The 64,062-nt window shown below is 43.3% G+C and overlaps 1 protein-coding gene across 6 annotated transcripts; it reads left to right on the top strand.

The window, feature by feature from the left end:
* The first annotated feature begins 22,221 nt into the window (after positions 1-22,221).
* On the top strand, positions 22,222-62,426 carry LOC147890584 (mediator of RNA polymerase II transcription subunit 7a-like). 6 transcript variants are annotated; one of them, XR_015542769.1, is made up of 9 exons: positions 22,222-22,377; positions 26,008-26,068; positions 34,555-34,717; positions 51,547-51,616; positions 59,899-60,065; positions 60,552-60,625; positions 60,821-61,138; positions 61,293-61,451; positions 61,579-62,426. XR_015542769.1 is itself a non-coding variant. In XM_087390871.1 (7 exons), exons 3-7 carry the CDS (start codon positions 34,583-34,585, stop codon positions 60,885-60,887), a joined length of 513 nt encoding a protein of 170 aa, XP_087246997.1. In that variant the 5' UTR covers positions 22,222-22,377; positions 26,008-26,068; positions 34,555-34,582; the 3' UTR covers positions 60,888-62,426. The 6 variants fall into 6 exon arrangements, 1 of the variants encoding a protein (XP_087246997.1); XR_015542768.1 differs by having other exon boundaries at positions 60,821-61,451; XR_015542770.1 differs by having other exon boundaries at positions 60,821-61,451; positions 61,560-62,426.
* The last annotated feature ends 1,636 nt before the right edge of the window (positions 62,427-64,062 follow it).

The following is a 64,062-nucleotide window of genomic DNA, read 5'->3' as shown; positions in this document are numbered from 1 at the left end:
AATCTAGCTAGTGATCCCAAATGTTGTTGTACAAAGCTTGCTATGTAGTGAATAGGATAGCATCTTGCATAGACTAGAACTTGTTCAAAATCTAAAATATTGCCATCCATAGCATGTCGTTGCTCACATCATCACAAATTGTGAGCATCAACATGTCCTTGAGAGCATGCAAAGGGCTTTTCTCAAAGATAATGTTGCTTAATTTCTTTCTCAAAGATAATGTTGCTTAATTTCTTTCATTTTTGGTTGACTAGCATGTGCAACTCATAGTACCCGACCACAAGTGACTTGATGTCAAGCTCCATCTAGATGATGTTTTGGATGTGGCACTAGAGGAAGTATGAGCATGATTCATTGTAGTCTAGAGGAAGTATAATCATGCACTTTTGTGAAGGGCACATGCTTTGGTAGCACATCAAAGAAGAAGCCCTCAATGTGATGCATATGAGAAGCAATAATGCACATTGTAGGGTAGATGTAGTTTCTCGTACAAATTTGTAAGTTCCTGGGCAACTATGCTTTATATGATGCCCTTTCGGGTTATCTACACTTTTGAGTATTTGTAGCCTTCGAGCATGGAGGTACATGCCAATGGGGTGCAACATTAGCACACAAAACATGTCAATGGGGTGAAACATTAGCACACAAAACTATCACAAGTACTATGACAAACAATTGATATCTTTTATTTGGTATTGATATCGCTTTTATGTATGTTGGATAAGAGTGTGAGTATCAAGAGATAGCCTACTGGATATCACCTATTTTCATTTTCTAAGATATTGTAAGGGATTGAAAGGATGAGTGGAATGGATTACTATAAATACCATGCGTATGAATGATAAATACCTTGATATGGGGGGAGGGTTATTTGTGTATGAGATATTATGGGGTTTCTAGAAAATAGGAAGAGTGAGTCATATAAAGAGGTGGGTCTCATGTCCACGTGTGCTCAATAATGTAAGAAAGATCACATGCCAAGCATGTGGATGGCATGTGGGGGAGTGTGGAGTCGAGGAATACTTCTAGAATTCCTATATGGAATATCAAGGAGGCGGACATATGTAAAAGAGAGGGTCCACTATCTGGGAAGACTCTTGACTTCCCATCTTGGAAGACTCTTAACTTTCTCAATATTTTTAAGAGTCAAGAGCATCTTGTGATGGAACACAAGAGTAGTCAAAAAGGACATGGATGGTGACATACAAGCTTATGTGATTGACAGGGAAAAGAATCTATAGGCAACAATTTTAAATGGGTGAAGGAGGGTGACAAAATATCTATAAAAGGAGCCCTCCTCCACTTGTTTAACAATGTCTTCCACCATTAGTCCTCATGCTATTGTATCTCTTATTCCCTCAAGCCTCTTCCATGAGCCTTCTCTCTTCCTCTTATAGACTCTTGAGTCCTTCTCTTTCTAGTTTATTCTCTCTCTATGAGCAGTCTTGGCACTCCCACTCTCTCTTATATTATGAAATCTCTTCTCTTCCTTGGAGTTTATAGCATGTTGATTAGAATTTGGGTGGATTATCACTCTATTATAATGAAGGTCACTTCTTATTATTTCTCTTAAGTCTCTCTCCCCTTTTCCATGCCTTTGTTCTTTCATTTCTTTCAATGTCTTTGAAGTGCTTTCTATTTGGCTGCTCATTGTACACACATGGTTCGTCCACTTTGTGAGACACAAATGAAGTTACTTCCCCTCTTCTAGGCTAATTCCATGGGTGGTGGATCATTGTTGATAAAGGTGGAGCCTTGAGGGAGGAGTCTGCTCAGGCAAAATCAACATGAGTGGAGGGTAGTTTATATGGCAGTTTGACCCCCTGTGAGTATTTTGCTCATAACTTTCTACTCAATAGTCTGACTGTGATGAACTTTATGTCAACGCAAAGCTCTCTTTAAGGTGCATCTCCCTATGTAATCATATTTGTTATCAAATGCCAAAGTAAATAGTTATGAGGAGTCTCTGTGTATGACAGTCTATTTTTATGACAATTTTACCCCCTTTCAACAAATTGTCCATAACTACTCAACCGATTCTTTGTTTTCAATGAAACTTATATCAACATGAAGCCCATTTCAAGATGCACATTACTGTGAAATTGGATTACTGATATATTATCTATGGTGAAAGTTATAGACCTCTGTGTGTCTGATGACAATTTGCAAAATGATTTTGAGCTACTTCAAGAGGCTTCTATGATGGAGATCATCTGAGTGAGATCATGGCCTCTATGGATCCTTTTCTTCTACCTATGATAGACTATAATGTCACATGGGATATTACCATATTTATTCTCACATCTAAGGGAAGCAAGGAGAGAATATGTGTTGTGGTTTCCTTTGCATAAGAGTATGTTTTATCCCTCAAAATCCCTCTTTTGAAGTGATAAGGTTCTTTGTCACTAAGTTTGGAAGAAGTAGGAAGCTAAGAGGTGCGTGAAGTTTCACTACCCCCAACTTCATGCCATAGTACCTTTGTCAAATTGGGCATGATGAGGTGTTGATGGAATATATAGCCTCTATAACAAGCAAGGGATCTAAATTACTCTCTTTTTAGTATTTTATCTAATTATAAGTGTGTACTAAAGTTGAAATGCACACAAACAGATGTGCTTGTATCTTTGGTGAAAGATTCAACTACAATTGTTCATGCAGAGAGGTAGATTGTTGCTCTTCTTCCTTTCTCTATTTGATGCCCAAAAGGACTATTGGTCCTCTTGTTGATGGAGGCTTAGGTTGCTAGGGGAGTCCTTTATAAAGTTTTTAGACCCCTCCTCGTATTGGACTATGTGGAGAGTTAATCTAGGTTGATTCTATTGTGGGACCTATTTCCACTGTTTTGTCATTTAAAGGTTTTGAGCCTTTTTTCCAACTACAGGTATAATTGATATCATTGTCATATATGTATAGCTTAGGACCTCAATTTATGGTACAGTAAAAGATATAGGCTTCAGTGTGACATGTAAAGGTTGCACATGCTTATATGAAAGAATCATTCATAATCATCAATGAGAAATGAAGCTTTTCACATCCATTGGAGGCTAGAAGGAGGTTCCGATGTTTAAAAGGATGTTCAAGGTTAGAAGGAGGTTCCAAGGTTTAGAAGGAGGTTATAGGGTTTAGAAAGAGTTTTGAAGGTTTAGAAGGAGGTTCAGGAGGGTCCAAGTTTAGAATAGAATACATGGTTAGAAAGAGGTTCGAAGGTTTAGAAGGAGGTTCAAGGTTATAAGGAGGCTCTAGAGTTTAGAATAGAATACATGGTGGGGAACTCATCTCCCTCATAGATGTTAGAGTGTAAGGGATGAGAAACTAGTCTAGAAGTGTAAACATTTAAGGGAAGAGTAGGAGTGGGAGAGATAGCATGGGTAAGAGCAAAGGGGTTGTAGGAGAAAAAGAAGAAGAAGGGAGGAGGGAGGGGAGAGAGGGAGTTGCAACATTGGAGAAGGGTGGAGTGGGAGACAAGGGAAAGACATGCTATTTAACCTTGATAGTGCAAGGGATCATGGACACTTGGAGACAATTGCATATGAACACCAAAGTACTATGCCCCAACTTCATTCCATTATGAGATATTTATACAAGTTTTGAGATCTTATCTCTCATGTAGGAATTGTAGGACATTCTCTCTCTTGCATGTAGGATCATATAGGATTGCATGAGTTGCTCTCTCTGCATATAGGAATCATAGGACTTTCTCTTTTTGCATGTAGAAAGAGTATGAGTTCCTCTCTCTACATTTAGAAATCGGATGTAGGATTTGCATGTAGGAATAATACAACTTTCGCTCTTTGCATTTAGGAATCACATGTAAGATTTGCATGACTTTCTCTCTCTGTACATAGGAATCGTACATAGGATTCATGAGAATATTTTTGAAAGATTTTTTCTAGAGTCATTTTGAGGGTTTGTTCGTGTCAGCCTCATAGTGAGCACTTTTCTCTCACCAGACCTAGTCTTCCTAGAGTCGTTTTGAGAGTTTGTTCATGCCAGCCTCATATTGAGCACTTTTCTCTCACCAGACCTGTTCTTTCTATCTCTAGAATTAGACTTTACAAGTATGCCTAGATCTTTCCTATAGAGAGTTTTGCTTGTGCCTAGTCTATCAAATCTTTCTCTCAGGCACATGTAATTACAAGAGGAGCTTTGCCAATACTCTAGACAAATAGTTTATGCAAATTATTGATGCTTTGGTCCTTGTTGACACTGGGTTAACATTCCCCCGAATCGACTTTGTTACCCATCCTCAAGTTAGGGATTATTGTAATCATGGAATTGGGAAGTTGTGCACTTGAGTTAACTTAAGTCATGTGGGACAAGTGGCATGCCAGTCAATCTTTGGAAGTGGTATGTGGATGCCCTTTGTTCAATGCCTTCACACAGATTTTTTGGTCAATTCTAGAAAGTTTGTATCGACCATCTCTTCAAAGGGACACGAGTAACAACCCTCTAAGGAGGTGACTTTATCATAGAGTCTAATCTTGGTTTCTACATCAATTCTGGAATTGGGATTGAAACTTAGTGTAGGCAGATGGTGGTTGCTATTGAAAGTAAGCTCCAAAGTTTTGCAAAAGACAGCACTTTGTCAGAGGATTGTATCAATGTCACCTCAGAGACACATTTTTTGTTGCTAAAGGGTCCGTATTAATGTGCACTAGATATCCCATTCCACTTTAGTGTACAATTCGATCAGATTCGTGGCCAATTAATGGTGTGATATTTGCCCAAGGTGTGTATAGAACTTCAAATGGGTTTTGAGACTTTGAGGTGTAAGGAGGTGAGTCTTCATATCAGGGTATTTGACCTAGAATGCCTTGGTAGGGTCACAAGGAGTTGGAATCACATCAACGTGATCACCATCTTGATTGGAATATGGCATTTGGATCATCTGGATCTTGACTATTTTCCAAATCAAAGAGCATTCCCATTGTTAATGGTATCTCAAGCAATGTCGGAGACAATGGTGGCTTCTAGAGAGAAACTGGGGAAATGGGTGAGCATATGGGAGGGCATCAAGAGTGGAAGGATTGTAGGTGGAGAGCCAAAGGAGAACTGAGAAAATGGGTAATCCTTGATGGTAGGATTAAAAAGGTTGGGGAAGAAGTTAGGAGTGAGGGGTTGGTAAGTCTAAGCTTGCTGGGTGAGGTGGAAGTGGCAGAAGGCATGAGCAAAGTGGTAGTGAACTGAAAAGAGATTCATTTGGAGCTCTAAAAAGGTTAAGAAGGTGGTAGTAGCAATAGGGAGGGAGGTTAGGACATTGTGGTGAGATATGATAGGTTAGATATGAGATAGGCCAGGTAGTATTCTGACATGTCTTTTGCTTGGTGAGACAAGACCAACAGCTTTAAGGTGGGGATGTGGGTGGATGCCCTATGGATAAGAGTGAGGGATTTGGGAGTAAGGGCAATAGAGCACTAATGATGACCATGAGGGGAGGACTGCTGCCCACGAGGCATACATAAGCAATGAATAGATAGAATACATCTATTTCATCTTCCTTCAAGTCATGACATATGTGTCACAAGAGTTTTTCACCCATGGATTATTACCAATGCATGATGGGTCACATAGATAGGATTTTGATCTAGAGCTACTTCCATTGGATTTGTGTGCATGCTTTGAGATAATCTTCATCTTGTTGCTCTACAAGCTCTTATTAAAGTGTAGTGCTGCGGACTTCAGTCACTAGTTCATCCACTGCCCTATTTGTCTGGGCAAGCAATTGGAGTTCTAGCTTTGAGATTACTTCTTTTGGGGATTGTAGTTCCATACATTTCTCCTTATACTAAAGGTATGTGGAGGTAGAGTCACTCTTAAGGTTTTTGAATTGGAAACCGATCCATTCTTGTAAAGGAATGTCCTCGCTGGTACTAGATCATTGCTCTAAGACTTGGACTTGAGGTGTGGTTGCCTATATGTTAGTGTCAAAGTTGTTAGTTGAGCAAGAGGCATTCCCTCGTGAGCTCTTCAAATGGAAAGTGTAGTCCAGCAAAGTCTTTTGCAACTCTATGAGCTTGTCTTTATGATCCTAAAGGTCTCCTTCATTATCGATGAATGTGAGTCAAACTTGCACAAGTTCCTCCGTTTGTTGATCACAAAATGAGGAAGGTCCATCAAAGTCTTTTGCAACTTTGCAAGCTTGTCTTGACAGCCTTGAAGCTTCTTTGTGGATGAGCGTGAGTTGAACTTGCACAAGTCCCTCTATTTGTTGATCATAGAAGGACGTTAAGTACTGGTTGGAGGCTTGTAGCAATGCTTGAGCATGAAGGGATTCTAAAAGTTGTACTTGACTCTAATAAAGATTGGAAGTGGCCTCAAGGACTTCTCTTTCCATTACTTGCAGGGCTTGGTTCATGCACACTTTTTTAGCTCGTGCTTGGATATCTAGGTACAAAGGGATGTGACCTATGTTTGGAATCCTTGGAGTTGGAGCTGGATATTTGCTCTATGAGTTGGCAATCTAATTCATGGACATAGCCAAGCTTTTGAACAATTCTAAATTTTTTTGTATCTGTTTGTCTTGGTATTGAATGATGATAAATGGTGACAAGATTTACTCGAAATTTTGATAGGCTTGCTACCTAGGCAGCTAGATTGAATCTAAGGCTTTGGCTTGGGGTTGCTCTATTTGTAGTTCTTACACTTTGATGTAGATCTCTTGTTTGGCTTGGTGTCTCTCCATTTTTAGTTCTTACACTTTGATGTAGATCTCCTATTTTTTACCTTGGGATGGTGACCTTTGTGTGTCATCGATTTTCATACTGATGGAGGGAGCTTCTTTGCATAGCTCTTGCCTCTAGTTCCTCATGTTGTTGGATGGCCTGTGGTTGTAGTATCTCTCTAAGTCATAGCATCTCTTATTGTAGCTCTGGATTTTCTACCTCAAGCAAGGGCAATTGTCCCTCTAGGATAGCTTTGCTAGGGAATGGGTCAAGAAGAGCAGATTGTAGTTGCTTCCATACAGGCAATATAATTCGATCCAGATCTACAAATAAAATCTAAGCCTTGGTAGCTCTTTTTATATGTTTGGTTGTTTAGATAACAAAAAAATCTAAGGCTTATAACTTGACATGTGGCTCTAGATAGATTAAACTTGGTGTAGGTTGGTCATATAAAGAGATTGTGGTGATGTTGGTAGGGCCACTTCTTATTTGTGCATTTTGACATTCATGATCACTACCAGTAAGTGGGGAATGTGAAACTTATGGGCAGATGAGCAACATTGTGGTATAGTTTTTTTTGTGGAATAGTGTCAAGACTTGATTGGGGATTTTGATCTTGTGTTTTAGCCTCAAAATGAGCTTGTTCCTTTTCTACCCATTGTCAGAGTGCTTGAAATCAAGCCTTCTCCAATGCAACATTAGGATATGGAGGTTCTTTGGTATGAGGATCAAGACTAAACATTGATGTACGCAATTCCTTTTTACTTGGCGGAGGAATGGGCACTTGTATTTTTTTCTATAGAGGCCTTCTTAGCTAAATGAGAGTAGAATGATGCTTGGCTACCTCTTTTTGTTGTCGCATTGACACACAGGTTGCAACAAAATGCTTGTGTGGCTTCACTTTATTATTCAATCCCAAGAATGCTTAACGTCATTAGATTGTGGGGGCTTAGGCCCATACTAGAATGGGATTCCACCTTGCAATTGGTAGCATTTGAGAACAAGTTTGTTGTCTATACACTAGGATGGATGCCAATTGGTATGGTTGAGATCAAGGCAGTGTGTTTTGCATTTTGAAGATGCAATTACTTTCATCGTACCCATGGATCAAACAAATGTGAAACCATAGCTTTGGTGGTTGATTCATTGTTGTAGTGATCCTAGACCTTAGGATGGGGCATCCATTTGCCATATGGTTGGACATGCACCAGGCACTTTCTCACCTTGGATAAGTTTGAGGTGGTAGTTGAGTCATTTTATGAATCATTTGAGGTGGTGGTTGAATCTTTTTATGAATCATTTCTTCCCTCAACTATGTGGTCATGGCTGCGAGGCTATCTTCACCAGCTATTTTTGTGGTTGACTTTATTTTTCCCTTGGTGGAGTGTGTGTCTTGGAGACTTGCCTTGCCATCAAAATCATTCATTCCATCTTTAATGTCAACCACTGCTGCATGAGTATCACTGAAATGCTATGAGGTTTCAACTCACTACATTCTATTTTGTTTCTTGTTCACATTTTTGGTATTTTGATCATCAGAATGTTTATATTAGACATTTTTGAAAGGCAAATATGTATGGGAAGACATTTCATTTCGAAAAAAGTTTGTCTAACCATCTCTCAATTTTCTACAACTTTTGTCTTCATCTCAATTTGCCAAAATCCATTGTTCTCCCTCAAATCTATGTTTTAGAATTTGACATGGAAATCCAAGTAGAAAAACCAATCCAAGGTGCATTTCTTTGATCGTCTGACCATGTTTTCACCATCCAAACAATTGAACCATGTAAATTGCAATGTATCATAAGTGTAGCTTGTTGAAAGTCTAATTTGTCACATTGATTATTTCCAAAGTCCACACCATTTGCCAAATATGGGTCTCCAAAAAGGGCTGATTTTCTAGTGTTAAAAAAAACTTGCTAAATCAAGACATGGTTTATGTTTATGAAAAGTAGATTTGTGCTCGAAAACACAACTACTTAAACATTGGAATGGATCAACAACTATGTCAAAAATGCATTTTATGCTATGGTAGACTCCTAGGAATTTGGCATACATATCATTGATATATTGCATAGGCAAAATTGTCATACTTTGAATCAAGTGTGGGAAAGATTTTATAGTAAAATTAGTCTTTGTGAACAATAAAATTAAAATTTATCTTCTCTATTTACATGCTAGATTTTTGCATGCACACATTATAAGTAGACTAACCTTTAGGCCTTTAAACTCCTCCCATAATTTCTTAGCCATGGCATTCAAAATCATATTAATGTTTTCGCGTCACAAATTGCATTTTTTGGTAGGGTTGTTCTTGTGAAGGTTGCACATGCATATCATACATCTATATATTGATTATGTTGTAATATATGATTATGACATCCAACTATGGGTAATGCACATATGTACAAAGACACACACATACAAATGTGCATACATCCAACACCCTTTCAATCCCATCATCTTCACATGACTAGTCCTAGCCATCTACCCTCCCTCTTCTCCAACAATGCCCTCCCTCAAATCACAAAGTTTGCCTCCAAAGGAGTTCTTCAGTGGGTGCTCTAGCACAAACATGCAAAACAACCACAAAGACACAACAAATTAAGCATTGGAATTTATCATTCCTCCCCATTTAGTGTTCCATGCTTTATAGGCAAAGTAGTGGTGGACCCATCTTTGGTAAATAGTGTCCATGCTACTCATCACCATGAGGATGGCTACTTTATCATGGAGTCCATGCTGGTACATCAATGATCTAAAAATTATCATTTCTTTGGAGCTAGTTTTTTTGCACACAATGTACGATGTCGTTTAACAATGCTATGATATTATTCTACATGCTTTGCTACTTAGTGGATAGGATGACATCTTGCATGTCCTTGAACTTGTGCAATATCCACAAGATTGCCATGTAGTTCCTATCCACAGCATGAGGTTGTTGACATAGTTACAAATTGTGACCAACAACATGTCCTTGAGACCCACAAAAGACTTTTCTACAAGATCACAATAATTAATTTCTTTCATTTTTGGTTGACTAGCACGTTCAACTCGTAGTATCCCATCATGAGTGTCTTGATGTCATGCTCAATCTAGATAATGTTTTGGATGTGGCACTCAAGAAATATGATCATGAGTGATTGTAGTCTAGATGAGCTCACACACTTTTGTGAAGGGGACGTGCCTTGGTAGCTCATTGAACAAGAAGCCCTCAAAGTGATGCATAGGAGCAGCAACAATGCACATGAAAGGGTAGATTTAGTTCTCATACAAATTTGTAAGTGCATGGGAAACCATGCTTTATATGATGTCCGTTCGGGTTGCATAAACTTTGTAGGATGCTAATTCCTTTGAGCATGGAGGTACGTGTCAATGGTGTGCAACATCAGCACACAAACTATCACAAGTACCTTTGTTGGACTAGGGGTGATGAGGTGTTGATGGAATATACAACCTCTATAATAGGCAAGGGATCTAACTCACTCTCTATCTAGCATATTATCTAACTATGAGTGTGTACTAAACTTGAAAGGCACACAAACACATGCGCTTGTATTTATGGGTGTTTGAAAATCAATGCGAGATTGGGTTGCTATTGTCACCATCTATACATAGTATTTTTTATTTTATTGCTAATTGCTTGAGATACAATTGTTTGTCCAAAGGATTGAGACTGCATTTGTCGATGAAGGGTGGAGGAAAGAAGTAGATTGCTCCTCTTTTTCTTCTCCCTATCTGATGCCCAAAAGGGCTATTGGTCCTCCCACTATGATGGAGGTTGAGGCTATTGGGGAGTCCTTTATAGAGGTTTTGGACCCCTCCTTATATCGGGATGTTTGGAGCCATGATCTGGCCTATTCCAATTATGGGACATATTGTCACTATATCTTTATTTAAAGGCTTTGAGGCTTTTTGTTAACTAAAGATAGAATTGTTGTAGTTGTAGTATATGTGTAACCTATAACCTTGGGTTGTGGTCTAGTAAAAGACATAGGATCAAGTGAGAAAAGAAAAGGTTGTGCATGCTAGTATGAAAGAAAAATTCATGTGATCATGGATGAGTAAATGAAGGTTTTCACCTCCATTGGGAGTTTTCAGAGTAAGAATGAGCTCGAGGTTAGAAGGAGGTGCTACAATTTAAAAGGAGGTTCAAGGTTAAAAGGAGGTTAGAAGGTTTAGAAGTAGGTTTTAGGGCTTAGATGGAGTTTCAAGGTTATAAGGAGACTTCAGGTTTTAGAATACAATACATGGTGGTGAACTCATCTCTCTCATAGATGTTGAAGTGTAAGGGATGAGAAACTAATACAGAAGTGTAAGGGTCCAAGGGAAGAGTAGGAGAGGGAGAGACGGAATCGGTAAGAGCAAAGGGGTTTTGGGAGAGGAAGAACAAGAAGGGAGGAGGAGAGGGGGACTTGCAAGGTTGGAGGAGGGGGGAGTAGGAGACTAGGGTACAACATGCTATTGAACATCGATAGTGTAAGGGAGCATGGACGTTGCACATGAATACAAAAAATGAGCTGTGCCCCAAGAGAGTTTGAGCTTCATTCCATTATCAGATATGTATACAAGCTTTGAGATCTTCTCTCTCTTCAAGTAGGACTTTCTCTCTGTAGGATTTGCGTGACCTTTGCATGTAGAAATCACATGCTCTCTTTGCATATAGGAATTGATGTAGGAATCGTACGACTTTCTCTCTCTGCATGTAGGAATCACATGTAGGATTCATGCGAATTTCCATCTCTGTAGGAATAATATTTTGGACTTGGGGGAGATATTTTTGAGAGATTATTCATAGAGTCATTTTGACAGTTTTTTGAGTTTGTTTCTGTCAGCCTAATAATGAGTACTTTCTCTCAGTAGACCTAGTATTTCTCTCTCTAGAATTATATTTTACAAGTATGCCCAGATCTTTCTTACAGAGAGTTTTGACTATGAGTATCCTATTAGATCTTTCTAATATGCTCTCAGGCACATGTGATTACAAGTGGAACTTTGTCGCTACTCTAGACACACAGGTTACACAACTTATTATTGCTTAGGTCTTGTTGACACGTGGTTAATAGAATCCAATTGGGTCGATCAACCCATACTTGCCATGTGGTGCTTGTGTACTATGGTACCTATCTTGTTTGTTTTATAGCCACATGGCAACCTCAAAGTAGTTGCCAACCCATTCTAATGATCATGGGAAACGTGCAAGAGGGGTGGCCGAGGAATGAACACAAAATCATCCTTTCAAGAACAATGACCTCTCATGTATGGCACATGGATGATTTTTGTGTGATATTTTTGTTAACAAACAAAACTTTTATAAGGCTTATGATAGTTTCCATGATCCTATAAGAATAAAAGCTTGGTATATTCATATTAGATTGTTAAAAAATAAAAAAATCAACCTTTAGAAAGTACATTTCCATGAAAATATGCCACTTATTTATATATCAAATATGTATATTGTGCCCAATGTATCGACTTAAAACATATTTCCACCTCCCCCCCTCCCTCCTCCCCCCCAATACCTTACCTCTCTCTTGCACGCATGCACATGAGTGCCACACTACACTTGCATGCCCAAAGTTGTAAGCATTAAGCTTGGAAGCATGCACAACATAGTCTTCATTTGTGCTACCAAGGATGTGGTAGTTGGGGAAGAGGGCTTACATTACTTATATTCTCTTTGGGCAAGATATCAATGCAAAGCTATGATTGCTGCATGTGTGGTTGATTCAGGGGTTTTATATGACAAATACACCACAATGTTGAACAAAACTATACATTGGGGAGACAATTAAGAAGTCTCAAATCTATCAACAGCCTGAGTAGTGTTGATGATTTTTAGAGATTTGTATTGGCAATGCCCACCATCATTATAGGTGAGTTCACTCAATAATATGCTCTCTTGACATGAGTGTTTTTTGACATAGAGGTCATCAATACTCCTAAATAAAAACTCACTCAATATAAGCTATGCTTTTTAAAAGTGCAAACATTAGTACTCCTTAGTGGAAACTTACTTAGTGCTCAATTTGGATAGGGCAATAGAAATTAATATTGGAAATCAGCTTGATGCTTGTGCTCATTACATGAGACATCATGGAAATGAGGTTAGGACTATTCTACTAGCCTATGCAGAATAATTGACCTTCGTATCCTTTTTTGAGCTACCTCTTTTAGTGGGGCCTAGCTTTTATTTTTTTGCTTTTATGATGCATTTGGTTCACTAGAGATGCTAGGACAACATCTCATTTACAAAAAAATAACAAGAAGGAGCTACATGCAATAAGGAGCTGCATACAAATGCTAGGACGTCTCCTTTACAAAAAACAACATTGTGGTTGGGAAGTTGAAGCAAAGTGTGAGGAGGCTTTCATGTGAGGTTGATTATGTGGGCATATTGAATGCATGGAAGGATTGTTGAAGAATAGCCCATGTGGTTGTGGGCATTGTGGAGGTGATTTTTTTGAAATGTAATATTCCAAGGTTGATGGAGTTTCTAAAGCCATTTTTAGAATGAAAAAATGGTCCCTCGCTCATAGCTGCCAAATGCCATTTTCACCAAAGGTACCAAAGGTAAGTAATGATGATGACTTTTGGTAAGTCATTGTTACTCATTTTTCAACAAAAAGCGAATAATGGTGACTCATCATTACTCTAGCCACCAATGTTTAAAAAAACATTTTTAAAAATAAAAGTGAATAATGATGACTCATCATTACTCTAGCCACCACCAATGCAAAATTCTTTTTTGTTTTTTTTGGGGGGGGGGGGGGGTTTAACTACCAATTGTGTTTCAAGGAGAAAAGAGACTTACAAAAATTTGGCTCAACAAATATAAGGGTAAACAGCCCAGAGCCCATGCTGGCCAAAGGCCGGCTAAAAAAGAACTACACTTTCAAAACTAATTCCACTTCGTGGAGGCCATCGCTCACAATAGGAACCTTTGTAGCAGAGATCACAATAAAAGCTCATAGGTATCTGCGCAAGCGGCCAAGCAAGGCAGATTCAACCCCACTCGGATTAGGGGCTCCATTGAAGACACGATTATTACGCATGTCCCAAATGGATAACACAACAACTACCTTGAGGTAAGGCCAACATGTGGCCAGAGTGGACGGTAATCCGCACACGTCCCCCAAGATAGCACATTTCCAACTGGAGTGTATTGTGAACTTGGCCATCAGGCCCACATAACGAATCACCTTTTGCAGACTTAACCATGTGCTTCTCGCCGCTAGGTAGCCCCAAAATAGATGCATAGAGTCTTCCATGGCCATAGTACACAAAGGGCACACACCGGATTCACCCTGCTCCACCTTTTCATCTTGATACAAACTGGAAGCCAATCAAGCAACAGTTTCCACAAGATAAAGGCCACTTTGGCCACATAGCACCCTTTCCAAATTGACTTGATTATTTTCTTCCACCAACCCACGGACCTTCTCAGTTTCCATATACTATTCAAAACTAGATAGCCGCGGGATTTTGATGCAATACAAAAGAAATCTTACAGGTTGTGATCTTTCTCAAGGCCACTAACCCCATTCTCCATTGGAGTGCACACCAGTCATGAGAAGCTATCTGGTTGGTTGGCCAATGCTGCAGGATCAGAGTGTGAACATGGAACAACAGGTCCCTTTCCCCGTCGGACAATTTCACTTTAGCATCTATTGCTTCCCATGACAGTCGGTCTGCTTTCCTTCTGTCCCAAACATCCAACCATCTGCATATGCCCTTGTTGAGATTTCTGGCTCGGGTGACATCTAGACAAGAAGGGGGATCCCATTGAGTTGAATACCTTTACTCCACCAAATGCATTCATATAGGCTGGCATCGCCATGAAGGCCACTTCTCCCCTTCCAAGCCACCAGGTTCCAGCATCTTTTCCAAGCCTGAATCAGCAGGCCTCGGACGTCTCTAAGTCTTTCACCTTTAAAGGAAAACCCAAGCAAACTTTATCGTACCAATCCAAGTTTTTCCAACTACCAATGGCTCTTCCCACTCCTCTGTCAAACCAACCATTTGAGCATAAGAACCCACGGCACATTTCCATTAAACAGCATGATGATTCACTTACCTAGCAAGGCATCATTCCTGTCTTCCACATTAAAGATTCTTGCCCCTCCTTGACACTTGGGGGTTTTGAGGGACTCCCAGGGGATGTAGTGCCATCTTCTCCTATCTTTCTCCTCCTTCCAAATCAATGCCCTGATGATCTTTTCAATTTCCGCCCGTCTTGTTACACCGTGAAATAGCTGAGAGATAGGATGTGCTTCACTACAATGATTCTTGCATTCCAACTAAAGCTGATGCCAGCCCACCTCTTGAGCTTATCCTTGAATTTCTCCTTCCACCATTCAAATCTCTACCTCAAATTAAGGCCCACCCCCAAGGGAGAGCCCAAGTATCTTTTCACGTTACCACTACCTACCCAGGAGGGACATAGAGGTAGCCCAGGGGGGGGCTTAGCCAGGCTCGGGTGAAAGGCAAAAGATATGTCCCAACTGCACTTGGCTCCTGAGGCAACACAGTACATTTCCAATCTGCTAGTGATTTCAGAGACACTAAGGGCATCCACTTGTGAAAACACCATCATGTCATCCGCGAACAGCTGCATGTAGAGTTGATGACCTGAAGGTAGACTTAGGCCCTTCATCGACCCTTCCCTTAATCCTGTTTTCCAAAACCTCATCAGGGGCACTGTGCAAAGAGCAAACAGAAGGGGAGCTATGGGGCATCCCTGCCTCACAGATCTCTTTAAATCGTACCTGCCTACAATCCCTCCATTTAGGCATAGAGCTGTTGCTGTGTTACCAAACAAAATACCCACCAGGTTGCTGAAGGGCATCCCAAAACCAAGCTTTAACAGAACCATTTGCATGAAATCCCATCTAATCCTATCATGAGCTTTATCGAGATCGAAGCTGAACAACATAGCATTCTGACCAAAGGCCTCAACATAATCAATACCCATGGGGACATTAATAACATTATATATACCTTTGTAAGTGTTGGGATATCTCAAGGTGTATGCCTCAGGCACACCTTATGTTTCTATGTGTGAGTGCTAGAGGCACAGTTAGGTGCCCACAAGCACAGTTAGGTGGTGGAAGAGCCACATAGGATGATTGAGAGAATCTAGGAGCAGATTGAGGAGATGATTGTGGAGCTCTGAGGTCATCAGTGATGTCAGTGAGCTTGTATGAGGTGCCTACTTAAGGGCCTCACTCTTCTTCATTCCATAAGCAAGTATTCTGAGTTTGTGTCCACTCTTTGCTTTCCTTTCAGCTTTCCAACATGGTATCAGAGCCCTTTGATCCCCCTTGAGCCCATTTCTGCCACATCATCATCTTCTTCTTCATCTTGTTCTTCTCCATTTTCCTCTTTCTTCCCAAAATATTTGAGAGCTTGGTTCTCCACCTACAAACGACCATTGACCAAACCCTTTGAGCTAGAAACTCCTCTAGTATGGGCGAACTTCCACCTGCAAGCAATTGAAGAAAAAACGTCTATGGTGGCTGCCATTCTCCAAACAACGAATTTCTTCTGTTGCTCAATACTCCCTGCCTGAGCCCTTTTAGGAGTAGATGGGCGACCTCAAGACGAAGATTTTGAGCCATTTTTCAGGTCATTTGGTTCAGTAACGAGGGAGAAATCGTCAAAACTCAGTTTCAGCCTATAGCAACTCTCCCGGGAAAAAGTGCGCACCATTTCATCCAACCTCTGTGCTGGACCCTCTTTGGTATATGAGCTTTCTTTTGCTTCAGAAAGCCCTCTTTTCCTTGCTTTGAAGAGTGAGGTACTAGCCCTCCAAGTTCAGCTTTTCAATTTTGACTGTTTTGGACAAGTTTTTGAAGATGATGCTACATAAAATGCTACTCTAGCATTTCTGGTTTTTTGAAGCTTTCAATAACTTCAGTACAAGTGTGGCTTCAGTTTTGTTTTGAATTACTAGACCTGGTTTTGATTGGAAAGTATTTATTTCACCCACTTCTATGAAGCATGTAAGAAGAAGCATCATTGTTTGAATATTGGTCACTAGTCTTTGCTACATCAAGTGCTCATATTTTGGAAGTCTTTCAGTTATTTTTTCCTTGTAAGAGAGATAGACACTGCCCAATATCTGGGTTAGACCCTCTCATGGCTACCCTATTTAATCTCGAGAAGTTCAATGGAAAGAGCTTCCACACATGGCAGATGAAGGTGAAATTTGCATTGATGAGGGAGAACTTATGGGGACTTGTCAAACCGACTCCTACCGCTTCTTCTACGGCCTCCAATGCTGGAGAATCCTCAACTCCGACACGACCGGCAAGGGATCCAGCTAGAGAAGAAAAAGCATACGGTATTATTGCTCTTGCTTTAGGAGATGATTATATACACCATATCTCTGACTTGGAGTCTCCTTCGGAAGCTTGGCAGACATGATTTTTGGTGCTAGCTCTCACATCTCTAAACTATCACTTAAAATCTCTTTCTTTGAATTGAAGATGACTAGTGGTACTACTTTAGCAGCTCATGTCAACTATATGCGGAGACTTATGACTCAATTAGCTTCTATCAACTCTCCTATTTCTCCAGATGATGCTATGGCAGTGTTACTTAAGAGCATGCCTGAAGATTATGATCACATAGTTACCACTTTGAAAAATCTTCCTAATCCTAATCTTGAAGGTATTATCTCTACTCTCCAAGAAGAAGAAAGGCATATGGAGCTCAGGAAAGGCAATGACACTGCTTATGCTATAAAAGTCCAGAAGGGCAAGTATACTCCTTGCAATCACTGTGGAAAGACAAATCACCTTTCAAAGGACTGCTTCAAAATTAATCCATGCAAGCACTGTGGCAAGAACAACCATAATGAGAAGTTTTGCAGAGCCAAAGCAAAGAAAGAAAATGCAAATCTACTTACAGTTGAGCCTCCACAAGATGAGGCATCCCATGAAGATTATGCATTTTAAACATCTCTATGTATGCTCCAGATCTCTCTTTTTATGTCAAGGTACTCAGCCTGGATAGTCCTCCAAAATGAATGCAAATAAACTATTGTGTTTTGTGTGTTTTGTAAACACCTCTGGTCACCTTATGATGTAGACCATGTGTATGTTTTGTTCCATGGTACATCCTGCAAACATTGTGTGCATGTACATGCAGGGGAGATAACCATTGGAAGGTCTTTTTGTATCCCTTTTTGTTTACCTTACACCCAAGGGAACCCTTGCTAGCATGAGAACCTAGCCATAGATTTATCCTTGACCACCATGAGATGGCATGAGAAACTATGAGACTAGATGTATCCTTGACATAGCCTGAGGCATTTCCTTGAGGGGGGGTTTGTTGGGATATCTCAAGGTGTATGCCTCAGGCACACCTTATGTTTCTATGTGTGAGTGCTAGAGGCACAGTTAGGTGCCCACAAGCACAGTTAGGTGGTGGAAGAGCCACATAGGATGATTGAGAGAATCTAGGAGCAGATTGAGGAGATGATTGTGGAGCTCTGAGGTCATCAGTGATGTCAGTGAGCTTGTATGAGGTGCCTACTTAAGGACCTCACTCTTCTTCATTCCATAAGCAAGTATTCTGAGTTTGTGTCCACTCTTTGCTTTCCTTTCAGCTTTCCAACAGTAAGACTAGAATAAGTCCAGTCATACAAATTTAGAAAATTTGTTGTTCTAAAGATCAAAAATCTACAAAGAAAATAAAAGAGAAAATGAAGGAGAAGAAAAAAGAGGTAAACAAAAACTTTTATGAAAAGCAAAAGGAAGACATACTTAGCAAGCAAAGCAACACTTATGTCGTCATCAGTGCCCAAGCATAAGCAGCTATACTGGGTTTCTAAAGACCCGAGGAGTCTCATGGGCAAACCCAGTGCTTACTAAAATACGTCGAATAAACAAAAGAGAATGAAAACAAGAAATAAAGAAGAAACGAAGCAGGTGACTTAAGCAAAAATAAACAAGCAGGTGACTTAAGCAAAAATAAACAAGCAAGTCAACAAATTTAGAAAATTTGTTGTTCTAAAGATCAAAAATCTACAAAGAAAATAAAAGAGAAGAAAAAAGAGGTAAACAAAAACTTTTATGAAAAGCAAAAGGAAGACATACTTAGCAAGCAAAGCAACACTTATGTCGTCATCAGTGCCCAAGCATAAGCAGCTATACTGGGTTTCTAAAGACCTGCGGAGTCTCTTGGGCAAACCCAGTGCTTACTAATATACGTCGAATAAACAAAAGAGAATGAAAACAAGAAATAAAGAAGAAACGAAGCAGGTGACTTAAGCAAAAATAAACAAGCAAGTCAAGAAACAAAAACTTACAAAAAACTCTCTCTCTCTCTCTCTTATTTAAAACATAAAAAGTTAAATGGCACTTTACACTTATGTGTCGTTTCTGCAAAGAGGCAAAAATACATTTCTAACTTAGACATTAATAACATTCTCAAAAATATCCCTGCCTTTGATGGACCCTGTCTGCTCTACATCCACCACTTGCCTGCACAACTCCTTGATTCTCAGGGCCAAGGCTTTAGCCAATATCTTATAGGAAGTGTTGAGCATAGTTATAGGCCGCCAGAGTCCCCGACTTTGCTCCTCTGCTGTCTCTTAGGGAAAAGTTTAACAAGGCCTGTATTAACATCTGTAGAAAGGCTACCAGCCCTACACACCTCATTAACCATATCTAGGTAATCTAGCTTGAGGAGGTCCCAGAATTCTAATAAAAAATTCCACTGTCAAGCCATCTGGACCCAACGCTCTTTCCATATTGAGACTGTGGAGAGCTTCTTTTAATTATTTTTCTGAGAAGGGCCTAGAGAGCTCGACCCTTTGGCTAGGAAGAACACACTCCTGCACATCCTCAAGCACAATTCGGCAAGCTTGCCTCCAGTCATCATCTTGGGTCCCTGCCTGACCTACTATGCCACTAAGTTCATTTTTGAAGTTGTCAGCCATATGCCAAAAATTCGTAACCCACTGCCCTTGCATATTATGTACCCTATCAATTAGGACTCTAGCATGCTTTTTCTTCAAGGATTGAAAGAAAATCTTGGTGGGAGCATCCCCTACTTGTAGCTTGAGAACCCTACTTTTCAAACGGAGTGCTTCAGCTTTCCGAAGCTCCAAGTCAGCCAACGCCACTTCAGACTCAACAAAAACCGTAGACAACACAACATCCCTAGGAGAGTAGTCCACAACCATTTTTAGGGACTTACAAACATCACTTAGGCATTTTTCCAGAGAGGCTTGGCTGGCATGCCAGTCTGCTTGCCATTTCTTAGCCACTCTAAGGACTCCTTTTACACTACTATCCCATCTCGCCCAACCATTTAGGATCCCTATAGTGGCTTCCTTCCACTGCCTACAGATATCTTCCTTAAACCCGCGCTTGAGCATAATTCTAGGATTAAAAACAAAGGCGATATCCTTGGATCTTACCAGACTGAGAGGGATAGAGAATTTCAAGAGCAATGGAAAATGGTCTGAGAGACTTGTGAAGGTATAGGTTCGGCCTTCCATAGGGGGGCGCATCCACCAATCGCCATTCGAGACGTAAAAGCGATCTATGCGGTTGGCCCTAAACTCAACCCACCTGTTGCAATTCAACTAGGAGAATCCGCTAAGCCCTTGCGGATCAAGAGATCCACAGTCAATAAAGCCTTTTGCTAGACAGAGTTCCTCCCAGTAATGGAACGGCCTGCATGAGATCTATCCGAAACCTGTTCCATCATATTCCAATCACCCCCCATGATCCAATTATGACTTGAAATCCATGCAACCAAACTTTCCCAACACTGGGATCTGTCAAGGGAGGAGTTGGGAGCATACACACAAACCACATTGAAAGAGAACTCTCTGACTCCAACTTGAATACCTATCAATGAACCCCCCGGGTCCTTGAATAGTTCTTTACCCACCTAGGAGGATCTGATAAGCACAGCTACCCCCCCGACCTCTCAAGGGGAGGTTACGAAACAAACATACCCTGAGCACATCATCTTCACCACATTTCACCTCGTGGAGAAGAATACCATTCAGATTACACTGCTTAATAACTTTCATGTAGCCTACTTGTTTACATAAGCAGAAAGACCTCTTAAGTTCCAAGAACACAAAGACACACCACACAAAGAACTCGATGACGGGTTAATGAGACTGGCCCTTGTAAGCATTGCGCAAAAAATGGAAACAATTATCCTTGCTCGAACTAGCTTGCCTTACCGCATCTTTGATTCTTTTGGATAGATTACCTTCCTGTTTGCTTGTTGGGTTACGACCTTGCTCTGCATGTCCCAGATTCACATCAGACTTTTCATCTGCAAGACGTTTTTTGTGGTTAGCCTCTGCCATGTTTGAACAGCTTCCTGCGCTCTAAGACTCTCCGGGGCTTCTGCATCCATGCCATGCAACTCCTTGGTGACTTTGAGGATGGAGGGGGGTTTTGCATGCATGATGAGTGGGGCTTCCCACGTGTCCCTTCTCCTAGAGTGGCGTCCGCAGACTCCACATCAACCACCTTATCCCAATCTGCTTGCTACATGAGCTTATGAACTTAAGCTTGCGGGTTGGGGCTCGGAGCCGCCGATTGTTGCACTTTGCCTTTCTGACCAGCAACCTTCCAATCTTCAGAGGGATTAGCAGACTCCAAATCACTTGCATGCATTCCCAACACCTTAGGCAAGCCCCCAACTTTCCCCCTCGGACACTAGGGATAGGAGCACTAGATTGGGATAGATCTTCAACCGCACTCGGGCCCAACTTTTTCCACCTGACCCCAGGGATAAGCGCACTAGACAAGGATCCAACTATATTAACCCCTCTATGCTCTCATCACAAGTGATTCCTCACATCACCTCACTATCCAAACCAATAAAAAGCCCCCCTACGCTTTTGCAAATAGAAAGCTCCCTTACTCTTTTCATTAAAATCTTTTATTTTTTACGATTTGGAAAAAGCTTTCGCTTTTACATCAATTGGAATTAAACCACTCGATCTTTTCAAGATCACTGGCCAAGATTGTGACAAGTGGCTTTATGAGGGGTCACAAAAGGGAAACTTCCCTCTAGGTTGCCTACCGTAAACAAAAAAACAAGGTGGGGATCCCACTAAGGCCCTGTCTTTTGGAGTGACATTATAAGTCTGTCACTCATAAGTCTAAGTGTAAGCTTCATAAATATTTCCAATAACTTCTAAAGAGGAAATGATGGGTGTAAAGTGGAAGGAAAGGAAAAGAGAAAAAGCAAGTGAAGGTGAAGGAATATGGGGAAAGGTGGATGAGTGAAAGAGAGAGAGAAAAGAGGTGACAAAGGTGTGTGGTAAAAGGACCATTAAATAAAAGTCGGGATGTGTAGATTTTGACAAGAGTAATGTAAAGGTGGTGTCATACAAGAGACAAAGAGAGCCTCTATCTTTAGAGAGAAATACCTAACAAAAGACAAGACCATTTAGGATTTCCACAACAAAAGACGAGAACATTTAGGAGCAAACAAAAACCTTAAACCCTAAACACATTAGAAGCTCTTAAACGACTACTAACACCCACTTAAAGCTTTTAAACTTGGATGGTCAAATTGACCAAACGAAGTAACTTCAAAACTAGGACCTAGGCCTCCACGTGGAAGTTTCCTGCTTGGAATGACAAAACAGTTCTAAGGTTATTTCTCCAACAAGACCTTCGGCTGCTTTTGATCGATTCGCTGCCATCAGGATCTCGCCATCGCGGTAAGTTTCCCTTCCGATCGAACCCCTTCTTTGTTCCTTTGATCGCCTTTTTCGGTTTGCATCCATCAAATGCAATTGCCTGCGGCCTTTGTTATGGACCGTTCTTAGTGATATGCCCTTTTCAGGAGAATTGGCTCGTAGATTGCTTCTGAGTGACTCACGCGCAATGCCCCTTTTAGATAGGTCAGATTTGGGAGCTATACAGAGTAATACTTTCTCTCTTGTACTAGAATATATGTGGAGTTTGAGAATGAGAGGGCTTGGAATGTTATTTCAAAAACGAAGTTGGAACTACGGAATAAAATTTCTGTCTGTCACTGCAACACGAGCCAACTCTGAGCTGGAAACTGTCTCTTTTCTAAAATGCCGTCTTCTCTTTACGTCGTCAGCGTTTCGGTTATTTGAGTGCTTCGAGTGATGGACTCTATGCAGAACTTTCACATGCTTCGTTATTGTCACCTGTGCTTTCCTAACCTTGGAAAAAGCTTCCCATCTGTTATTGCTAGTTTTGCATCGGAGCGCAAGTTGTCTTCAACTTAGAACTCTACTGGTTATGTTGTTGCCCCTTTTGACTTCGATGTTGAATTACATTTAAGTCTGTTACTGTGTATTGAACTTTACAAGCTGCCTCTTATTTGTATTGCAACTGTTTTACATCATCTTTTGAACTGTATTACTTTGTTATTGTGTTCTCTATCGATGATACTTTTGCATCTTTTAGGTTGGATTGATAATGTTAGCCAAGGAAATAAGATCTCGTTTCACTTCAGTAGGGTTCAGTGTCTATGCTTTCTTTTGAGTCCACACGTGGTCTTACAATGTATGGCGATGACAAGCGTTGTATGCTTATGAAAATAGTTTGACGTGCTTTGAATGCTATTGATCCTAATGCTCAAAGATTAGAGAGTTTGGAGCTTGAAATGGGCAAAGGTTTTTCATGCAAATAGATAATATGTTTAAATAAATTTATAGACATAAATATACAAAAATACATATATAGAGCCCTTAAGTGCATATCTACATCATCATTATGTCCCCATTGGAAATGGTATTCATATGTCAGATCGGAAAGAAAGCAAGAGGTATGACTTTTTTGTTTTTGTCCGTCCATTTTGAAAAGGAATATCTTATTGCGTGCATTAGACTATATGGCTGGCTTGTAGTTTATTGTTGCAGCTTCTGAGCCAGCATTTAAGCGCCTAAGCTTTTGCAAAAGTTGCAACGTTTCATTTGGTTACGTGTGAAAGCATACATTTGTTGGTGTTTCATCCAAGTAAAGGGCATATGCGTTGCTATCATGGACTAAAGCAATGCTCTTTCATTTTTTTTGATTGGAGGAGGTTGTATACGCTTTTAAAAATCTTGTGTGTATGAATATGCATATTGATTAAAGCTTGCGTACATTGTCACAGTGTACATGCTTGCGTTGTCTGTACTGTGAAATTTGAAGAGTGTCGATAGGACCATGATTGTTTATGGGATGTAAGAGTATGCTTTTACCTTCCACATGTTGAGGTATGCATTTGCAATGTGTTTCTTGCGATCATGTTATTGTAGGATACATGCCACGGAATGTTGCCTTAAATTGTTATCCTATAGCATAATTTGTTAGTTGAGGTTGCTCTATTTGGGTGAATTTGATGGTATGCCCACCTTTCCAAGAGTTATTGATTTGTAAAGTTCTTATTTCTTTGTGATTAGGTTGAGTGTATATTGGGCTAAAATTGCTCGAGAAGTGTATGAATCATAGAGTGGATCCATGAATAGAGTGCCACTTTAATTCAAGGTGTCTCTGAATAAATCTAGAGTTACCCATTTGCGAAAAACAACGAGGATCAAGGGGTGGGCCTTGACTTGGAAGCAAACGTTTGTGTCTTGTGACATCCACTATTGAGAACATATGATCCTGAAGCATTAAAACATCTACTGAACGCCCTAGAGGCCTTGACTTGGAAGCAAATGTGTCACGGGGATGTGAATTTCTAGACCCGTGAATACCTTTGCCCTTCTCTTGTGGGAAGCTTGTTTCATTTCTTCTAGTTTGTTCAAGGAGTGTCTTTGCTCTATCTCCCTAAACTAGCTTTCCTGTTTTCTTTCTTTGTCCTTGGGTGATCTTCTTCCCATGTAAGTGCTTGTTTCTTTTTCTTTGTTTATGGTTTTGTGGATAGTTTCTTTTGGGTGTTGTGTGCTCTTCATAATTGATTATCAATTAGCTGCGTGCGTGATTGAGTTCTTGTGTGTGTGTTTCTTTTTCTTATGCTTCTTTTGTTTATGTCGTTCAAGTTGTGCTTGGGTGGGTGGGTTTTTGTTGCTCCCAGCAGGGCCATTGGGGACTGCTTTCTCTCCTGACAGGAAGGGTCTCCAGCAAGTGAGGCAAATTGCTCCAGCAGAGAGGTCGGATTTTCATCCCCCTCACCGTCATTCTTCAAGCAAGAGGCCTGGGTTGTCACCCCCAAGCCTGCCCCTTTAGAGGCACCGTTGGCCTGGTAATTTGTAGCAACGTGGGTGGGGAATTATCCTCAAAGCCCTATCCATTTTCACTCCATCGGTGGACGTGCAAAATCCCTAGACAGGCCTGGCTTTTCAATCACTACCTTTTATACTCCAGGTGTCGTTTAGAATCCTTTCTTCTAGCTTCACTACGTTTCACCCATCCGCTGATAGACTGCAAGCAAGGAGGGTTTGTGGGTGGTGGCTTGTTTTTCTCATGCTTGAGCTTTAAAACAACCTCATATTTTTTAAAGAGCTGTCCGCACCTTCAATCTTAGACGATTACTTCTCTTAGTTCTTGTGGTTTTCATGTCCTGATGCCTTGGTTACATTTTTTTCTTCTTCTTCACATATGTTGTAGTCGCATTGTTGGTTTATCGTCACATCAAATTTGGGCTAGTTCTCAAGGCTAGATTGTAACTTATTACCTTGAATTCCAAAGTTTGTCTTTTGCTCTTGGTCTATGATTTTCTTCAATAAAGATAGAGATCCTCTTTTGATGGTTTAGCTTTGTGGCTAGACTTTCTTGTGTTTGGTTGTGGATCTTGAAGCACTATTTTGGTTGCATAATTGATGTTCGATGCCAAGTTTCTAGTGTGTAGTTCTCGGTGGCTTATTTCGTTGGGGGTGTTGGATGGTCGCCTATAAAGACTATACTTTTTGTGATAGGTTTGTGGGAGGTTTTCTGTTTTTTTCATGGAGATCTTTTTCAGTAGATTTGGGTTTTATTCACCGATCTTGGCCTTCTAGAGTGGCCTATAGGTTCATCTCCCCACCCACCCTTTCATATGAGATAGTCTATTTCATCCATCCATATGAGATCGTCCTCCAAACCTTCTAGTTGGAACCTAGTATGGAGGTTGTTAAAGCTATCTTGTTGTGGTTAGTAGCAACACAATCAATGAAAGAAGGCACATGTGTTAAATGGAACTCAATCAGGGACTACTAATTGGAAATTCAGATTTGGTAGTGCTAATGCTAATGCTTGAGATAGAGAGGGGGATTAAAGTAGTAATCCTAATAGGGTATATGTGGAAAATGTTCTTTTCTATTCTAGGTTGTGAGCATGGTCGTGTGAAGAGAGCATAAAAGATCTCAGTAGGAATGCTAATATGTCGAAAATGTTCTTTTCTATTCTAGGTGGTGAGCATGGTCGTTTGAAGAGCACATAAAAGATCAAATTGACATTGATTATTACAAGGTATTTATGAATCTATCACTTTTGTGCTTTTTGTCTTGAAAAGATTTTTCAAATTTTAAATTAAAAATATGAAGGCTAAGTATTTCAAAACATGCTTTTGAAATAAATACACTTATTTTCACAAGTTTTTAAAAGCCTAAACATTAGAAAAACCATGTCATAATTTTTTTAGTGAAAACAATGACCTTTAAAACATTATATTTTTCTTGCTTGTATTTTTGAGTTGAACAATTATCAAAAGTAAGTAAACGTATAGAAACGAAAAAAAGCAACACGATTTAAAGCATCATAGAGATTGGATTTTTCTTGGCTTCTTCCCATACATACATAAAAGTAAAAAGTTATTTAATTTTATATACGTAAATGTGCTAAACATTTATTAAAATGGATATTGAACTTTTGTATTAGATATATAGACAAAGTGCTAAGTATTCCAAAACCTGCCTTATAAATAATTGTATTTTATTATGTTTTTAGTGAAAACAATAACCTTGAAAACATCGCGTTCTTAATTTTTGATACGAGTTGAACTACTATGAAAAGTAAATAAAAGTATAGAGGTAAAATAGTAAAATAATAATTCTATACTTCATTGAGATCGATTTCCTTGTCTTCTTTTCATATGTATGTAATAAAATTTAAAATAAAATGAGCTTGTACCTAAAAGCTATCCTTCATCAAGTGATTGCCTTGGACATGGATCCTATCATGCGTCTACTAAAATATTAATAGGAGCCAATATTATTTTTGTATTTCCAGGCATAAACTTCAAACTATAAAGACTTAGGATTAGGAAGATTAGATTGGGGGATTGGCGAGCTCACCTCCTAGCCATAGATCCAGTTTAAAGGATCATCCTTTGAGCTTGAGCTTAGCCAAGCATGTGTGTCGCGTGCATGGTTCATACCATGGGTGTCCACCAGGCCATGCGTTCAGCTAGAGTAGGCATAGGCCGTCTCAAGGTTCTGACATCCCAAGAAGTCCATGTCAAGGGATCCATACAAATGTGTCCATAGCTTATATATATAGACTCACCTAGGGGTGTCCTTATCCTAAGGACACCTGTACACTAGGTATACTAGAAACTCAGTACGAAGACCTTTGTATAAATGGATGCTCAAGTATGTGTGGGTGTGTGGATTTGTATGTGTGAGAGCATATGTTTATACTATGGTCTACACCCACTGTTGGGTGCTGATGACGTCAGTGGGGATGTCATAGTAGCTAGTCCCTACTATGCGTGATGGAGTTTATGGTTTCAACCTTATGAATGACTATCATGAGATTGAAACTGCACTATGTGTTATGTTTTTAGAGGATGAGTTTGGGCATGTTCTTGGTTTCATCTAGATTTATATACTAGCTAACCCCTCTTAGAGGGTGCAACACTTGGACTGATCCCATCATTAATGCCCACTCGTGCTATGATCTTGAGTCATAATATTTCTCCAACCACAGACGTGACTCTCCTAGGAGTTGTCATCACTAGATCTATCCTTCCAAGTTCACGGACTATCCTATTTCGTGAGTGGTCTCTCCCTCAATAATTAGCTGATAGCTTGTAAACTTTGCTAGTTCATGGAGCTCCAAGGATTCGAAGATAAGACAAGCTGGTCCTCTGAAAAGACTCAAGGTAAGCTTTGCAAATTGCCACAATTGTAGAAAATCAGTAACCGTTTGAACCTCTATGTTTTGCAAACCAATGGTCCATGTGAGCCGTAGGCTGGAATCCATACACAAAGCTTAGTGGCTGTAGGTTTTGCATGGTCATATGCAAACTCAGCTATTGGAAGGTACTCTTTCTAATTTGATTGCTTTCGAGAGACATGCATGAAGCAATCCTCAAGAATTTGATTAGCTCGCTCCGTTCATCCTTCGGGGGCTCTGGATGTTCAGATGTACTCATGCTGAGTTTAATCACCAGCCCAATCCGAATCACTATAAGTATGTAAGTGAAAGTCACACCTCGTGGGAAAAAGCAAACCAAGAGACCGGGTGCCTTACAAATAACGGAACACACGCTTAATAGCTTGCCAATGGTAGCTCCCGCCTCCTTGCCCCGCCCGCCCCTCCCGCTTCTGCCTTTGCTGTCCCCCTCCGCCTGCTGCGCTGCCGCCCGCTTCCGCCACCTCCTTCTCCTCCTCCTTCTCTGCCTCCATCTCCGCCCACCCCGCCCGCTCCCTCCACCTCCATCTTCGCCTCCTTTCCTCCACCTTCGTCCCCCCCGTCACCTCCGCCTCTTTTGCCCTTGCATCCTCTTCCTCTCCCCCGTTGGCTCCCCCCCTCTCTCGCCTCCTCTTCGCTCCCTTGTCCTCTCATTTCCTCTTTTTCTCCCTCGCCTTCTCGCCCTCCTTCCGCTTCTGCCTCCCGCCCTCCTTGCCCTCCTTCTTTCACTTCTATCCTTGTCCCCTTCTTCACCCTGCCTCGCCGCCACCTCCCCCTCTGATGCTTCTCTTCCGCACCCTCCTTTTCTTCTTCCTCCCTGCAGCGGGAGCACTTGTGCTTGTTAAGGCGAAAGAAGAACCTTGGTGGTGACCCTTGGTCTGGTCAGAGGGGCTCTATGGCAGCACCCTCGAATCCCACAGCCGTTAAGGTTCTTCTTTCCCCAGCTGACAAGCAACAGGTACATCAGGTAGTTCAATCCCTCCAGGACAAGGCACTTGTGGGCAGAATTGTGGGCCTCACGCCTACACGGAGACAGGTGCAAGAGTGGATCCAGGTGAGCTTGGCATTAGAGGGAGACCACATTCAAGAGGTCACCATCTATGGATGAGGCGTTTTCCTTATCCAGTTGAGCTCCCCCAACACTGCCTCGAGACTTGTGGAGCAGAGCCCCATCCTCCTTGGCCCGCATCTTGTCTACCTCTTTCCCTGTTATCATGGGTTCACATTGGAGGACATGGATACGACACATCATGTTCCACGTTTTTCGGTCACACTGCGTTTCCCAGGACTCCCCAAGGAGTATCGTGCCATCCTCCCTTCCATTGGTCGGGCATTTGGCATAGTGCTCGAGTCCTTGGCAGAGTCGACAGCCTTAGTTCTAGCTGCTGATGGAGTTCCTAGGATCAGGCTGGTCGTTGAGAGCCGAGAGTCCCTCCCAGAGTTGATCCTTGTCGAGACTTTGGAAGGGGGCACACTTTGCCAGAGGGTGGAGATCTCCGGGTTACCAAGCCAGTGACTTTGGTGTAGACAGATCCTGGTGGCCTCCCTCGTGCGCCTCCCCCATTTAGAGCCCCGGCGAGCCTGATCAACAGGGGGGGCCTGAGATCGTCCTCTTCCCCCAAACCTCCCCCTCCCCCTCCCCCCCAAACCTCCCCCTCCCCCTCCTCATCTTCACTTCCCCCTCCCCCTCCAGGGTTCCCTCCGCCCCTAGCCCCCCCTTCTATGATCACTCTCACCACTCGCCCCCCTCTCTTTGTCCCCTGCGTCCCTACCCCTCCGTCTCCCGTCGCCCCGTCGCCCCCCCCTCCACTTCAGCAGTAGCTTCTTCCGCTTCGTCACCCCTACCGTCAGGCAAGGGAACGATGACGCTCCCTTCTGCTTCCTCATCGCAGCAACAGGTCCGTTCAGAGAGGGATGCTGAGGGACAAGGCTCGTCATCCTCCCGCTGCAGCTCCCAACCTCCAGCTTGGGCATCCCTTACCGCGGGGCTTCTAGAGGTTAGGACCCTGGAATTATCTGGAGATTCCAGACTCATACCCTCTACCATTGGAGGTAACGCTCATGGTCCTTCAGCCTCGGAAGGGGAGTTTGATGAGTGCAGTGGGATCTCAGACACACCCTGTCTGGAGATTTTCGTTTGCCTCCACAGGGTTGGAGGAGTGGTCCCCGAAGGTGTTCGATGCTATTTTGGGTAACCAAGTTACACTCATGATGGACGAGTGGATGGGACCACAGGGACTAGATCTTTGATACGCCCATGGGGCGGAGGTGAACTTTGAGTTGAGCTTCACGCGCGAGGAGCCGGTGTGTGGTTTGGCGACAGGAGTTATCACATTGCCGCTAGAGGCAAAGGTGGAGTAGGCACACTTTTGGCCCCTCCAGAAGTGTGCGGAGCTGTTCGGGATGGAAGCCTCCTTCATAATGAAGTGGGCACGGAAGATCGATATTGAGCCGATATCCACCCTAGTACGGCGACGCACAGACAGTGACTACTCGGTTTGGCAAAGATTGGTAGGGGGTCTCATCCGTGCTCCGCCCAGATACAGAGAGGAGTTTGAGCGCCAGTCCCTTATGTGGCACCCAGAGGTCAGAGATTAAGAGGGAAGTATGCTTGGACAGCGGACTCACATTGGTTGGGCACAATGGGATTGTGGTCCAGCAGGGTCTTTTGGTCATTGGAGCAGACTACCTATGGAGACAGAGGCGAGGCTTGATGCCCTAGCACATTTGCGAGGGGCAGGGCAGCGGATGGGCGAGATCGACTTAGCCATTCCTGAGTCTTGGTGGGAAAGACTTCACGTTTGGAGAGACAGCAGATGGTTGGGGCAGTTTTTCCGTACTGGTGTTCCCTTGAGGATGTTGATGCAGTGCGGCAGCACGCACCTCGGCTTTTTCCGTGTAGGACCTGGAGGCCTACTTCAGCCACTCACTGAGAGTGACCTTGAGATGGATTGGAGCCTTAATGGGATTCATTGGCAGATGATCAGAGTGGTGGGACGTTTGGGGAAGGAGTGGCACATTGACCCTCCCACTATCTCAGAGCAGGACGCCTCTAGATGGCGACTTTGGTTGTGGGAGGGTAGACCCCTGAGGGAGGTCCAGTGGGATCCGAGGGATTGGTTTTGGTCCTCTAGGGGTGGCCTAGCTGAGAGAGTGGATGAGGTGCCCTTCTTTTCCTACACCACACGGATTGGCAGGAGGCTTCAGATGGGCTCGTCGAGGTGGACCCCCTCAAGAGAGAGAGACATTGGGTGACCCAGAGAGTGCCCCGGGATGTGCGCTCTAGGTTTTGGACGCGGTTGTGGCCCAGCTTGCGGCCGAGGAAGATCTCATACTTCTTCTGGCTGGCAACCCACGGAGGCTTGCCCATTGGCCCGTGGTTGGAGTAGATGCGAGTAGAGGGGCAGTGCTATTGTTGCTCTGACGGTGTCCTGGAGACTATCCCGCATTGCCTATGGAGCTGTTGTAGTGCAGCGAGGATCTGGATGAGAGCCCTCAGGATCATGACACGTATGCAGAGTGTTCACAGAGACTACACCTTGGGGATGGTGGCTTGGTTGACAGAGGGAGGACACTCGTTCCATATTGATGAGATCTCACCAGCCTACCAGATACAGGGTCAGAGCATCCAGAGGATTGCACTCCACGAGGCGGTCCCCCCTGATAGCCTAGCTCCTCCTCCTCTTAGGGAGGATAGTGTTTGGGAGGTGGTAGCCAGCATCACGGCTTGGAACATTTGGGTGGCTCGTTGCAGTCTTGTGATGGGAGAGCACCCGGTTTCACCCTCAGCTACCTTAGTTGCCATTTGGCAAGATATCATCTACACTCTACGGTCCACCTGGGAGCCTGGGACTCCAGGATCCAAGGCGAATATTGAGAGGCGTGCTTGTTTCTGCAAGGCTTGTCCTGCAGGTGTTTTCTACATCTTCACTCCGCGAGGGATTCACTGTCTGTATAGTCCCACACTTGGCTGTTAGCCCTAGTTCCAGAGATTCCCTAGGCAGTGAGCTGGGTTTCTCTGGAACAGCCCGGCTTCTTTCTTTCAGCCTTTTCCGGTTTTTTCCATACTCAGCACCTTCGGGGCTGCTGTCTTGTATGAAATCTTTCAAGCATTAATAGAAGGTTCCTTTCTTTGGGGGGGGGGGGAAACAGCTTGCCAATGTGAAGTCTTTGGGCTGTGCATGAACGTGCTCAATTGGGACACATCATACTGAATGTCAGGATGTGTATTGAACAAGTAAATGAGGCATCCGACAGCGTGGCTGTAAACAGAGGCATTGAAAGGCTCACTGGAATCATGAACGGACAGCTTAAACCCCGGCTCTATAGGAGTAGAGATGGACTTGCAATTCTGAAATCTGAACCGTTCCAGAAGCTTACAAATATACTTGGACTGCATCAGCCCAATGCCTCGATCATCCTGTATAAATTGGATGCCCAAATAGTAGTGAATGTGTAATTCAGCCTTAAAATCTGCAAGTTTTGCAGCATTAGTTCCAATGAGTAGCATGTCATTGACATAAAGTACAATAATGAGCTAATCCTCCTTTTCTTTCCTGACATAGAGGTGCTCTCATGCGGAGTATTCTGCATTCCTTGGCTGGTCAAAAAGGCATCTATCTTTGCATACCAAGCTCGAGGAGCTTGCTTCAAACCATACAAAGACTTTCTCAGCTTGCATACTTTGTCTTCCTTGCAGGTTCCACAAATCCAATGGGCTGAGAAACATAGACCTCCTCTTGAACGTCCCCATTCAAAAATGCAGTTTTGATGTCCAGCTTATGGATCTTCCATTCATGAAATGTGGCCAATGCAATCACACACCTAACAGTGGTCATACGAGAAGTGGGGGCAAAGGTTTCATCATAATCTATGCCTTTCTGCCATGCATAGCCCTTTGCCACAAGACGAGCTTTGTTCTTATCAATGGACCTGTGCGATTTTCTTTTGAGCTTGTAGACCCACTTCATGCCAATTGCCTTCTTGCCGGCAGGCAAGTCCACCAGTTCCCAAGTGTGGTTTTTCTTAATGGAGTCAATTTGCCTGCATCCAATGCACATCGTCACGTGCATCGTCAAAACAGTCAGGCTCATCTGCCTCAAGTATGCTGCTAACCCAAGTAGACTCACAGTAATGGGCATCCTCTGTGTCTCTAGTGCCACTCCGAGTATGGCTAGAAAGTGGTGCGGAAAGCTTGTCCTTAAGAGTGCGGAGCAGCCAATGAGGTACGGATCTTGCTTCCTGCACTGCTGTACTTTCACGTGCAACGGCATCATCAGCCATAGGCTGAACAGAGGCATCACCCATTGGAGTATCTTGCTTCAAATTCTGATTTTCAACTAGCATATCAGGTGCAGCATCAAAGCAAATGGGCAGCATCAAAGGAAATGGGCAGCAGCTGTCAGAGGACTCTGAAACACCCTGCAAAGGGCAGATTTGCATATTCAGCAAATATAACATCCCGACTAGGGATAGCCTTCTTGGTCATGGGATTGTAAACTCTATACCCCTTTCTTTCACTGCTGTAGCTCACCTATATATATCATAGTTAAGCCTTAGAGAATTTGAAGGTGTTTCAATCACACATGTAAATCAAAAGATTTTTGCTTCCACGTCTTGATCGAACATGGACCTGATTCTTTCTGTCTTAAGTGGTGCATTGCCCTATCAGCTAGATGATCTAAACATTTTATGCTTAGATGCTCGTTTGGGAGAGACTAAAATGAAATCGGATAGTCTTCACAAGCAGTTGTAGCTTGAATGAAGAGAATGTGGACTACTTTTTGATTAGCCTTCTCCTTTAGTGCTAGCCTTTGTCATGCGGTTGAGTCTGCCCTTCACCTCCGGAGTGCCGGCAGAAACTCAGTACGAAGACCTTTGTATAAATGGATGCTCAAGTATGTGTGGGTGTGTGGATTTGTATGTGTGAGAGCTTATGTTTATACTATGGTCTACACCCACTGTTGGGTGCTGATGACGTCAGTGGGGATGTCATAGTAGCTAGTCCTTGCTATGCGTGATGGGGTTTATGGCTTCAACCTTATGAATGACTATCATGAGATTGAAACTGCACTATGTGTTATGTTTTTAAAGGATGAGTTTGGACATGTTCCTAGATTCATCTAGATATATGGACCTGATACAAGTTTATTGATGGAGCTTTGAGATATTCAAGACGATGAAGAGTGCATGCAGGGCGGATCTAAGCCCTCTCTACTCATGCTCTTTTCGGCTGCTGCCCCTTTCACTTGTGTCATCCCAGGTCGTTGATATATATCGGGTTTGGTTGGGTTGTAAGTAACTAATTCCGTCATTCAACCCCTATAGAGCTAGTGCTTGAAAGTAACTAAGACACCTAGAGAATGTCTTTAAATACATCAATTCTAACGTAGTGGCTTTGGTGTACGTTTGAGTCCACATACTTCATGAAATGCCTTTTTTCTAGAAGCACTCTTGATGAGCTTTGCCTTTCAATTCATGTTTGACTAGGGAAGTGAAGGTTTACATCTTTGCATAGACATGAAAGAAGCATTAGTAATTCATCTTCATGTGAAAGGTGTTATGAATTTTGAAAAAATGGGCTCTTTGTTTTAATTGCTTGTCTATGTGGAATTGTCTTTTTAAACACTGGAATTTTCTTTGCACTTTTACACTTGTTTTGAGACTTGTCATGGTTCAACTCAACAACTAATTCAATCCAAATTCCAATCAATGAGTTACAATGTTTTGAATGTGTAGGCATTAGCCATTGTTTTATAATATGAAGCATGAAATGAGATTTGTTGTAGTTTTGGACAATTAGATGTTCATTGTCTTTGCAGGAGTAATCAATATTTTTGGCTACGAGAGATGGCAACCTCAGCCTACCCTCCACCTCCTCCCTACTATAGGCTCTATAAGGATTACCTTGACAATCCAGAATCAGCTCCTGCTCCTCCACCACCCATAGAGGGTACATATACAATGTTCGGTGCCAATTATACCGTGAGTTCCTTCTATGGCATGTATATTGTTGCAACTTAACTCATTTAGGAGCTATAGAAAGGATGTACACCAAAACTCTTGAAAGTTGAAAAGATTACAAAGGCTGAATATGAGAGAGAGAGAGAGAGAGAGAGAGAGAGAGAGAGAGAGATTACCGTCTTCAGGAGACCTCGCAGGTCTATGAGACAAAGTACAAAGGACAAAATGACTTACTACATTTGGATAACCAGAGAGTCGGTAGAGTGCATAAAGCAGCTCATCCCCGAGTTATTATAGCATAACTACGTTCTAGTACTATCATAGAATGGACTGAATAACATCAGTTTAAGCCTGAGAGTCTTTGGGTTTAGATTTGTCCATCTGAATAAACCGCCCATTTACGTTCTTTGCGTGCTTCCTTCATTTTAGTGAGTTCGGCGTGTCTTTGTTTGAGCTGGGTCGGAGGGAGCTCCTTAGATACCCTTCAGCTTGCGTGTCTGTCAGAGAATATTAACTCTTGCTGCCTTCTCATTGAAATAGACCTGCGTGCTTGTGTTCCCTCAGGAGACCTTGTGGGTCTATGAGACAAAGTACAAAGCACAAAATGACTTACTACATTTGGATAAGTAGAGAGTCAGTGGCGCACATAAAGCAGCTCATCCCTGAGTTATTATAGCATAACTATGTTCTAGTACTATCATAGAATGGCCTGAATAACATCAGTTTAAGACTGAGTCTTTGGGCTTAGATTTGAAGTGTCGAATCAATGCTTGTCCATCCTGATAAACTGCCCATTTACCTTCTTTGCTTGCTTCCTTAATTTTAGTGAGTTCGGTGTGTCTTTGTTTGAGCTGCGTCGGAGTCAGCTCCTCAGATACCCAAATTCTTGTAAACCGCCCATTTACCTTCTTTGCATGCTTCCTTCATTTTAGTGAGTTTGTGTCTTTGTTTGAGCTGTGTCGGAGTGAGCTCCTCAGATACCCAAATTCTTGTACCCTTCAGCCTGTGCGTCTGTCCGAACTCTCGCTGCCTTCTCATTGAAGTAGACCTACACTTGTGTTCCCTTTTGTCCACATCAGAATGAGAGAGAGAGAGAGAGAGAGAGAGAAGAAGAAGAAGAAGAAGAATATATTATCGTCCTCTGAAGACCAAAACCGGCCTATGGGACCTGGGCAATACAATATCACAAGTACATGAAAGCTCCTCCCGAAGATGGGAGGGTGGAAAGAGAAACCACCTTCTAGGATTCAGGTGGATTCCTATGCTTGAAGAGCTTATACACAAATGTTCCTAAAGCTGAAGGTGACCCTTTATGCAGCAAATCAGCAAGTTTGTTATGTCCCTCAAGGAGGTGATTGAACTCTTCCCTAATGTGTGCATAGTGAGGGCATATCATTACCATGTGTTCTTCTGTTTCAACCATACCTTGATCACATAGTTGGCATATTCTACTCTCCCTTGGCATCTTTTTCCATCCCCCTGTTTCTATTTGCAGCTGGTGTGATCGGGTGCGAAGTGAGGCTAAAGCCCTCTGTTTATGCACTGCTATAGGTGTACATATGTACTTCTGCGTTGTTGTCTCCCTTCCTGTATAAATTGACCAATATTCGGGGTTGATATATGTGCGATAGTACTCAAATTTATCTTTGTTTTCTGCTGTTTGCCATTTCCTGTGTAGTGCATTCAGCAGGTCATAATGAAAAGCCTCTTCATCAATCTCCTCTGAAGAGTAGTTTAAATACTCTTCTACTTCCCACTTCTTGAACCATTTTTTTAGGTCCTGTGCCCATCCGGATGTCAAAATCTTGCCCTTGTTTGTCTTTTGAAGCTTCTGACTTTCATTCCATGCTCTCTTTGGTAGCCAACAGAAAACATCTGCTTAGGGAGGGCACATGGCAACTCCCAGAGACTGCAAAGAGCAACTCTATTTATTTAGAGTACCTACATAGAAAGCATACATATATATAGCTGGCCATACATCAGTTTAAGACTGAGAGTCTTTTGGTTTTGATTTATCTCTTTAATGAGTGCTATTCCTTCACGATAAACTGCCCATTTACCGTCCTTCCTGGCAGCCTTAACCTTGGCTAATTCTGTTGCCTTATCCTTAAGTTGAGCTCTTGTAAGTTCTTCGGCTATCCATATCTTGGTCCCTTTCAGCTTATGAGATGTCGTAGAACCTTTATCTGTAAATCTCGCGAGTTGAACGTAATGATGGCATGACCATTACGATGACTGATTCTAGCTTCACTATTGTCATTAGGATCATCAGGATTGCCATCTGCATCAGCTGTCCAATCAATAGTAGGCATGGCTGTTGTGACTCCTGCAAAGGTATCATTGAATGAATCCTCTTCTTTATATCATCCATCTGGGAGGCCCCCCCAATTTTGATTGAGAGAGAGAGAGAGAGAGAGAGAGAGAGAGTAGGCAGCAAGGAGAGGGAGGGAGAGTAGATAGGACTAGATGTCACATCAAAAGTGAGTACAAAGGGTGGGGATGTGGACTTAGATAGTCCCCTCCACTATATCTCCTTTGTGACTTTATGTTTCGGGGGGTCCCTTGATAGCTTGGATGGATTGTATGCACCCCCTTGATCGCTCTGAGCCTTTTCTCAAATTTTGCTTGGCACTCACGTACCAAGTCTTGCGCCTCTAAAAGGCGTTGCTTTTCCACCACGGGGTCTGGATATGCTTGGCTTCCCCTTGGTGACACTGCTTTTGCCTTCACTGGATTTCTACGTGGTGCCAACCCAGCTAGCTTCCAAGAAGATCTACTAAATGACGGGGTGGTGGCGAGGGTTGTAGTTTCCTCGTCTGACCCCATCCTAGATTATTGATATGTCCTCCCCTTTGCCAACCTTTGTGGATGACTTAGCGTTTTCTCGTGGGGACTAGGAGGACTCTCCAGGCCACATTGGAAGCATTGATTACTTTGCCATATATCCGACATGGTAGCTTCAATGAGCTGCCTTTGCATTGCATCTTTGGTTATGCTGTCCTTGAAGAACTGAAAATCATCTTAATTATAGCCGCTGTCCTGTCTTTGTATTGCATCTCTGGTTATGCTGTCCTTGAAGAACTGAAAACCATCTGCAATGCATTACCCCTTGAAAAATATTGCATCAAAATTTTCAGTTCCAGAGCCACAAAGTTTGTCTATTAAGCAGCCATTCATTTCAACAGCATGATTCCCATCTATGATAACAATTTGCATGTGGCCATGAAGGAAGTGGCAAACATATGGGTGGTCTCCCTGTGATACCAATATCCATGAACCTTCATTGTTGACAACCTGGAATAACTGGATGCAGTATAAAGAAGCATAGGTCCTGATAATAAAAATGCCAAAATTTGTGACCCAAAAACCTCAACATCGCAGACTGCAATCATAACAGCTGAATCTCGGGGCTTGTCTTGCTGGCTTATGTCTGCAGCTTGCTAGACATAGAGCTTTTTTACATATTTCTGAATTTCTACTAGAGATATCTGCATGCTACTAGTAGTCAACCTTGAGGAACTATAATTAATAGTCCTGACATCACCCTCATAGTTTTGTTCAGCCTCATCATGTGCACATGGATTTGCTTTGTAAATGCCAACACACACACACACACAGAGTTTATTAAAGTCTACGGAAGACCGATGGGTCTATGCGAGAAATCCTGATACAACAAGCAAAAGGGGGTGGAGCTACTAAACGAGCAACATCACCCATGCTGCAAACTAAATCCTAGAAGATACATAGTCAAATCATCTACCTAGATGAATCCAGGAACATTCCCAAACTCATCCTCTAAAAACACAACATAGTGCAGTTTCAATCTCACGAGAGTCACTCATAAGATTGAAAAGCATAAACTCCATCACGCATAGTAGGGACTAGCTACTATGACATCCCCATTGACATCATCAGCGCCCAATAGTGGGTGTAGACCATAGTATAAAAGTATGCTCTCACACATACAAATCCACACACCCACACATACTTGAGCATCCATTTATACAAAGTATTCGTATTGGGTTTCTGTCGGCACTTCGGAGGTGAAGGGCAAACTCAGCCATGACGAAGGCTAGCACTCAGACATAGTCAAATCATCATCATCATCAATAGTCCATAGTGATATCATCATCATCATCATCGTCCTCATCATTGTCCTCATCATCAATCTCAATGGGGAGGGGGGAGCTCGGGGGGAGACTAGATCGTATTGATACATAGCCAGTGATCGAGCGCTGGTGATTGTTTGTAGATGCTATCCGTCTCGGTCTCTTGGCCGTGGCTCAGCTCCTAACGAGGGCTACTGTGACTCCCGTGGGTCGTGTCCCAAGTCTGAACAATGATGGAAGATCACCTAGCGTGATTTGCATGTCCATCCGTTGTCGGGTGTGGCATGTCTCTGGCTCCGGGTCCCTACTGCATTGTTGTCGATGGCTATGTGACCTGAAAGCTCCGGTTGGAAGAACTCCGTGATCCTACTGTGGGCAATATCGGGTGGTGTGTCGGAGACCTGTCTCTGTATCCTGAGTAGGTGCTCTCTATGTCGAACAGCCTCATGAATGAAAGCAGCAAGACATCTCTGATCTGGGTATGATAGGAAGTTGGACAGGTGTCCAAATCCATCTCTGAATAGGCAGTGATATCGGCCACGGATCTCATAGTACACAGCCTGATATATATATATATATATATAGAGAGAGAGAGAGAGAGAGAGAGAGAGAGAGAGAGAGTAATAGGAGGGAAGAGAGGTAGAGCAATAGGGAGATGAGAATAGGAGAGAGAGAAGGAGCAAATAGGAGGGAAGAGAGGAGTCATTTCTAAAGGAAAAGAAGTGAGAGATAAGAGGGGTGAAAATCGTACCTAAAATAACAGAGTGAAAGAAGAGGAAAGGAGGAGAAGAGTCGTTTTTAAAGGAAAAGAAGTGAGAGATAAGAGGGGATAAAGATAATACGTATAAAACAGAGAGTGAAAGAGGAACTGGAAGGAATGAATCGTACGAAGTGAGGGATAAAAAAAAGGAGATAAGAGGCAATGAACATTGTACCTGAAACAAAAGATGAAACGAAGGGAAATAAATGTAAAGGCATAAACACGCATGTTTATCCTTAAGCTGTGGTACCAAGGGGTGTATGCATGTGATGCCAAAGGGTTGATATACATGTTTACATGCAATGGCAATGAAACAAGCGGTCATTATTCCTCTTTTCTCTCTGTCTCGAGTATCTCATTATTGCACATTGAGAGTCGTTTGTATGTTCTTCCTCTGTTGGGGTTGAGTCCCCAACACATGGCGACCACAAAGCTGAGACGAGCTTGTTGCCTTTGGTGACTAACATGAGGGCGCTGCAAGAGGATTTGTAGCGAGCGGTTAATTTGGTGACAATGGCTTGTTCTTGAGGGAGCAATACAATTGCACATCAGAGTTTGACCCGTAGTCAATGGCATTCAGAGGCGGTGCCTGAGCTTGAGAAGAAGGCGCATATCAGTGCTTCTAGTAGCAGCGTTAGAGCGGGAACGGCCTGTGTGATGTGCGATTCAGCAATGGGAGGTGTTTATTGATGGCCAAGAGGCAGATAGGAGCGATCCCAAGAGAACCGATGATCTGTGGGCTACTACGGGCTAGATCTTCCATTGAGAAGCTACTAAGGTGAAGCGGACTTTGGGAAACAATTTTGACCGACCTTCCGCCTTCTACGTCTATGGAAAATTTCCCAAACGTCCATAAATCTTCCATGATATGACACATGATGCAACGCTTGGGCAGTTGAGGATGCACACTGGAACGGGACCAGCATTAGCCAGGAGAGAGGGAGAACAAGTCTTGGCATCGACGGTGGGCGTCAAAGATTGCGGATGGCTTATATGCGGTGTAATTGCCTTGATGCAGAGATGCGATGATTCGGCTATCTGTGGAGATGCAGATGACGGGGGTGTAGACGAAATGCGAGAGGAAGTTGCATGCGGCATTACAGGCAATGCTAGAATACAAATTTCAACGCTGTTGCTGACTTCTGCTAATGGCGCTGAAGATGCTGCAACACTATTTATCACGTGCTGTACGCAGCACGAGGACACCCTTCTAAAGTTCTGCCCTTGCATTTACAGCACCCCTATGAGATGCCATTGTTCTCATTATGGCTGCCAAGTGTAGTAGGCAAAACTCCGAGGTATACTCATCTAGTGAGCCATAGTGAGGGGCATTAGTTACGAAGTATTCTCTCCTATTGGGGGCTTATTGAGAAGATTGTCATGCATCAGATTTCAGGTGGTCTCCAACCTGACATACACTTTGCCTCATGGGCTAGTGCATTGCAAGCATGAAACACCTTGCATGGTCTGGAGCAGTTCAGCATACTAGTAGAAGAAATACCTATATGCAGGGTGATGACACAAGCCTACACAACAGTGACAATAAAAGAGGCGTGATCGGTGAAAAGATAGATGATAAGCCAAGTAATGATGAGCAAATATATGATAGAAATCAAGATGGAGATGTTGACCAGCAGGGTAAGGATTTGGATGCGCTTACACTTGATACTTTTAGGCATGCAAACTTTGAGAACAAAGTTTCTGAGGAGGTGAGTATTGAGCATTGTATGGTCTCCATAAAGGAAGAAAATATAGAAGACCACACAGGTGATGGCAAAGGATGCCAAAGTAAACTTACACACAATGACAAGGAGCAGCTTGTGCAACAAGAAAAAGATATGCATGACAGTTTTGATCCTGAAGTTGTATCACAACACATTCAGGAGCATGACAGAGGGGTATATGGCCACAATTTTGAGATGCAACGCATCCAATGTAATGGGGTACAACAGATATGGATGGTAATTAAAAGGATTCCATTGGGCTGTGAATCTTCCTCACGTTGAACCTGCCCTAAGCTGCACAAAACCTTGTACAAGCTGCCTAAAACTAGAGACATGTTGTCCCATGTTCCATCCATAAGCATTTGGCTGTCATGGTGTGTAATAAAGTTGTCCCCTGTGCCAGATGCTGAATTCCTGCCTGTCTCACAGCTAGAAATGTGATGGAGAGGCTTGGAAGAAGGTGGGTGAAGAGGTTGCAATGCACTAGGCCTGTAGGGCAGCTCCAATATGACAGATACGGCTGCCACAAAATATCAATGGAGATGCTCGAAGACAAGGCTATGAAACGGGGCTCAGATAGGCCCAATCGGGGTCGGAAAAGGTCTTGAAAAGGAACTGCGATAACTTAGTATCCTTAGTATACTTGGAATGCTCAGTTAGTATGTGACTAACCCTGTTAGACTAACCTAACCATTAATTAAACCTATGTCTAAGTTTTTTTGCAAGGTTTCGAATAGGCAGTGGCGGTGGGTATTCCTAAATGCGGGCAGCGTAGCGCAGCGAGGCGAGGCGGGTATCACGGAGATGCACAGGTAGAATGATGGCGGTGAGGACCTCGTCGTTCACCAGACTTCCATCCACTCCGAAGGCTTCCGATTGCTTGTCGATGGCAAGGATGTCTAGTTCGTGGCTCCGGAGATGATGGGGCCGAACAACAAACCGGTGTAGGGCGCTGGCAGGGGAGGATCAAATAGATAGTCATTTGTTTGGAGTGTCCATGTCGAGTAGAACTTGTCATGGGGAATCGAGGCACAATTAGTTCATGATGAACGGCTGATTCGACTGGTTTGGTTCAGCTCGTTCGTGGAGAACTAGCTGGTTCAACTGGTTGTCTGGTTCATGGAGAACTAGTTCGGCGTTTGTCGTCAGGTCCTGCGTGCAGTTGGCTGAAGCAACAGGGTGAGTCGTCAGATGTATGCACAAGTCATCAACATAGGAAAGGGTAAGTTGTTTGTAGTGTTAGGAAGGGATAGGCACTTGCACCCGTCAGTTGCAGATTTCAGCCAAGCAGGTTCAGCTTCGAAGGTTCAAATTCGTAGGAGAATCGTTTGATTGTAGGTCAGGTTCCAAGGGTAGATTCAGTGGGGGTAGTCCATCATTGGCTGTTGTTGCTTCCTCCTGCTGCTGAGCTGGTGTCGCTTTTGCTGCGCGCAAAACTCGAGTCTGGCGTATGTTGCAGCGCTGCCTTAGCTTTATCAGTTGGAATTTGGACTAAACAGCGAAAGGGAAAAACGACGGAAGCAAAAGTAGGAAAGGGGTAGGGGCAGATTAGAGAAAGGGGATATAATTGGCAGAAGTGAGAGAGATGAAGGGGGAGGAGGAGTAAGAAGTGAGGAGAGAGAGAGAGAGAGAGAGAGAAGAAGAAGAATATATTATCGTCCTCTGAAGACCAAATATATAAGAAGTGAGGAGAGAGAGAGAGAGAGAGAGAGAGAGAGAGAGAGAGAGAGAGAGAGGGAGGGAGGGAGATCAACGTCCGCGGGAGGCCTCGCGCAAGAGTTCGTGGTAGACCGAGCACAAAGGCAGGTCACATACTTCTATTCATTTGAGTCAGCTCTAGGACACGCTGAGGTGGCTATAGTTGATATGAGGGTAGTTTGGATCAGTGGAGAGAGCCGAAGCCACACTACCGGACGAGGGACGCATAGATGACACACGATCCAGAGAGTGACCAGAGCACACACGATTGAGGTATGATCCATTTCAGCTCTCCTCAGAGCAGACCGTTCGGAGACAGGGCGTCACTCTCAATGTAGCCCATCGGATACAGAGATTGAGGAGACCACGCCCTCAACCAACGCGAGAGACAGCTTGACAGACACAGATACATGAGCTCTCTACGTCTCATCAGAGAGCCACCATGGAGGGATACACGGGGCCTAGACACGTACTTGGAGCATTAGCTCTGAGCACTTGATATACTCGTGCTACTTTGATGCCGTTTTGCTATTTTTGTACTAGTTTAGCACTTTAGTACTCAGCAAGGGCCTTAGCGAGCCCTTTGCTTCAGCCCACAGTGGCTTGTATGAGTTACCTTTGTTTCTATACTTTTGTCCCATAGCCTTGTCTTTGAAATCCTACTTGCCCTAGAGCCCCCTGCCCGTGGGCCTGTGTGACTATTGATCTTCCTCTCAAGTACCGATCCATAGATCTTGGCCAGAGTGTGGCCAATCATAAGAGTGCGGTAGTTCCTAGTGTCCATGGGGTCCCTTCCTTTCTGTATTGGTACAATGGTGGTAGTGCTCCAGGTAGGTGGGAAGCCATGGCATACCGCGTGGTTGAACATCTTTGCCAGAATTGGAGTCAAAACCTCTTGTCCATGCGCGAAATGCTCACTAGGTAGCCCCTCATGATCGTGTGCTCTTGGGTTATGTAGCCGAGGGAGTGCAGCCCGTACATTTTGTGCAATGAACAAGTGACAAGTAGTGAGCCTGGGCATAGAGGACATATTAGGTTGTGCTTGCATCGGGACGTCATAGAGAAAGTGTGCATATGTGCCAAACACCTGGGTCTGTGATGGGAATAGGTTGCTTCCCCTCCGATAAAAGTCCCCATCCAATGGTAGGATCTCCCCCTCGGATTGATTTGATCACCTCATATATCTTGTGTGTGAGGAAGACCCACAGCTTACGACGTGTCAATTGTGTGAGATTCTCTGTGCCTCAGGTGACGTCAGGTGGCTTAAGGTTCGGTCCTGTATGAGGCGACCTCTCATCTCTTTGTACTCGTCATCGTACCAGGGGTTTTGTGGATCTTCCCAGTTGGGGCATGTGTGGAACGAGTTGTGGGGAAAGAACTGGTGGCGGCATCCCGTATCACTGAGGCAAGGGTGTTCGAGGCGTGGGCAAGGTCTACACCATCTCCAAGTAGTAGGGCTGGGAGCTCCTGGGCTAAATGGCTCACATAAACTCGGTCAAGGGCATGGTCAAAGTGGAGATGGACACGAGTGGGCGTGGGGGGAGCTCTCTCTGTGGCTAGCATCATAATAGAGATATAGAAGGCTAGGTATGAGTGGTCAGCACCGAGTGGGGGAGGAGGCACAGTGAAGTCGTGTATCCGTGAGGCCAGGGCTAAGGGGCCCATTAAATAGTCCGCTACAAGTGTTCCTCCACCATATGGAAAGCAAGTGAGCTCGCCAGATGATGGCCATCTCTGTAGGCCGTCATGTCATGGACTGCTCCTAGCTTAAGTAGATGTTGCCCATATCCTGTCACATGTGGTGCATCTGCTTAAAGTCTCACTACCCCAAGCTCTGCTGCATCTAGCTCTAGCACCATGAGGGAATCAGATGCAAAGTCGAGCAAGCCCACATGCGTGTCTCCCAAGGAGGATGTCTCCTTGTCTGGAGAACTCCGTGATGTCATCATGTATCATCTCATATGGGCTGTGTCCCTCTATGGTGACCTCACGTGCATAGGATGATGTATCGGGGGAAATAGCACACTGCAATGAAGATCGGTCGTTCATCTGGTAGCTGGACTCGTATCCACATATGTTGCGCATGCTCCTCTCTCTGTGCCACAGATATGAGTGATCTCAGGTGTGATTTGAAAAGGACAGCCATGCCCCCCGAACTCCGTACCCCACTGTCTCTCCTCATCTCCCTCCTATGGAATGACTCCCATGTATATCCTGTCACTGTGGGCAGTCCTTTCTCCGCGCTCTCATGTGTCTCAATGTAGAAAAGCACGTCTCTATCGGTGTAGTTTATGAGAATCCCCCTGAATCTGACCATAGGGTGCCATTGCAATTCCATACCACTATCTTCAATCCATGTTGTCCCCTCACCCCAAGAGGCAGCAAGTAGGAGGAAGGAGGAGGGAGAGCAGATAGGATTAGATGTCACATCAAAAGTGAGTACAAAGGGTGGGGAGATATACTTACACAGTCCCCTCTATTATCTCTCTCTCTAGGCCTAAACATCCACTAGCCAAATTAGCCCTAATACTCACTAACTTGGCTCAAGCTTGGCCTTCATTACATGCGTGTGTGTGTGTGGCTTGGCCTTCATTACATGTGTGTGTGTGGCCCACACTCGCGTCTACGCATGCGCAACCCCTTTCTTTTGCTGCGTTTTTTTGCAAGCGTCCCTACCCCTCTGTCTCCCTGTCTTTCAAGTTTCATCCTGCCTTTCAATGGCTCCTCCATGTGGCATTGAGATAGACAATAAGTCTCCTTGGTGTCGAAGGTGGATTCCCTTGCTGTCATGGGCATCCTTACGTCGTGGACATTCTACAGCCACGTAGACAGACCATACGATGATGTCATCAAGTCATACAACTTATGACAAAGGTGCCACGCCATTGTGCAGATGCTGCATGTCAAAAAATGCAGAGTTGACTTTTCAGATCAAAAGTCAACGCATTGACTTTTGACTGACCTGGTCAACGGTCGGCGTTGACCAGCTGACCAGGTTGGTCAATCTGCCCTACAGCGCAGCATTCTTCATCCACCATCTAGGCTTCCACTAGCCTTCAATAGGGATCCAGGGCCTTCACAGGGCAACAATATTCAGTTAGTTCCAGGGCAGATTCAAGGAGCCTCAGCTCCACCCTCCTCTGCCATCTTTAGCCATCCCCACAGGTCCGGTTCAGGCCGGTATTTGACAGCAGCAGGGACATCAGCAGAGCAGCCCCCTTTTTCCATCTATACAATGAGGGATCAGCCCCTCTCCACAGTTCCATTCCATTACAGTTTTGTAGTGAGGATTCACCTCCTCCATACAGTTCTTTTGTACAGTTGTATTCAGCCCAGTTGGGCCTTTATCTATTCAGTTCAATTTTTCTCTTCGGAGGTCCATTGTATTGTCACCCCTTAGCATCTCTCACTCACCTCAAATTTCACACGGTTTGTGAGTGATTATTTCTCTCAGTTTAGTGTTAGGTTGTAGGAGAGAGAGTGAGGTAGCACTTCTCCTCTTACATTGGTATCAGAGCTTCAATTTCAATCCTGAGACAGCCAGTTTCCGCACCTTAGATAGCTAGTTCAGTCAGAGCCAAGATTCTGCACCCCAGATAGCCTGTCAGTCAGATCAGTCAGTACAGTCAGGTCAAGAGCCCAGTCTCGTTACCTGAATCAGCCAGTTCAGTCAGGTCAAAGTCCAGCCTCCATACCCAAGTCAACCAGTTCAGTTAGGGTTAACCCAGTAGTTTATGGTACAGACAAGATTCGGCAAGGACACAATGAATACCAGTGGGGACCAAACCAGTCAGTCAAGAGGAGGAGATTGTTTCCCCAACCCCTCCACCTCATGTACCACCTCAGGGTACACCACCAGTTCCCAACAAACTGAGCAACAGATGAAGATGCAGACAGAGCAGTCAGAGAACCTGTTCACCCGCATGATTCAGCTTCAGCACATGCGGGAGGAGAGGGAACATGAAGCCAGAGAACGTGAGCTTGATGAACAAGAAGCCAGAGAAGAAAAGGAGCGTGCAGCTCGGGAAGCCAAGGAAGAGCGGGACCGCCTGTTGTTAATATCTCTACTTCGTCGTAAGGAAGAAGAGGAACGGGAGGTACCAGCAGCTCTGCCAACCAAGTCGTCATTCCCGGGGAAGTTGAATTTTCTCAGGTATGATGGCAAGATAGAGCCTCTAGTATTGATTTCTTGGCTAAATCAGTTTGACAGCTATTTTTCAGTAATGCCAACCAAGGACAATAAGAGGTGTATTCTAGCCTCCATGCACCTCACGGGCAAGGCGGTAACCTGGTGGCTCAAATGACAGAAAGATCATTATGACACAGGTGAGGAGATACCTCATTACATGCGGAAGACGTTCGTAAAAGATATTAGGACCAAATTCATGCCTTCTCAGTACCTGGATCGACTCCAGTCGCAGTTCTATGAGATGAGCCAGGGGGAGACAGAGTCAATCAATCATTATGCAAACAAGTTCACCCAGGTATTCAGCTACAACAGGATGAGCATCAGAAGCTGGGGAAGTTTCTTCACGGTTTACACACGAACATTCAGTGGTACGTGCGGAGTTTCAAACCCCAAGACGATGAGAGTGCATATGAGCTTGCCTAGAATTTCGAGCTCATGCACAATGGATAGAGTTTCAAGTTATCTTCCAGCCAAGAAGTGCTCTGATTCTGCCACTTCAGGTAATGGTGGAAAAGACCAAAAGGACCAGAAGAAGATCATTACGACGCTAGATAGCAATGGGTGCAGTGGGTACTTGGATGCAGCAACCCGAGCGATCTACGCCAAGGAAAACCGTTGCTTCCATTGTCATGTGCAGGGCCACATGAGGACAGATTGCCCGCACTTCAAGAAGCTTCAGGCAGAAGGAGCCACTCCCAATGGTTCATCAACAGTTCCAGCCAATAGCTCTTCAGCTATTACAGTTGCCTCGGGGACGACTTCAGTAGTCATTGAGGAGCTCGAAGATCAGCAGAAGGACTCATCTTGGCAGGAAGCAGGCCAAGGCATTCCAGATCCAGCTCCAGCGCATCAGGTTCCATGAACCAGGCATACAGAAGTTGCGAAGGTTTTTTCACAGGTGATTTCTACGCTTCAACAGATCCGGTGGTTCTCTCTATACCCCATTTCGAAATTCAGCAGAAGGGGATGTCACGGGCTTCCTTATGCCGTGGACATTCTACAGCCACGTCATCAAGTCATACAACCATGCCAGAGGTGTCATGTCATTGCGCAGGTGCGGCAGGTCAAAAAATGCAGAGTTGGACTTTTAGACCAAAAGTCAATGCGTTGAATTTTTTGTTAACGTTGATTTTTTTGATCGACCTGGTCAACGGTTGTCGTTGACCAGCTGACCAGGTTGGCCAATCTGCCCTACAACCTATAAAAGGGCAGCCCATTGGCCTCATTCTTCATCCACCATCTAGGCTTCCACTAGCCTTCAATAGGGATCCAGAGCCTTCACAGGGCAACAATATTCAGTCAGTTCCAGGGCAGATTCAAGCAGCCTCAGCTCCACGCTCCTCTGCCATCTTCAGCCAGCCCCACAGGTCCGGTTCAGTCTGGTATTTGACAGCAGCAGGGACATCAGCAGAGCAGCCCCCTTCTTCCATCCATCCTCCGATCTACAGTGAGGGATCAGCCCCTCTCCACAGTTCCATTCCATTACAGTTTTGTAGTGACGATTCACCTTCTCCATACAGTTCTATTCTACAGTCGTATTCAGCCCAGTTGGGCCTTTATCTATTCAGTTCAGTTTTTCTCTTCAGAGATCCATTGTATTGTCACCCCTCAGCATCTCTCACTCGCCTCACAGTTTCACATGGTTTGTGAGTGATTATTTCTATCAGTTCAGTGTTAGTGTGTAGGAGAGAAAGTGAGGTAGCACTTCTTCCCTTACACTTGCCAAGTATAACAAAGCGAAAGGAGGAACATGCAAGTGGAATCGGTGCTTTTGTAAAGCAGTAAAAAGTGGAGGTGCAGACAGAGTGCCAGCTCATTTATTGGTAGTGAAGAGGCAAGGTCTTCAGTTCCAACAATAGACCTCACACGTTGGAAGGCACTTGCAGAGACGAGGTGCAGTAGGTTCTTCCATGTGTGGTAGCACACCTGCTTTTACTTCTATTTCTGCCCTCCTTGTTCAGGAGTAGAGCTTCATCCGCACATACAGGTGGGGCTAGCACTTTTGCCAGTCCCGAGAGCCATACAGACTAGCCTTGTGGCGTCATGACATCATAGGAGGAGGGCACATGTAGATGTAACAGTGGGTCGTTTCTTTTATGGAACATATATACCCATGGTAAAAGCATGCAATCCTTACTTCATTGATATGGTGAAGGAGATTGCAGCCTTTGGATCACTACGCAGCACAATTTTGGAGATAGAGAAATCCACTATAGAGCAGGCTTTGAGTCCCATCAAAGATAGTTAGGCTAGGTGCTTTTTGAGTGAGTGTGCATCGTAAGCCGAGGTGGCTTGTTGTAATAGAGTTCATAATACAAGTGGCTTCTCTCATATCTTGTTACTTGGTTTGTTTTTTTGTTCACGTCCCCCATCCCCATACGGTCCCTTTCACTCGTCCTTACCCCGAATCTCTGTTCCTTTAATTGACGGCCTTAACCACGTAATGCGCACACACGGCTACCTGGGGATTGCAAGAGAAGGCATCTTTACGATCGTGCACCATCTCCATCACGGGCACTGTGAGATGGGTAGCATGCACCGAGTAACGGGTAATTGTGGTAGAAAAAGGTTCAAGGGTGCTAACCCGAGCGTCAACATTTGGCGATCCTACTGGAGAAGGGTCAATTGAATTGTGTAATTGTCTAGGTTGTGAAAGGGTTGAGTGGATTGAATATAAAATTTTGGATTGAGAGCACAGCTCATTGAGAGTTCATGTTGACAAAAGATCAATTGAAATTGTTGCTCGGACGGGTAAAGTATTTGAAGCTTTACATCTGAGTAACAACTGAGGAGTGGAGAAGTTTGATCACCACTCTAAAGCAGGAATCTGGTCACCAGCCAGTGTTCAGATAACTACTCAGCTACTTCTAGAACTAGCCAATGTCTGAAACACGCTCTAAACGAAGACAAATTTACGTGGAACGTTGTGAAGAGTTCCTCAATCAAAGGAAGCAACAACAACCAATCATGAGAACTGGTGTGGTCTCAGAACAGAAGGAGGCGAGCAGAAGATTTGATTGCCCAACAGGAGCAACGAGCACGAGAAGTTGGTCGTGCTACCCCAGGGGTGGGACTTGACTACTATGGTCGGCCAGAAGGAAGAACCACTAGGGGTTGGCTAAGGCATAACTAGGGACCAGTTGGTGTCTCCTCTCCATTTTATTTCAAAAAGCTCCTCATTCTATGATTGGGAGCCTTAGTTATGTTCACCTTGTGGAGCTCTATCTCCTCTCCATTTTAGTTTAGAAAGCTCTCCATTCCATGATTAAGAGCTTTAGTTATGTTCATTTTTGTATTCCTCCCTTCATTGTGTTCAGAGATTGATGGAGTGACACTAGGAGGCGCTCTAGAGGGGCCAGCTTTTTCATTAGAGTCGTTGACAATTTAGAGGAGGGCAAGTCAGCCAAGAGGTTGGACTAGCAGTTGGATGGACATTTAGTATGCGGGGGGAAACAATGTTATTCAGTTTGTTTCCGACAGTGAGTCAGGGTAGTAGGGAAGATTTTTGAGGAGAAGTACTCTCACATTACTTTCACTCCTTGCATGGCACATGGGCTGAATAATCTGTTAAAAGACATTGGTAAGTTGGATTGGGTGGAGCCTTCCATTGATATGGGCAATCATGTTGTCCCTTCCTTCACTCGCCTGGCTATTTTTCGCAAGATATCCCTAAAGAATCTCTTGAAGTATTTTGACATACGCTGTGAGCACATCAGCATGACATTATAATTTTGCAAGTAATTTCTAATGAGAAAAATTCAAAATCCTTGGCCATTGGATTCTAGATGGTCAAAGCTAGAAGGACATCAACGACTATTTTTACATTTAGTGGATATTTTACTAGACTTGATCCATTGGAGGTCATAAAACCCTAGAACCTTTTGAGTCCAAAGGTGCGATCTTTTAGCTTTTAAAATTGGTCGTACTTTTCATACATAGCTTGTTTTTGTGAGCAAGTCCCCTTTGTCATTAAGTGAGGTGCGTGAGTCCAATAGTCTTAGCAAGAGAGAAGTTCCAACAAGGAAGTAGAAGGCATTCAGTTCTCAGTCCATATTTTAATTTTATATTTTCTCATAACTCATTTCTTGATTGGGTGTTGTAACTTGTGAAACGGGTGGATTAATAACAATTGTACAACTAGGTCTGGATCGAGCATTATTAAGACTTGTCTCTCATAGTAGACAACAAAAATGAGAGGTTTTGGACACTGTTGTGGGAGCTTCAAAAGTTGCGGCAAATATTTTCTCTTGGTTTGAGCTTTTATGAGGAGTTTATCTAAAAATAAAGAACTTTTCAATATTTAAATTTGTTGTTCCATGCCTTAATGTGGCATCCAATTTATTTGAACTTCTTTGGCGTCTTGTCAGTAGACAAATGATTTGCTTCCGAGCTTGGAGGAGCAAGGCTTGCGCCAACTGTACCCTAAAGGACCAAATACAGGTATCTGTTGAGATGATGATGACGTTTTTTTTGTTTTTTGGCATTCTGTAGATCTCTTTGCTCATCTTGGCAAGCCTAGTAATTAGATTCATGCATAGTTATAGGTGCGTCTTTGTGTGGGGTTTATATGTTGCTTACTCTATATTTTATGCTGCCTGCATACGAAGGGAAGAAGGGAGAGAGGTTGTTGAGGTCCATCTTTTTGGGATGCTTTGTTACTTGGGTGGAATTCTGTAGCCATCATTGTTTGGTTGATTTGCTCATTACAGGCCATGACCATGTAGAGGCTAAAACTAGTGTGAAGGAGAAAGATTGGCTGCTTTGCTAATGCTTGGCTTCATGGATAGATGCATTAGTTTACTAGAGATGGGTGCAAGATATCTAGAGACTATGCTAGGGCCCACTAGACACTGTAGTTTGCCTATATTTCTATCATGAACAGATTTTTGTATTTATTGGTAGTTTCATGTAGATGTAAAATGATAACATGGGTTCTCATTCGCATTCCCTTATTCCCATTGCTATATCCTTGCAACTATGTTTTTAAGACAGTTTGCCTTCCACAAGCCTGCAATGCTTGGAGATCTTCAAGTACAACAATGACCTAGGTATCCTTGTGTGTGGGGACTCTAGAGTGGATGGTCCATATACACACAACGCATAATAGAACACAACATAAATAATAGAGATGGAATAGAACCGTGCTGCAAATTGGCCCTATGCAAATATACGAACTTGCTTGCTTATAATAAGATCAGTATATGGTTGGAGGCAAGACAAAGCCTCATTTACGGATTCATCCCTTTTTATAGCTATTAATGGAGTTGGAAACTTTCTAGGGTGAATGCTCCTCAACTTTTTTACCATTAATTTCTCATTGTGTGATAAAGTAGTGTCTTAAGCTTCCTTGCAGATAACGGCACACGGCATTCATAAGCTTGTTTAAGTACTAAATTCTTTCGCTCTAGAGTCTTCTAATCTCCTTCCAAAGGCCACACTAATAGGTGAGAGATCACATTTTTGGGAGGCTTAGTAGAAGGCCTGTGATTTTGTTGGGTTTTACCCTCCTTGGAAAGCTATGATTTAGCAGATGGTACAGAAAGGACGCTTGTCCTCGCAAGATTTGTGGGATTCACTTTCTCCTTTGTGAAACACCCCCAACCAGGTTAAGTTACTTCTGACCTCGGTTGGGTGTTTCCCTTTTAGCAAGAATCATATACTAATGAAACACACAAATGGAAACCTCTTAGGGTTGAGCCAACAGCTCCTCTCCCAGCTGTAGGCTCAATACTTCAAGCCACCTCCAAGCCTGAGATCTAGACTGAAACACCCCAACCAGTTCAAGTCACATTTGACCTTGGTAGGGTGTAGAAGATCATATGGCCTCTACTTTTCCAATTAACTATGCTTTTCCTAGAATAGCTTGCTTTCACTTTTCATGGATCAGCTCTTGTCCATTGGATCTGAACCTCATACTAGCTCTAGTCCCAACCTCAGGTTAAAACAAACCCTAGGTTAGACCACGTCCTAACCCCAAGTCCAATCCTAGAGCTTAGGCTAGCTTGGCCTTGACCCTAGACAATTGAGTCTTGGTAGCCCTAGCTAGCCCAGTTCTGGACATAATATTCTTCCCCTTCAATATAGATTTATGCATGAATCCAAGAACATGCCCAAACTCATCCTCTAAAAACACAACACTTAATTCACTGTGCAGTCTTGATCCTTTTACTCTGTTGATGTATCTTTATTGTTCTTCTTGAATGGACAGTCCAAGAATTTGCGCTGTTAGATTGAAAACATTATCGTTTGTCTTCACCAGCTGCCAGCTTCAGCGTGTGGTTTTGGAGGCTCAGGGTCCTCGTTGAGTTCTCGGTCTCATATTGATTCTTTTGTATGTTCCATGCATCATGAGCATTGGTTGCGAGATTGATCAGTGGAATCACTTTGTCGGTGGTGGTCTGTATGAGCACCGCAAATGCATCTGCATCTTGCTTTTTCCATGCCTCCAACAATGTTGGATCTGTTGGTACTATTGTAGCACGTGTCCCTGTGTCACTCTGCTTCAACATGTATCCACCCGCTTGGTAATTTTTCTTGTGAATATCTATTTATTTTAAAATGTATGCATGCTTTACAAAAGAGTGTAAATGTTTTCCTACAGTTCAGTTAGGTCATGGGGGCTAGGTCTACCATTTGAGGGTGGACCCCCTTGTTTGGGGTTATGGGCATTAATGACCCACAAGAGAGATGCCATCTTCTATCAAGAAAATCACACCCCACGTGAGTACCCATTAGTTGGGACCAATCAAATGCACCCGACCTAGCAACCATCCGAGAGAATGCCTCAGGGCCTTGGGTGTGAGCCAAGAAGCATGCCAAGAGGTATGGAGATACAAGATAAGACGACAAATGAATAAACCCCTTAATTGAGTTTAATCAAGCTCAAAAGTGACTTTAGAGTAGGTCAATGAATGGGGCTAACTGCTAGGAACCGGTCGGTGAAGTCAGAATTCAATTGACAACTTTGAAAATTTAGGGTTTTAGGTGACACGTGGCAGGCTGAGCTGGCAGTAGGGCCAGCTGGATCAGCCACTTGGACGAGGGTGGGGGAAAGTGGCAAGGTGAGGGGGGGAAAGTGGCAAGGAGAGGGAGAGCAAGTGGCAAGGAGAGGGGCCAGCCCACCATTTGGTGGGCTGGAAAATCTTCCATTTTGGGGCAGAGGGAAGGCTTAGCCTATAAAAGAAGTCCTCCCCCTCCCTCATTCCACACATTCCCCATGCATTTTGCAGGATTTACTCTCTCCTTGGATGCAGCAGCCTCTTCCCCTCCATCTTGGTGCAAATCAGCTCCCTCTTGGTGGTGCAGCAGGCCTTCTCTCTCCTCTGCCAGTCTTTCTCTCTCTACTGTGCAGAAGTTTTCTCTCTACAGATTTAGCCTTCTCTCTGTGCAGAAATCACCCCTGGAGCAGCAGCACTCCTTCCTCTTCCCCCTTGCCTGGGAGAAGCAGCAGCAGCCTTCTCTCTCCTCTGCCAGGCTTCTCCCTCTACTGTGCAGGTTTTCTCTCTCTACTGTACAGAAATTCTCTCTCTATAGTTTCAGACTTCTCCCTCTGCAGAAATCTCCCTCTCTCTTCACCTCTGGAGCAGAAACCACACCTCTTTCTCTCCCCCCTACCTTGGAGAAGCTACAACCCTCTCTCTCTACACCATTACTCCATTCCAAGGCTTTCTCTCTCTACCCTGCATCACTGTTTCTGAGTTTCTCCCCAAGATCTCATCCTTCTAACCAAGAGGGGCTGCCAATGCACCAAGGGAGCAAGAGGCATCTTCCTTGCAGATTGAGGTGCCCCTGGAGTCCAGTTCCCTTTGAGTTTTCAGTTCTTGAGTCATTTCTTGTAAATAGCTCAACTTGAGCATTCTAGTCCTCCAGTTGTGTCTAAGTTTCTCTCACTCTCAAAAGTCCGAGTCCAAGTTTGGGAGGTGCATTGCACCTTGGTATTGTATCTCCATTTGAGCAATAAAGAGCCTGGATAAGTGGAGAGGGGGGGGGGGGGGGGGCATCTTGGCCCCTCAATCCAAGTGCACTTTCAACAAGTTCTGCAAATTTCTTGTGTGGCACTCAGTTAAGTGTTCTATTAAGTTTTGCTCGCTCTCCTTTATGGATCCTCATTCCAATATGCATCTATGAGCATCCAGAGAGAGTTAGCAAATTAAATTCCTTTCTATAAGTCATGAAAAAGCACAGAGAGGTTTCACCCTGTTGCCTGGGGTGCTGTGAAGGGACTGTTTGTCACCTTCCACAATCTCCAAGAAATGAGCATGCTCTTGACCTTGTTCTTTGACAAGGGATAGTTAGGTCCATCGAGTTTGCCCTCCCTGATGTTAAGGATGGGAAGGTACTTGGTTGAGGCCATTCATGCTCTTCTGCTTGCTACAAACAAAGAAACAAAACTCTGGAAACTTGCTGTCCAAAAAACACAGCTAACTGCAATACCTCTCTTCTTCAAATGGCTAACTGGATCTAGGGCTTGCTCCTGCAGCTCCTCTTGAATTGTATCTCGAGGGTCCTGCTGCCCCATCTGATGCAGGTCCGTTTCACCAAGTAAGCCTTCTTGAACTAGAAGTACTTCCTTGGTAGACTCCTTGAACTGGGCTGATGTAGATCTAGGTGTTGAGAGGCGTGAACAATGGGTGGATTGATCTGTGGTTTTTTTCAGGTCATCTCTCTCTCAAAGGAACCCTCTTGTTTCTCATACCATGCGAGAGAATTCACCATGTATATAATGCATGACAATGGAAGCAATCCTTCACACATAAGAGAGAGATAGAAGAATAGTGTAGATCTGTATAAACACAACCCAATTGGGCTGAAAACTGAAGTTCCACTGTAGGTACAATATCTGGAAACCAAGCTCTCTTGAATTGGATGTCAGTAGTCTTTCTTGCACATCTCGGAGGTGTTTGTAACAGTGTGCTAGAATGCACAGTGCATGAACTCTCTTGCTTTCTCCAAGGGATGAAGATGGAAGAGTCACTTGTGAATGTGATGGAGAGTGAGGGTGCAGATCTCACTTGCATAGTCCAAAGGATGGGCAGGGCTGATATGACAGCTGACCTGATCCGATCTGCCATGTGGCATACAGACTGCCAATCAGCATCCGTGTCATCTGCCACATCAGCAACAGCAATTGACATGTGGCTGCTACCACATTGAGGTCTAGTGGGTGTATGCCATGTCAGCAGCCACGAAGCCTGCCACATTAGCACCGTAGAGATCCGTACAGTGCCATGTCTTGTTAGAGAGATCAGCACAACACCTCTTGGTGCTATGTGGCCAGAATGCCACATCATGATCTCGGGTGGCTGTGTGCCACGTCTGCATCCTTCAGAATGCAAGGAGATGATATGGACATTGGACATCCATATGCTGTCTTCAACATGCAGCCTTCCCATCCTGGTGATGGGTGTTCAATGATGCACATGCATCTCATCTTCACCTAAGCTATCATTCTCATGGATTCTCCTTGTTTGGAGTCAGCAACTATGTTATGGGGAAGGGTAACAGAGGGTGGAGCATTTACCTCCCACATAAAATAGATGACAGCAAGAGGGAGACCTCCGAAACAGAAATCATAGGTGAAACCTGAGGGTGAAATTTGAATTTTATGGTAGTAAAGGCTAATGTTGCTAGTCTAAGGTAGGGAGCATTTATTTTTTAGACGGAGGGCTTATGCATTGGACTGAAGGTGAAAGGCTAAGGTCTACTTATTTTTGGTGGCACGAGGTCTCCAAAAGATGGCCCAAGAGGAAATTGAACGTTGGGCTTTAGATCCTCCATGTGTGAGCTTTACGATTAGAGCAGTCTGACTTTCTGGTGGGTCTTTCTCTCTCTCTCTCTCTCTCGTTGACGGTGCAGGGCCGGTGGGACAGGAGTACATTAGAGGTTGAACATGGCTGTATGGAACTCTAATGGCACTTTATGGTCAGATCCAGGGGGATTTTCAGAGATTCTACACCGAGACACACGAGAGCCTAGAGAGAGGGCTACCTACAATGACTGGATACACATGGAGTAGGAGGGAAACGAGGAGAGATAGTGGGGTCCCAAGATCTTGCAGAGTAGCTATCCTCTCCGAAGACTGTCATCTCGATGGTGTGGAGGGAGGAGCATGTGTGACACATGGGTACAAGTTTAGACACATGATGTAGGCACATGACCCATATTCATTGTGGTATGCTACTCCCCCAAGGACACATCATCATACACACACGAGGATTGCAGAGAGCCTTAGTCCCTACGAGATGATACATTGGAGTTTTCCAAGCTGGGGGAGATCCTCCTCCTTGTGTAGGGCTGTGACATTTATTTGTTGTGTAAACGGTTCACTTTATCCTAAGCATCAAGAACAGGCGGATACTCCTTTGAAAGGGATATGACGTTCATGCTGCATGTATTGGTGAAAATCCTTTGAACTTCAAAGATGCCTTTTATTCACTCTGCCCCTCATATCCTATAGAATAGTGTTATTTTTTCATGAAGCGTTGTGTGCATTGCCAGTAGGACACCTTTTTACAATGAACAAGATCTTTTACAATCAAGACAAATGTTCACGCAAGTCAAACGCCTATTACATCCATATGAGAGAGAGAGAGAGAAAGAAAGAAAAGAAAGTCGTATTAACGTCCTCGGGAGGCCTCACGGGCCTATGGGACAACATGCAAAATGTCAAAATGACTTACAACATCTGGATAGACCAGAGAGTCGAGGAGTGCTCATGGCAGCTCAGCTCGAAATTATTGTACCATAACTACATTTTAAAAAGCACTACTTTGAAATCGGTCTGAATAACATCGGTTTAAGACTGAGAGTCTTTGGGTCTAGGTTTGAAATCTCGGATGAGTGCTTGCCGATCTCGATAGACTGCCCATTTGCCCTCTTTGCGTGCTTCCTTCATTTTGTTGAGTTCATTTGTCCTTTGCTTGAGCTGAGTCGGAGTGAGCTCTTCAGATATCCAAACTCTAGTACCCTTCAGCTTATTGGTTTGTTTGAGAATCTTGATTCTTGAAATCTTTTCTTTGAAATAAACCTGTATTTGATTCCGGGTGATAAGGCCAATGTCCTTCTCATCCCATTCGATTTTTGGTATTGCCTTCTTAAGTTGGCTATGCTTCTCTTCTTCAGTGTAACCACCTTCATCATCAAAACAATTAGTGCAATCGTCTTGCAATCCTCCAATGCGTAAGATCCTCTTGTTTCTTTCTATGGCTCCCTGCTCTTGTACCTCTCCATAAACATCACATTTGTCAATCTTGTTATGCATTGTTGCTGTAATTTCCTGTCCCATAGATTTCAGCTGAGTAGTGACAATTTCTTGTACCTTGGTCACAAGCTGTGGTGCAGGGGCTGCAATACTACATTGCTGTGAGACTTCTTGGATTACCTCTGTTTGCCATTGCTCTTCATTTCTGAGATTGCCTTCTCTAGAGAAACAATGCGAAGCTTTGCATCTCTGAGTTCTTGTTGTAGGAAGTAAGTCTTCTCAAGTGGGTCTCCTTTGCTCTGAAATCTGTGGTATGCTAAGGCATAGGGGGACGGTGTAGAGGCCATATCAGCGTAGGAAGGTTTCCTGTTGGCTGGAGTCGAGGGGAACATCTTTGTCTTGGGGAACTCCATAATGACCTGTGCAATTATTCTGCCCTTCGATTAGCACTAACCCCTCAGGACTACGCCAAGGCCTCACCCTCACCCTAGCCTGGGGTCTGGTTTTACTCTAGGTTTTCCTGCTGGCAGGTGACGGCGAAGCTATAGGGGTAGAGGCTGGCGGCGGCGCTTCTGGCTGGTGGTGCTGCTAGCTAGCTAGCTAGTAGCGCAACTAGCAGCTGCTAGGCGGCGAACAGAGCATGCTGTGGGCGACGAGCTGAGCGAGAGACGGGCTGAGCTGAACGACGAACGGACGAGTGGGATGAGCGACAAATAGACAGACGGGCTGAGCGACCTGTGAGAGAGAGAGAGAGAGAGAGAGAGAGAGAGAGAGAGAGAGAGAGAGAGAGAGAGATTCATGTTTTCTGCTCCCTTTTATTTATGGATATGTTTGTTTATTTTTGCTGTCTCACCTTCTTCCTGCCTTTCTTCTTCTTCCTCTCTCTCTCTCTCTCTCCCTCTCTCTCTCTTTTGTTTTTTTGTTTTTATGTTAGTTTGTTTTTGTTTTTGTTTTTGTTGTTTTGGTTGACATGTTCTAGTAAGCACTAGGTTAGCCCAAGAGACTCCGCGGGTCTTTAGAAACCCAGTATAGCTGCTTATGCTTGGGCACTGATGATGACATAAGCGTTGCTTTGCTTGCTAAGTATGTCTTCCTTCTGTTTTTGAAAAACTTTGCTAGCTCATTTTTCTTCTATTTTGTTTTGTTCTCTCTTTTATTTTCATTGTAGAATTTTGGTCTTTAGAACAAAAATCTGAATTTGTAAGATTGGATATATTCTAGTCTTACAAAGGTATATGTAATATGCAAATCTTCAAATGGAGTAGATCCATTGTTTGTTTCAGCAGGTGTGCTGGTTTGCTGTTTAATTTTAGTGCTCTTGTAAATTTTGAAATAAGGCTGCAGGAATTTGCATGCAATGTGCTATGGGTTCAAGTACGCACATATAATGCACATGTGTGTACATACTGGGTTTGCTTTTAAGAGCAGGATTTCATTACAGTAAATGCAAGGATGGAGGAAAGTCCCTGCAATGGGTGGGCTTCCCTTATGTCTGATTCCTTTGTGGCGTGCTCTGCTGCAGATTACAAGAAAGAGCTGAAATTATTGAATAGAGAGTTGACATTTCAGTTTTTGGAACTGGCTGATGTGTTGGTGGAGAGACCCTCACAATATGCACGGAGGGTTGAGGATATGTCTCTTATTTTACGAAATATGCACCATCTTTTGAACTCCATTCGGCCTCATCAGGTGATATACTGGAGCTGAAAAGATAGGTCATGCATGTTTTGCAGGGTGCACATGGACTCTCTCTCTCTCTCTCTCTCTCTCTCTCTCTCTCTCTCTCTCTCTCTGTGTCTCTGAGAGAGAGAGAGAGAGAGAGAGAGAGAGAGAGAGAGAGAGAGAGATCCTACCCATCCTCCCCCCCTTTTTTTTGTTATTGGCCTTCTTTGGCCAATCCCACATGTTCCCTGTGGCTCTGACGTTCCCCTGCCTCTCGTCCATGCCCCTCCATCTTTTGTCCTTTTTCTTTTCAACTTCTTCTCTGAAGCACTCCTTTGTATCGTATGTTTTTTCCATGTGTGATACTGCTCAGTCAATGTGCCAAACTTCTCCAAAGTCTGTGCATTCCTGGAACGCATGACCTGCTCCACGTTTCCTCTTCCTCTCCTCTTCTCGAATTTGTTGCATGTGAAGGTTAGGGGAAATAATACTAATTGTGAGGCTTCATTTCAGGCTAGGGCGACTCTAATTCATATCCTAGAAATGCAAATACGAAGGCGGAAGCAAGCCGTCGAAGAAATAAGAAGGTGAAATGCTTCTTGCTTCATGACGTGAGCTGAGTGAAGCTGCTTTTGAGAAGATATGGTAGTAGAAGGCTGATTTCAGGAAGCTGAATTAATGTGATGACCGAGAACATTAAAAATGTCCTTACTGCCACACTTGTTTGTTTGAGGTGATCCATCTTTTCATTAAGGGTGGTTCCTGGTTGTGTTCTTTTTCAGGAGGAGGGAGGAAGCCCGTGTCTTGCTCCAAGAATCTCTAAAATTTTTAGAGATCCAGTCAGGTTAAAATTGCAAGATTGAAAAGGGAGGTGCTACACATGATTTATCTGAAGACCTTTTGATGTATTGATTTGCTGCATCAGTAATAGAAAATGCCAGATGTTATCTTTTATGCAAATGTTCTCAAATAATTTGCTTAAAATGGAATACTTTGCCATGTCAACATCTGCAGGGTATAAAATAGTTCATCCTTCCCTAAGAGATGCTTTGTAAATTTTTACGCCAGTTGGACCGGGATAGATTTCAAAAAAAATGCAGGTTTCATTTCATGTTTGTTGTTAGACTTACAGTGACCTCTACATTTTAAAAGTTTTACTCGAGAGTCTAATTTCCACTCCAGGGAGCATCGCCTATGACCATGACGAGTTTTGTCGTCTGAAGTCTCTGGTTTCGTTTGTGTGCATATCAACAGCAGTTTATCATGCCAAAAATCAACCAAAGGCTTGTCATTTTCCATCAATATGCGTTCACATGAAGTGAGTGGACAGCTGGTAGGTGCTGATGAAATGGTCAGGAGACCACCAATACATTGACCAAATGGACACACCAGGGGGAAAGCCAGCTTTGTAAGGTAAGCCAGAAATGGGTGTTAACTTAGTCCTCGATCAATGGCAGGTTTCAGTTCTGTGGTTATGCAATCTCAGACCTGATGCTGTCATAATGAACAAGACCTCCCAAGAAATGCTGTTTCTCTCCAGGCTTGGCACCCTTGGGAGTTGCGTGATTGAACCTATCCAGAGCGTTGGAGGACGTCCATGTATGCTCCCAAAACATCTTAGTGGAGGGCGCTTCTGCTCCCCCAATTTGTGGGAGCCCCTTGCCCTCGAGTTATGCCAACAAGCAGTCAGGCTGTCCGACTGTTTTCACAGTGCAGAGCAGGTCCTTTGTCTTGGATGGGTGCTTGCTGAACCTGTCCTAAGAAATGCCACCTTTGGAGAGTGTTATCATCAGGGTCCTTGAGTGTGGACTAATATAAATATGGATACCTCTTAATGTCACAATGGAATGGCGCCCGATTCCTGAGTGATGGCCAGGGTGGTTAGATAATTGTAAACGATAACGCTCTTCAGCTGGCTCTTACAAGGTTGGCTTGTCATCGACTCTCGAAATCGAAGATTGCTATGCTGTTATAATTTTCTATGTGCTATGATCCACAGGAATTTGGAAATCTCCCTAGCTCACATGCCCTTGCAAAGCCTCGTCCAACGAGCAAAAAACTTTTGTGGGGTGCCTTGGAGCTTGGCCCTATTACTCTTTGGAGTCTGCTGCTTCTGACATGCTCCCAAGTGCCCCTGGTGTAAGATGATAATGTTAGGGTACTAAATTCAAGTGTATATCTTGAATGTCTTATCATGACCGAGAACTTTTCATCCATGCTTCTTGTATATCAACAAAATTTCTCTTTTTAGTAGCTGGAGGCCTCTGTGGTTAAGGTTTCCATACTTGGCATGCCAAGGTTCTCCCTTTCCATTTGCGATTGTTACAGATGCTTGTAGCAATAAAGTTATTGCATAAGTTTTATAGAGTCATGCACACCCTTGCTCCCTTTTACCACCATAATGGCATAATTTATAATCGTCATCTTTGTTGTAATGCCAAATATGACTTGTATGGAAGATTCAATCAACATAATCTATAATCTTAATCTTTTGTGTAATGCTAAACATGACTTGTAGGGAAGATTCTATCGACTTACCAATTGAGAGAAGTTGGGAGTACTTTCAACTACATCTAATAATTTGTGAGAGTCTAAAGACCTTTTGAGAGCATGTGAATAGATACTTGTCCTTTTCTTTTATCTTAATGAGTTGTGTCTTTGTATCGGAAAGTCCACTAGGCATTTGGTTGATCTTGAGCTACAAGTGGAAAACGGAAGGCTTATTGTTATTATTCTCTTTGTGATCTCTTGGTCCCCTGCTATGTTATACTTGCCTTTCTTCTTGGCAGTCATATTGCTTTGAATTATGACATTTAAAAATGAAGTGCCTGGGCCTCTTTTATTTTTTGTGTGGAATGTCCCTTTAGAACCTTTTGCCTAAGCCTATGATGAATAACTTCTGGAAAAAGAGAGAAGATTTACCTTTGTAAAATTGGTAAATGTTTCCTTGGGTTAGTACTTCCCTTTAGCAACATGTGCTCGATCGATAGCTTGCACTTGGATTTAATGTGACCATCTTTGTCATGAAAGAAACATTTCATGTTTGTTTTTCCTCGAATGTTTCTCTATGGTCTTTGATCTTGGTGTTGTTCTCAATCACGGTCTTGGTTTGAGTCATTCCAAGCCAGTTTTTTGCCATTTTTTGCTTAAAAGGATAATTGATTTCTCAAATGGCATTAATGGAAGCAAAGGATATAACAAAACAATCTCAGGACATCATCTAGAAACATTTCTAGATTTTGGTGAAAGATGTTCTAGAGAGAGAATTCTTGCTAGGTACTAGAAGAGAGAAGATCCTTACTAGGTGCCAAGATAGAGAAGGTCAAGGCTTTTATATAGATACTTTCCTACAATCAATGTACCCCTTTTGTACCCATTGCTTTTGTGATAACTCAAAATTTATTCTATCTTTTTAGACTCTTGCAAAAGTAATAGTAACATTGTAAAACTAGAGTCTCAATTCCTTGTACCAATGGAATCTTGGTCATGGTTAGATCACCCAGGTTCGGGTAATACTGATACAACTTTATAAGCTATATACATTCATTTTTTGCAAACTACTCTAGTTTACAGCTGTCACTTGTCTATGCTCCTAGTTGTGTACTCTCTCCTACTCGACTCTCTCCTTTCCTCCCTACCAATGTATCCCTTTTGTACCGATTGCTTTTGTGATATTTTAAAATTTATTGTATCTTTTTGACTCTTGTAAAAGTAACATTGATGTTTTAAATCTAGAGTCTCAATTCCTTATACCAATGGAAATATTGATACAACTTTGTAAGCTACATTTGTGTGTGTGCTATTAGAAAAGGAGTGTATCTTATTTCTAATTGTATAGAGATGCTGTTTTGACAAACTTGCAAGAATGAAGCACCTTCACATGTAACAAACAAGTTTCTTGACCATATCAAACTTTGTCTGTTTCCCATACTCTTTAAATCTTCAAAACTTGCATAAACCTATTAGCATTCAATGCTAAATAGAGTTTATGTACATGTAAAAAATATATTTTTTGTTTGTTCTT

The sequence above is a fragment of the Dipteris shenzhenensis genome, chromosome 19 (genome assembly GCF_047967505.1).
Source record: "Dipteris shenzhenensis isolate YYH24624 ecotype China chromosome 19, Dip_SZ_1.0, whole genome shotgun sequence".
NCBI lineage: Eukaryota > Viridiplantae > Streptophyta > Polypodiopsida > Gleicheniales > Dipteridaceae > Dipteris > Dipteris shenzhenensis.
Note: the sequence above shows the minus strand (reverse complement) of the source record. Positions and strands in the feature narration are given on the sequence as shown.

Coding starts and splice junctions, on each gene's coding strand:
- LOC147890584 (XM_087390871.1), top strand. CDS start 34,583: ATGGCAACCTCAGCCTACCCTCCACCTCCTCCCTACTATAGGCTCTAT. Junction 34,718..51,546: donor TGTTCGGTGCCAATTATACC/GTGAGTTCCTTC, acceptor TCTTGTCAGTAG/ACAAATGATTTGCTTCCGAG. Junction 60,066..60,551: donor ACTCCATTCGGCCTCATCAG/GTGATATACTGG, acceptor GCTTCATTTCAG/GCTAGGGCGACTCTAATTCA.